The 72089-nt window shown below is 34.8% G+C and overlaps 3 protein-coding genes across 3 annotated transcripts; all 3 read right to left on the reverse strand.

The window, feature by feature from the left end:
* Nucleotides 1-198: 198 nt before the first annotated feature.
* LOC115443153 (intraflagellar transport protein 81 homolog) lies at nt 199-8767 on the reverse strand. The gene is made up of 11 exons (XM_030168436.2): nt 8245-8767; nt 7494-7699; nt 5921-6108; nt 4840-4961; nt 4623-4754; nt 4341-4472; nt 3889-4089; nt 2940-3059; nt 2674-2847; nt 1786-2172; nt 199-1259 (listed from the first exon to the last, which is right to left on the reverse strand). Exons 1-11 carry the CDS (start codon nt 8389-8391, stop codon nt 1092-1094), a joined length of 1977 nt encoding a protein of 658 aa, XP_030024296.1. The 5' UTR covers nt 8392-8767; the 3' UTR covers nt 199-1091.
* A 3378-nt stretch (nt 8768-12145) lies between these two features.
* Nucleotides 12146-53742, reverse strand: LOC115443126 (trafficking kinesin-binding protein milt). The gene is given in 15 exon segments (XM_037439760.1): nt 12146-13816; nt 13818-14487; nt 14562-14712; nt 14988-15143; nt 15375-15514; nt 16129-16362; nt 16653-16858; nt 17561-17650; nt 18226-18356; nt 27317-27515; nt 28029-28193; nt 28907-28983; nt 46290-46394; nt 49264-49368; nt 53616-53742. Coding segments are annotated over 15 exon segments (2691 nt in total). The 5' UTR covers nt 53704-53742; the 3' UTR covers nt 12146-13642.
* A 13551-nt stretch (nt 53743-67293) lies between these two features.
* Nucleotides 67294-70318, reverse strand: LOC115443178 (DNA primase small subunit). Its single transcript, XM_030168481.1, has 7 exons — nt 70017-70318; nt 69616-69872; nt 69176-69345; nt 68875-69073; nt 68329-68539; nt 67892-68231; nt 67294-67374 (listed from the first exon to the last, which is right to left on the reverse strand). The coding sequence occupies exons 1-7, from the start codon at nt 70017-70019 to the stop codon at nt 67355-67357; spliced, it is 1200 nt and encodes a 399-aa protein (XP_030024341.1). The 5' UTR covers nt 70020-70318; the 3' UTR covers nt 67294-67354.
* Between the last annotated feature and the right edge of the window lie 1771 nt (nt 70319-72089).

Genomic DNA, 72089 nt, shown 5'->3' on the forward strand with positions numbered 1-72089 from the left:
CTACTAACAAAACTAGCAAGCCGCAACTACCAACCACTGCATAGCAATGCGTTGTAGTTATCAACCTGAGACATCAGATGTTAAGTCTCATATTGACCAGTAAATACAATAGCTACAAATTACAATGTCCTTCAGACGTAGTAGTTTCATAAGTTTATAAAAATATTACACATTAAAATAAAACTATTTTTTCTGCTTTTACCGCTTTTATTTTGTTCACATTATTTACAACGTATTATTTATATAATCCCCGACGGAAAAAGAGGGGGTTATAAGTTTCAAATATAGTATGTGTCTGTCTGCGGCATCGTAGATCTCAAATGAATGGACCGATTTTGATGAGGATGATCATGATCTAGGTGGTTCTTAAATATAATTTAGGAGTATCTATGCAGAAGTTTAAAGATCATCTCTTTTCCTTCTTTCAGTGATCCGCTTGATTTGCAATCTAGTATACCTGCTATTAAAAATTATAAAATAAAATGTGTTTATTCTTTAAGTATATTATAAATATTTGGTAATATTTTAACCCTAATAACGCGTTATTTTTATATATTATGCAATATATTGTGTCGGGGTTTACGCGTTTGCATCGCATCTGTACAACTACTAAAGCGCGTCGGCATCGCGATTGCACCGATACAGTATCGTGGACGAAGGTGGACTGCCAGCAACAGCATTGCGACTCTATCGTGGCCGTTTTTCGATTGCATCGCTGCAAAAGGTTACCGTAGGCGACTTCCCTAAATGTAAACTATAACATGACCGTGTTCCAATGTAGCTTGGAGACAAATGTGAATTCCCAGCTCGGCTCTTACATATGAAACACCAGTTAGCGTCTATGACAGTATAAAGGCCCTTTTACGCTATCGTCATGTAGTAAGTGTGAAATGGTTTTCTGTATGCCAATTTTTATTGTATGTATAAACTGGATGAGATGCTTTACATGTTTGTTATGAACTGTCAAAATAGCGTGTGTGGTGCTCCATAGTAAATCAGGACTCTGGTATCTTTTTATAGTAAAAGTTTATTAGTGTTATAATGCTTTTATTACATGCATAGTAGAACTAGAGTGCCATAATACGAAAGCTTTAAGTAAGTGTGAGCATTTGTGAATGTTGGGTGATATGCATGCGGCCCTGTCTTGCAGCGGGCTCGGTGCGCGCTCGCATCTTGCACCGGAGCAGTTGAAGAGTATTCTCCCAGAGGCGAGTCTGTTCTTCCACTGCTCCTTGGCGGGAACTGATGGCTTTTTGTTCCTTTATATAACACACAAGACATTATTTACCCTCATTGTAGGCGTCAAGAACCCTTTAGACGCTACGTAAATAAATTACATAGAAACATTAAACAGAAAAAATGGTTGTCTATCTATGCCCTTTACTTTTACTTTACTTGACTTTACTCAAACACGTTTTTATTAAAATACGTTTTAATATTTTTCAGTATCAATTGATACGCAAATTAGCTGAATAATTTAGGCTACATTAAGTACCAAAAATAGAATCACTTTCACGATAGAGCTTGACTCGTCGATCAAATCAAAATGCTCCTCACTGGAAACCGTTCGACCTTTGTTTACTTCTTATGCCGATAGGCGATGAAATGTTAAAATTAAAGCTCGATGAAAATCGGTGAATTAAGTAGTTTGGGAACACAAGAACTTGTAGAGTTACCACTTCCCGGTTCATATTATTTGGGCTGTTTAACTGGGATATTTACATGAAATTAAATGAAACGTAGCTGATTGCATACATGAAATTATTATACAAAATTATTTTTTACCTCCTCCAAACGCTTGACAATTTGCTCAAAGTCGGCAACTTTCTTCTTTAATGCCTCCATTTTGGAAGGTTTCCTTGGGGACTGCATTGAATTTTTCATTTCAAACATTACGACTTCTTGAAAACTTTCAGCTTTTGTTATTTCTTGTCTCAAGTTTTTCCATTCGGTCTCTTTATTATTCAACTGGTCAGTCAAAGCTTTCACTTGGTTTTTGAGAGGTTCCATTTGTGATGCTATATTGATCGATGTGGCTTCGTAAGCTCTTTTCTTTTGGTCATATTGTTGTTGAATGGCTTGGAACTCTTTCTTTACGGGCTGAATTTTATCCGCTAGTGGTTGTATATCTTGACGGACTTCAGATAGTTTTTGCGCTGTTTGCGCTACTAACTAAAAACAATAAAACTATTTTACAAACATACCTCTACGAGAACTACCTGAAGCAAAATTCCACCTTACGTTCTAAAGGAGGGAGAAAAAAACTGTTACGGTCTATGTAATACCATACAAACATAGACATTTTAATATCTGTTCCACGCGTATTGTAAAATGGCGACGGGACCGCAGTTACCACCCTTAACCAACCAGGGACTCCGAGATATCAAACAGACAGCATAGATTATTCTATGGCACTATATTTTTAAAAAGACCTATTCAGTAGAAAGTTAAAATTTCTGCGATTAGATCTTTATCGAATATATAAGACAAATAAGCAACAAGCACCTAAAATATGCTATGTAAAAGCACTGTTACGTATTGAAATATTTAACACAAAACTACATTTTCCATCCGTAAAAAGTATTCAACACATTATCCCTACTCCTGAGAAATGGATAAGTAAACATAGATTAAACAAGATATATAAAGAACAAGATATAACAAGATAAATACCTGAGATAAATCATGAAGAGACTTTTTCGACAAATCTATAGATTTATCTTTATCGTTTTCCAAAATATCAGCGTCTTCTATTTTCATTTTTTTATGATTAACTAACGCCATTTCGACGGTCGGATCCGCAGTGCTGATGATTTGTATCGTCCTTGCTAAAATACCGGCCTCAGTCTGTAAAAAATAGCGAAATAAAATCTCTCTTTATATTCAGAAAATAAAATTTATGTAAATTAGTTATTCGCTAATATCAATAAGCATATTACCTTAAAACTTGTTAGGTTGGCTTTTTGCCTTTTATAGACGGCGCTCTTAGTGCGCAATGAATTTACATATTTTTTCAATTCTTCTCCTCTGAGAACAGTATCGCCCAGAAGCTGTTTAACCTAGTAAATCAAAATTGATTCACAGTTTATACAGGTAGTTCCATCGATAGCAAAAAAGAATTAACGAATTTAATAACCTACCTGCCTATTATAAAAATGATATTAAGTTTAATACAATCGAGAACAAGTAGTATTTGTTGTAAGAATTCTCTAAAGAAATAATAATCGTCTCGACATCGGCCGAAGTTCGAACATCATAAGTGATTATTTGAAAGGAGAAAAATATTTCTTTTTATCTGATCTGTGTGACGTGTCCCAAAACATTATCGACAACAGGCCAGACATCGATTTCGGTCAAATTCTGCCGCCACTCACTGTCATTCCACCAAAAAAAGGAAACGATTTTCTATTTTTAGTGCGCTGTTCAAGAAATGAAAGTTTGACCTTTTCGCTAACAATGATCTTTACACCAATTGCATTACGTATGCGAGAGTTGTATTCGGAAAATACGCGAAAGCTCTATTTGCATTTTCAATGGCATTATTGAGACTATAATTTCATTTCAGTGTACAATAAGGGCAAAACAATTCTTGAATGCCAAAGTTCACGGAACTGTAATCGTCGATTACTCATCAGTCAACACCAAATGCGATATTCATGAAATATCTAGGTACTTTTCTTCGTAATTTGTGCAGTAGCTTTCATGTATTTTAAATGTTCCATGTTCCTCTTTTGTGAAATAAATTAGATATTTTAAAAGTGAGTATTTTACCTAAATTGATTTTAAATATCATTTAAAACTTTAAAAGATTATTTTTCTATAATGTATAGTGTATCTAGGTATAGTGTAGTAAATTATGTATGAATTATTTCCTAGCAATTCACATACCTGAGATTGTAAATCTGCTAAGGTCGCCTCGTAGTCTTTAAGACTGGAAGCGAGCTCATGGACACGTGCAGCGCTCGCCTCCTTATTACGTCTAATAACTGCGGCTTGCTGTCGGAAGGGTGCCAACTTATCTTCTTGCGGTCCTTTTGCGGCAAGTTTGCGTTGTACAAGCTGTTCCATTTCGCCATTCACAACTGCTATCTAAATATTATTAAGTAAAGCAAAACTGTTAGATAAGAGTTTTTATAGATTTTTGTTACTGGAGAGAAACCCATGCACTAGATTTAATAACACCTATCTACTTTTTACGTTAAAAAGATTTAAATTAGAACATTATTAAATAGGTACTAATGATACATAAACTACACCTACCGAGACAGGCTGAGTCATCGTCAAGCTTGTCTTACGGTGTTACATGCATTACCATAGCATAAATTAATTATTCTAAGTACCTTATCTTGTAGCATAAGCAAATCAGACCGAGTTGGATGTTGTTCAGCAGTAATTGATTGCATTATATTCAATTCTTTCTGTAGATGTGCGGTTTCCTGAGGTAATTTTTCCTTTACTAAATAACAATTTAACTGAAAAAATTATACAAATTTACACGCAATTTATAAAAGTTACAAATAAATATATCCTTTTTTAATATGCAAAAGTTTTTAATTTATATTGTCATACTTCGGTGAGCATTGTTACACTAATTATTTTCAGTAATTTAAATCATGACATACCTGAATTTCTTCTTGTAAATGTTTAATGACATCATTAACAGTTTTCGGCGCGGCACTCTGGCCATGAATGACGTTCAAATATCTTTTCAATTGGTCCGATGCTAATTTTAATTGCGATTGTTGAGTGTCGTACTGTGATACAATAAAATAAAATATTATAAAACACAAGGGATTAAATTTAAGTAACTCTTTTTGCCTGTAGAGTTTAAATAAATACCTGATGTTCTAATTCCTTCGCTTTTTCTTGCTGAAGTCTTAATGATTTGCTCACATTCAACAAATCATCTTTATTACTTACATCAACGAGATTCACCTGAACATTTTCTAGTCTTTTAATTACTGTAACATTATAAACATGATATGTATCTATATTAGAAAAATAGTAAACAAGTTTATATCACGGGTTTTATAATTCGACATAAATATCATACCAATTTAAATAAAATGGAATTTTATTATTATTTGGCGTTTTAGTCCCGTATCGCACTATTTTCATAGGTAGTTTAAAACTATCACGCTATCCTCATTGCATATTTTAAAAAAATCTAACGAGCTGTACTTCTGAGATTAAAGTTTTTGTAAAGTTTTAATACCATAACTAAAAAAAGTCTCAAAGTCAGTATTTTGCACTTATAATACGTACAAATTGACTGACTGAGTTGGCAAATATTTTATTTTACGATCTGTGTGCTCTTTTCAGTGGTAATGAAGCTTGTTTCACGAGTCGTCGTGTTTACATTTATATTAACATGGCAATTACGCATCCAGCAATATCATGAAATGGGTCGTAATTTCATTGTGTAATCAATTGAATATTTGACATCCACTGGACGCGCCAGTGGATGTCGTTATACCGTCAGTATACCGTTGCCAGGTTAACAAACTAGGTATATTATTATTATGACCCAGATGTGTTAATTAATTAGTACTTAATTAACACTTCGCTTTTCAGTTGAAGTACCAATTTATTTATTTATATGAATTTTAAAACTGTATTTTTGATTTATAAAAATACTACTTAGTTAAATATCAATTTATGTTAATAGACGTTAAAGTTACTCTATTCATGTTTGTGTTTAATATTGCTATTGGATATTATGTGTTCTTTGCGTCGACTAATGCTCGATGACTGATTCAGATTATAGCATTGTAAACAAATATGTGTGTGTTTTTTAAAGCTTACTATATGTTAAAAGTGATTATTTTTTAAAAATTATAAATTTAAAAATATATAATAAAATAGTAACAGTCTACAAAACTTATACAATAACTCAATTATATTTTTTCTTAAAACTCACCTATATCTCTCTCTACGGCCATTTCCTTTATATCGTTTATAATTTCAGAAGCGTTCTCTTTCTGCAACAGTCTTGTTTTTTTATGAACTTCCTTAAACTCTTCAATAAGATTCTGGTATAAATCGAGTAAATCTTGAATCGTATTATTCCGAGCCACGTCTGTGGGAATATCTGGTAATTTTAGGTACCTAAAAAGATTAGTATGGTTACCAGGATGTCCCATACATAACAAGTAGGTACACGTACTTGTACGTGAAATTAAACGTAAAATTTATATACTTATTTATTTCTATATTTAGTTTATTACACATTAGGTAGCTAATTCTGTAATCCACCACATCTCCCAGATGTAGGCTCGTAGGGATTTTACGCATGGTCAGCTTTACTGTGCATGAAGACCGCCACCTCGACAAGGCACAGAATGTAATTCACATCTCGGGAACGGTATCCCCAACTGAGTAATTCAGGCCTTGGACGGATAGCAGCGCCACTTAACCATTTTATAAATTATGCATACGTCATCAAGAATCTGAAACTGTTTTCCGCCTAGGACCTACAGAGCGAGAAAGCCTCTACACTCGTGAAGTGTTGTGTAATCTTAAGCCACCCCACCTTTCCATAATGAAATGACTTAATATAGGTATTGGCTTACGAAACCATTTTTGTGATCCTATTCATCGGTTCTGATTAAGAAATTTATTAGTTTTTTCTTCAGCCGAGTGAATAATAAACTGCGGAAACGTCTGCCCACACATTTATTTTCTCTTAACTATCATATTGAGCGACGTATGATTTATGGAAGGATTTTTCTTGGTACACTTGATAGGTATCTGTGCACTTACGTTCGAATTCACTACAGTGCTCCGATAGAAAAAAAACATAAATAAATTGTATTCATATTTCTTTATTTTTCATTTTTTTGTTCTTCATCATATATAACACTAACTTATGTATAAAATCTCTACTTAATAAATATTTATATAATAGTTCTTTTTTGTAAACAAATAAATTTATTCTTCTCATTCAGCGCTTTTGTGCGTATAAAGTACCGACACTTTCGGGGAGTCGGTAGAGCGGAATAAGTATGTACTGCCTACTCTTCAATAAGTAAAAGGGACTCAGCGTCCGGATTACAGCGAAAGGAGATTCAACACCACGTAAAAGGTCTCGTCACGTACGAAACTTCCTGATTCCATCCGAACCCTCACCAAATCCAAGTAATTTATTTAACTTATTGCTTTGAAACTCATTCGTGGCAAAGATAATATCCGCATAATAAGTTTTTTTGATAGAAAATCATTTGAAATATTATAACACCCGTTTTTGCAAAGTTATTAATATTTATTAAGAAACTACTTAATACTTAACATTTAATAATATTTGAAAGACTAAATATTAACTACTTATTCATTCCACAGCGTTTTTCTACGATTTTATAACGCCACGACGACCATATTAGCCGCATTTACAGTAGATAAGATTGCTGAATATGAAATAATTACTTAACCCTCAATCCAAAAAAAATTGATGTTGTTGGCAACATCTTAAAACTATCGATTTGATAAACACATACCGTGCGAGATATGCCGTATTCTTAACTTGGTCTTTATTGGTCAGAAGCCAGTGCAGCACGTGGTGTATCGTCTTGGCATCTCCAGCAATAAGCTGCGCTCTAAACCGTGGCGGCTCGACATTAGCCGGCGGCCGATACTTGACGTTACCCAACATTTCCAAAAGACGTACTGATATCGTCTCTGTATCATCTTCGCTAACATCTATCTATAAAAGAGGTAAGTGGAATATATAATTAGATACCTATTTACTTGCCTACTTATGTCGATATAGCAGTAGTTAGTAGTAGTAACCAGTGGCATTAAAATTATCGTTTCTTGAGACTATTTGTTAAGAACAGATATACCTAGAGATATGGGGATATGTCATGATTCAATACAAGGCGGCCATCTTTGATCGTCGGTATTGTAAGGCGTAGTCACAATTGCTTTAAAGAGAGCGACTTTTCTACATGCAATAACTTCTTATACTATCTAAGTATATTACTTACTCTATGCTATCTAATTCATCAATTATGAATACTTACCTAACTTTAGTTAGTTAGGTAGGTAAGTACATCTAAATTAGTTTTGTGTTACTCGGAGAAATTTAAATCCGCTAAATACTTTTTTTTTAAGGCGAGAAAAAGCGCTTTCGCTAACACCACTGACAGGAAGAGTGAAAAAAAAGTTTACAGTAATTTATTATATGGACTGTTGTGCATTATTATTCAAGATATACTTATAAACGATTAACATATTGACCAAACATACCTTGTCCCCAGCACCGAAATATACAAGTAAATCCACCAATAATTGCAGCAACTGCTTCTCACTAAGGGCATCAAATTTTATAAGATCATAATTTCTGCCAAGAGCGATATTTATTTCTTTCACAATAAACTTCATTTGCTCCGTCATTTTAAAATAAAGGCACCATTTGTTCGAATTAAAAACCAAGGGCAAAATTTTAACTTTGAGAAATTGATTTATAGTGTGTTGACAACATACGTTGGCATAGCAACCTTACTTTCACCCAAAGAGAATTTATAATATATATGGAAACTTCCACCCTTTGCTTCCACCTTACTCTATGATAGCAACCAAAAATAAATATAATACCTATATATGGTCCGAGTATACGAGAGCATTGTATGATAACAACTGAGGATAGTAATTACCAACTAGGTAATAGTAACGAAAACTAACGAAAATCTGGAACAAAAATAATATTCGACAGTAACCTTGGCTTCTTGGTGTCTAACCGTCACCAAAGAGAATGTAACCCAACGAGCATATATAAGTAATATCCACGTAAAAATTATAGGTCTTATTCATAATAAAACCCTTATCGAAGGTATAAATCGCAAATAGTTAAAACGTCCTCTAAGCTTATCGAGCCTTCGATAAAATTTCTTATTCATAATGGTTTCGTAAACCTCCGATAACAAAAAGGCCTTTAAATGTGCACAATGTTGCTATTTCGTAGAAAAAAAACTATTGCTTTTTTTACAAGATTTTGTTGAAGTAATTGATTAGGGACCGGGTATGAACCCGCTCCCTAACCAAAACCCTCCCTAAAAGAATATGAATTCTTGAACGTGAATGTCGACACGAACTACAATTTCATATAGATGTCGTAGATTCATTTGGGGAGCTGTGCTAACTGAAATGAAATATTGCTACTCTTGCAATACGCACTATGATAGCCACTCTTAAAATATTCATATAAATAAAATATTTGAATAATATACAATAGTGATTATGTACACTGGTGGCATTTAGCACAAATAATAAAGTTAAAACAGCACAATTAAATATAAAAGGAATAAATCAATTTTATTTTTTAGATCATGCTCATTGTGCCTCCTCAGAACCCACTTCCAATAGAAAATATAAAGGAGATATGTATGTATCCATTTTATGCTATAATCATGTAGGACATTGTTGTTTTAGGTAGGTCATAAGTAAAACATTTTCGAGGTCTTTATTAGTTAAAATAACAAATAAAAATAAATAAAAACCTTTATTTATCATGTAGGCATATATATAAAAGGCTCTTATGACAAGTCATCATATAATCAAATATGATTTACAATTTGTAAAGTACACAGATTAAGGCATGCATATGATGCATTAGTATACTATACTCGTAATCCACCTCCACCTGAAAATATAAGGGAGGTATTAACAAATCATCATTAAGTAATTTATAATTTATACTATAATCCTGTGGGATACTACTGTTGTATATTTGAATAAACATTTTTTTATTTCAAATTATGTTGAATTCTTATACATTGCATAATTTCAGGTTTGTCCCACATCTGCAGAATAAATTGTAACAGTAGAAGTGCAACATGCTATTCAGATGGACAATGAGCACCAGTGAAATAAAAAAATCAAAATTGATATATATTAATAAAAGAAAAATATACATTTTATTAAAATAAATGACAAAGACTAACTTTAATTATGTTGTATAATTAGTTACCTTTCAGTGTGAACAACTTTAATCTAGATTTTGGTTCAATGATGATAATAATTGATTCTGACACCTCTTCAATATTGGAAACATTGTTCTGTGGCATATATTTCTCTTTGAGCAATTGCAATGTTGTGCAACACTGCAAGAGCCACAACAGTAGTCTTCACATTGCCAAATTTAAGATATGCCATGTTACAGACATTGAAAATGCTGTTTCCACACACCAAAGTTCTTGTTGCAATATCCGGGAGTTATGAGTGCTGCTTTGCCATCTAACAATCTCTCTGATCTGAAGATTAGCATCACAAGTCACCTACAACAAACCTTTAAATCTTATGAACAACAACATTGAGGAAATAATATCCTTTTCTATATAATATTAGGCTGCATCACAAACCATATTTTTATTGTATATGGGTGTAATAAATACAACCAATTATAGATGGGAAGTCTTTTACGTGGTGAAATTCCAGCCTTAACAAGGGTTCCTCTGAAAAGAAGTGGGGCATAGTTATAATCTGCAACATGTTATAAGTACAAGCGCACGCTCCACTTTGCTACATATACCACTGGTAGTGGCTTAAGATAATCCATAGAGGTCTCCAACATCTTACATCTATTAAAAAACTAATCTAAAAGTAGCTCATCATTAGGTATACGTATTTACCGAAGTCTGTATAATATGGAATAGAATTAACTTACTTCATGACGATCGCAACATGTCAATGCAGTTAATTAATACTTGCAATTCTGGTGATCTGCCACAACCTATACGGTGAAGCTGCAACTCTTCGCGGACTATCAGTCACTTATAAATGCAGCCGTATCCGTAGTATTGTAATGCTCTCTGTTAATAGTTGTAAGTTGAACTCGTACGTAGTGCATAATAATTCCATGGGAAAATGTAATCTCTACGAATCCATCCGATCCTGCAAGCTCATGACAGTTCTAGCAGAACACTAGAACCAAACAAAATATTGCTTGTTCTTGTTCTGAGCAAAATATACACTCGATCAGTGTAAATCGGTGTGGACAAATGCTCTTTAGTTTTCTTTGAATCAAATGCAAACCATTCCTTAATTATGAACGCCTTGATGAGCACCAAAAATATTCAACCATTATTGTTTTTCGATCTAATGTCTTCGAATAATAAACACAGTGCTGCCTTATTATACAATTTTGGATGTCATTACATATATAGAGGTTTCAGTTTCTCGGGGCGCTTACGATCGTGCAAGCGACGTGATCATCTCATTAATCAGTGAAAAAAACACTCTACTTATCACAGCAGCAACCTTCAGCAAACTATGCTTTTGTTAATTTTAGCATCTTTTCACCTAGTACTTTTTGGCGAATTCAATGGAGAACTGCCGTGGTTATCACTGGGAGTATCCTGCTAATGGTGTACAAGCGATCCCCCGGCTTAGCAACCACGACAGCCCCATGATGAGTTGGTGGGCCCTACTGCTATTACTGTAGACTCGGCAGCCTGCAGCTAGGCGGTCTAAGGGCCCGGGAGGTAGAAGGGAGGGGATAGAGGGAAGGACGAGAAGGAGCAGGAGTTATTAGGATGGTTGAAAGGAAGGGAAGGGAAGGAAAATGTTCGCGAACCCTTAGACAGACCTCACTGTGAATTTAGTAACCATGAGATATACACACGAGCTGTGCGCCTAGGGTCGCGGCAAATGTGCCCCCATGCATGGGAGTGCATTTGGTGTGAAGCGCACAAGAAGTGCCTCGGAGAGGCAGGCACTTAGGTTAGTAAGTAGCATTTCTATTTTGACGATGAATTCTACCTACAATTAACTCAAATTTGTAGGTTACCTCGAGAAATAATGTTTGGAAAATAATGTATTTGCTACCAATAAAACAAATGAGGTCTCAGGGTGATAACTCTAGGGTATAACTTTTAATTAGATTTTATTTCTTGTTACTGTTTATAGGCAATGCTGGGAAAGTACGTAAAGGATTCGTGAGGAGTTGGTTAATCGGCTTATCATTTATTTTACGAAAAAAGAACTAAGTGCAACACAACATTTTGTATTTTATCGATTTCTATTGAAGTATATCCCTTCCCGTCAATTATCCTCATATTTTAGGGATTCAGGAAAGGTATAAAGAAATTACATATTTCTTTATTTAGCACACAAATAATATTTATTCAGGGTTTGAATAACATACACAAAATATTTTTGGATAAATTATATTTTTGTTTTCAATACAATCATTATCATTTTGTTGTAATTGTCAAATACTCAACAAGTTTCGCTTAAACTACACAGTTTTGTGCCTACTTGACTGTAATAATTGTATCAATATCAAGACGTGGAAACATTTTTCGTGACCACTACGATTATCACCTCACAGCCCTTACTAAACCTAAGACGTACGCGTTCGCGTACGCTTCATGTTGTTCAATGAACATAAGAACTGACGCCGTAAAATAATAATGCGACACAAAGAAACTAACGCGTGCGTTCCAAACATAACCACGTTGGATTTGTTTAACAAAACATCACTGGCATAATAACTATCTAGCACCAATTTTAGTTAACTTAAGTTACAAATGATTACACTATGAATGAACTGGTCGCTATTAAAGAGTGCAGCCGCGTTAGGACATATCCAAATTATGACGCAATTTTAATATAATTAATTCAGTTCTACTTATCACTATGGCATGCACCATTACACTTTGTTTACACCTAAATATTAGCAACAGTTGTGTTAAAACTAGAATAAAATGAATGCCTCGTATTTGTGAAGTACTCGTTATTTGGTCGATAATTATTAATGACATAAGTCGTGAAATTAAATTAATAATTTGTAAATTGAAATTATTGACTTGCCCTCTATACATATTATCAATTAACTAAGTCTGATCATAAACATAAATAATTTGTACTCTTCTAAATTAATGAACATTTATTTACAATCACACAAAAATAATCACTAAAATAATAATATAATTAATAATAATAAGCATGACCATAATAAAGCAATGAGATTTGAAAATCAGAAATTATTATTTTCCAGTCGCATCTAAATACCTAATGTTCTTCTATTCTCTAATGATAATAAATATTACAACCCTTGCAATATAATACTACAGACTACTAAAATAAGTAAATCTCACGCGACAATTAGAAAATAATCATTTAAGTATATAAACAAACATAACAAAAACTTAAATTCGTGTGATGTGTTTTACTTCGACCAAAGAAATTAATTGATATGATTTTTATTGTATTACCATACACTTGGTCCTCGCTAGAGCTCTCGGCAACAGTGGTGTTACGGTGTACAATGTACATAGCACGCGGGAGAGACCGACGCAAAACGTCAAACTCAAAGGAATGTTGAAGAGCCTCGTATAGTACCGAATCATAATACTTAGCGACCGAAATCGACTTCGGGTGCATCCCGCGCTCAGTCATATAATATAAATGCACGCGAGCGATTACAAAATAAAAAATAGCTACCAAAATACACGTCAAAACGCAATAAAATTACTATAATAATTGTATTAACAAATAGAAAACAAAATCAAAAAGGTAAAATACGAATGGAAACCCGCGGGCGACTAATCCACAGAGAGGAAAAATAATACTACGAAAAACAACCGCTCGGAACCGGGAACGGCGCCGCGTGCGAGGGCGCGCGAGCACCTTCTATCAGATAGCTTTACAAGAGACCACCTTTCCGACCAAACAGCAAACTAAGGGTACCCAGCGGCGACGAGTGCATCGCGGCCGACGGCGCCGCCGGCGTGCCCGGCGTGCTCCCCGCGCCCCCCGCGCCCGCCGCGCCCACCGCGCCCACCGTGCCCAGGTCGGAGCGCGGGCGCGGCGCGCGGGCTCCGCACCCGTCGCGCGCTCCCCGCGCCCAGCGCGCCGCCGTCCCCGCGAGCCGCGTCCAGCGCGCCCGAGCCCGGCGCGGCGGGCACGCCCAGCGGCGACTCGCACGACGCGCCGGCGCCGTTGGCCGCGCCGCCGCCGCCGCCCCCATTTCTCTCCGGCAGCGGTGCGGCCGGCGAGCGTAACGTGCGCTTCAGACACGTCAGCTGCTCCATGGGACTGCGATGCACGAGTCCCGTGTACAGAGAGCCGGGTGTCTGGAGAGCGAGCGGCGCCGGGGAACCGTCCGCGCCCGGTGAGCCAGCGCCGAGGTGCCGCCGCCGGAGTATAGACGTGCCACTGGCAATGAGCGCGTGCAACGAAGGCGGCGCGTCACCGGGTCGCGGAGTTGCCGGTGGCGACGACTCCGGCGATCCGAGCAACGGACTGTTTGCGGGCGTCGCGGTCGGAGAGAAATGAGCGCGCGACGGCGCCACGCAGACGGACTCACGGCGCGAGTGCACGGGCGACACGGCGGCCGACGATCGGCGCGAGGTGAGGCGCGAGCTCCACGCGCTGCCGAGCACGCTGCTGGAGAGGCTGCTCATGCCGCTGCTGCACACGCTGCTGGTGCTGCTGCCCGCGAGGCTTCCGTCGTTCGGATGCAGCACCGTGCTGTCGATGCAAAGTGAACTATGATTACCGACTTGCGACGTTGTAATACCTTCTGTGCGACTATAAACGGATCGCGCGTCGCATTTACATACCTGTTTGTGAAAGTGTATATGTGACTCGAGTGTGGCAGTCGTGGTATGTCGTCGTCCTCCTCCACGTCAGAGAGCCTGTACAGTCTTAATCCGAGTCCGCCTGATGATCTCGCTCCCCGAACACCAACACCCTCTTGTTCTTCCAATAGGCCTATAAAATAACTCTTCTATAAACTTCTATATTGCGTTTATTTATTACTTTAAAAAAATGTCGTTTATTACTAGGTGATTTAAAAAACATTTTGTAAGGTATTTGGCATAAATTATTAACTAGGTATGGTTTATAACACATAATATGGAATGACTTATTTTCGTGGGAGTCGTTAAGTTTGTATTTTTACATTTCTCTCAAGACAATGACTTAACTTCTTCAAATCAATCGTTTATAAATAAATATTATTCAATACGTAGGAATCGTATAATTACCAGACATATTCGGCTTAGCGAGTTGAGCCCACGTGTGCAACGTGAGAGAGCCTTCAAGCGGTTTCACGATTTGCAACTTGTGAGGTGGACGGAAACGAGCGATACCGCCCCCTGCGCCCGCGCCCCACACCGCGCTCTCCTCATTAGAATCTCTTTCTGAAACCAAAAATGTGTATTGATATAGAATTTGAAGTATAAAAAATCGTATTTGATGAGTCCAGTTTCCTTCGTATATCAGAATAAAGCAACTCATGTTTTTTGCAATATTTGGAGGAAGATTTTTTCTTTTGAAAAAATATGTACATATCGTGTCTATAACAGAATGTGATCGTTACATAAAGAGAACAGGTTAAAGTTTGGAGTGTGTGTGAGGTATCGTTGTCTCACCGTGCGTGCGCGGCCGGCGCAGGTGCGCGGCGGCGAGCGAGGCGCGGCGCGCGTCGATGTCGTGCGGCGTGAGGCGCCGCAGCGCCGCCGCCAGCTCCGCCGCGCCCGGCGCGCCCGGCACGCCCACGCCCGGCCCGCCGCTGCAACACGGAACGTCACGCCGCCACTATACACACCGTATTTGGACAAATATTCGTGCTATCTGGCTAAAATATCTACTTTGTACATAAACAACATAAAATGTGTGATACTTTGCCCAAAAGGCGCAAATATTTTGACGACTACGTAAAGTGTAGTATCAGCTTTACTCATAAACGGAAGCGTCACGCGACACACATCGAGAATAAATTCAGCTCTGCATTACGTTTCCTTTTAAATTATTACATACTTTACTCAAGGGTTTGGTGAAACCGCAACTAGTGCACCCAATGTTGACGAACTGAACTGAGTACTAGTCCCATTGTTATGATAGGGGGCAAGGATAAATTAGTACAAATTCCAATCCCAAACAAGTGACTAGCTCTCAACTCGTGTGTAACTCAGATTAAACAAGCAATATCATATCTACATCTTATCAGACCAAAATAGCAAATATTTACTACTTTTCACAATAAAGCATTTATCATACTATCAACATTATATTATAGCTAAGCCTGTTTATGAACACACTGTATTAAAGTATGAAGTGATATACAAAAATAGATCCAGGTATCCCAAACGATTATAACATGTTAGTTGTAGTCGTGACACTAACGGATAGAGATCGTCGGAGTCGGTGTCGGAGGTGTCGTCGAGGAAGGAGTCGTTCGAGGGCGGCTTGGGCGGCAGCTTGGCGAAGGGAGCGCCGGCGAGCAGCGCGGGCGCCGCGTCGCACACGTCCGAGCCGGGCAGCGACGCGCCCGAGCCGCCCGACGCGCCCGAGCCGCCCGACGCGCCCGACCAACGCGATGCGCACTGCACCGTTTCAAACACTTTCTGCATGCTTGAACTAAAAACAATTATAAACAATTTACATAACTGTTATCTTACTTACTGCTACACCAGACCTGATTGCGTTGTCTGCTGTAACGTCAATAATGAACTTTGCACATAATACGTAGTTTTGTTGTATAATATTTGCATAATATAATATGCAGAAATAATTTACCCAAAGTTCCTCTTTGGTTTCTCAACTCAAATCTTATAAATATATAAAAATAAAATAATACTACTGTACACTTGGTGTCGTGTTATACGATAGATAAATATAATAATGAAAAGCAAGTATTGTTGACTGACTGTGCGAGAGGATCGCCGATGCCGGAGTCGAGGCTGAGCTCGGAGTAGACGGAGGAGTGCATCTCGCGGTGCAGCGTGTTGGGCAGCAGGCCGGCGGCGGCGGCCACGCTGGGCATGAGTCCGCGCGCGGGCTCGCCGCGCCGCCGCGCCGCGCGCAGCGCCTCCTGCGCCTCGGCCAGCAGCGCCGACACCTCCGCGTACCGCTCCTGCCGCCACACCGCATGTACACTTATGTGGGTGACATAAGTAGCTGAACTAATTCAACATTTCAAATCGCATTCAAACTTTTATGTCCGTATCAACTATCGTTTTTTTACTAAAATAAACTTAAGAAAGTTTACTTTAGTAAAAAAATGTGTTGAAGCGTTTTGAAGTTCTGAATTTGTTGAGCTACTTTTATGGCTGAATTTACATTAGGTACACACATTCCATGTCAACCAGGGTGCGACTGAATGTTAATTAGATCTATTCATTTAAACATTCCTATCACACTGACAAATAAATGTAAAAAAAAAAATCCCCTACAATCTAATTAAAACTTAATTTCATTTTTTTTTCAATTCTCATTTCTACGCTGTCCCTAAATGTGAACCGACCCTAAAATATCCTTGAACTAGTAATACATAAAAAATACTCTTAAAGTTAAATAAAATATATACGTAATTACTAACTTCACTCGAGTAAAATTCTTTTTCCGAAATAAAAACCCCACTATATATTTCTTGGGATAAAAAGTAGCCTTTGTCCTTCCCATGATCGCAAAACAATTTCCAATCCAAATATCATCGAAAACTGTTCGATAGTTTTTGAGGGTACTGCGTTCAGATAAAGATGCGGCGGGGGACTTTGTTTTACAATATGTGAGGATAAACATTAGGAAACATACTTATAACAATTAATAATCTTACCTTGACATCGGCCAACTCTGCTGCGAGGGCATTTTGATTATCTCTTGTGATTTCTAATATCCTTAAGGTATGTTCGTGTTCTGTAGTTAACTAAAAAAAAAAGGAAACATTGTACAAAATATTTAAACATATTATTTACTCGTATAAAAATGGCGAACGCTTGAGTATGCTATCTCGATGGTCATGTCTGAGAGCATTATGTCATTATTGGTGTAAAATATGTTTTGACTTACGTAAAACAATAATAAACTACAAAGTCATAGAATTAAAGAAGCCAAAGTACACGCCGTTAATCTTATAGGCTAAGCAGTTTTCATAGCTGGCTAAGCTGAGCTGTTTTATATAATGCTATAAACTTTCCTTAGACACGTTGCGCATTAAGGAAACCCGAGTCGGTTTAAATAAAGCAATAAAGAAACTAGAACGTTTCTTATGTCACCATTATATCCGTTTATGGAGATATTACAATTTATCCTCAATACATTTGTTAACCTTTACATTACCAACTTACTCGAAGTGTTTACACTGGCCTGAGTAAATTTTAACTCGAACAAAGAACGCGTGAGAGACGCAAATGTCATTCCCCTGACCCCTTTTAGCGTGATTACCTTGTGACAAAACCTCCCAAAATTTATTGACACTTGAAAAAACATGTTTGCATATACCTGTCTGAAATCCCTCTCGTTATTCGCGAGCCTCGCTTTAGTGGTGTCGAGTTGTTGCTGCAGGTCGATGTTGCGGTGACGCTCCTCCAGTAACTCCGTGCCCAGAGCACTCGCCTCGGAATTTGCACTAGCTGCAAATAATGAATGTGTAATTAGATCAATATTGAATTCAGTCATTAACCTCTAATAGATTTTTATTTTAAGACTTATTTTGGCGACTAAGTCTGCAAAATGCCTCGTATCGTCGGCTATAAATTCCCTTTTAGTTAATAAGACATTTATTGAAATTCATATACGTGTACATACTAATACATTTTGTATGTTCATTGTTGCGTTATCTAAAAGTTGTTTTATAAAACTACATTGGCCGGTTTGCCTGATGGCGAACACTTCACCTGCGCACAAACACCTGCCATTTAGACCTTAGATTGCAAATTACTGCGTGACACTGCGCTGTGCCCGTTACCTTGAGACGTTGGATAATGTAAAGCAGGTTTTCACCGACCTTTACATATCGCTGCACCCAACATACCAGCCGTTGCCACAATACAATGTAATAAAATTTTAAAAAGAGATGATAAATAAAATTATTGAAACCGAACGAAACTATAATATATATGAATAATTTTTGCTCCACATTTTATTGAATACCAAATCTACTTATTGCAACAAAGGTACACACTAGGCTAAACAACCAATGAATTGAGGAAATAAGATTCCTTTATGTAGAATTAAATGTATAGAAAATATATGAATATCTTATACATTTTGCTTTAGCTCACAATACAACTCAGTTGACCGAAATGTCGGAAAAAAATAGTAGACATCTCACACTTGATAGGTAGGTATCAATAGAAATCACTAGGTATGTTCACAAAAATAATTATAAATAGAAGACAAATGTCTTCGACGCTTACACGACATTTATAAATAAAATAAGATATATGTCGTCGACGGTATAATTTATGTCTTATATTTAAATACAAAAGATGTTTCTTAGAATATTATTACATTGCTAATAACAATACGAAATCTCTTCCATTCTTCGGCTTCTTGTTTAATTGTGTTGGTGATTGAAAGTCCCACGATGTTTAGGGTCAAGTTAAAACAAGTATGGTCTGACAGGGTGCAAACCTTATAGAAAACACTCTGCTAGGCCACCTTGCCTCACCAAGCCCATTGTTCTTCAATATTCTTTGCCATCCGTGTTGAACACATGCATATATTTTACATACATCACAAAAAAGTGCGGATAATAAATTAAGTTCTTGAATATTAAATATTATTGTATGGTAATAAATTAATACATTACAAGTACAATATATAACAATGATAATATCTGTCGACCATCGCAAAATTATATTCATTATACATATGTATTTATATTAGTACGTGAAGAAAAACCTCTGTACCTTTTTTAATAACATTGAGTGCACAGAGATTTGGCATAAGTAAAGTAGAAAAATATAGAAAGAATACTGAAAAATAAAGTAAGTATATGTGTCGCAAATATATTAAATTCGAAAGTCAAATTTAGACCACCGGACGACCACAACATTTACGTCATAGTTGTTCTGACAGATTACACGCGCTAATAGTGTTAAATATTCTAATAGCACTCATATAAATATTACTATGACTGTAAGTTGTTTTTGTAGTTCTATGGTTCCACCAAAATATTATTACACATCATAATATGAAACATAATTTTATCAAAGCTGGGAATTATTTAAACATCCTGAAATTTTTAAATTAACTAATATGTATATAAAGAAATTAAAGGGATAATAATGATTGATTTTTATTTGATGAATATCTAGGTAATCATAAAATATAAATAGCGGCTGATAAATTATCATCTAACTAAAATTTATGATAGGCTATTTAAAGATTTCGAAGATCAAGACAATAGTTTATGGAATTATTTATATATTAGTTACTTATTGACTTTACCGCGTTTTGTTGGTAAGATTGTCACGATTTGTGGGAAAAATAAACAGAAATCACCTTGCAAGTTAGAAGTGTCAATTACGTCTTAGGTACTGATAGTCATAAAATAAGGATAAGTTGGCAGATATATCTCGTCTACGTCTCCTCTGCCGGGTCCGCAGTTAGAATTGGGGTTCCCCAGGGTTCCATATTGGGTCCATTCCTATTCTTAGTTTACATAAATGACCTGCCTTACATGGTTGATAATATGGCAGATGTAGTATTGTTCGCTGACGACACTTCGATTATTTTTAAGTTAAATAGAAGGGATGAGAATCTCGGTGAGCCACATAAAGTACTTAGTTTGATTTCTGACTGGTTCTCTTCTAATAATTTACTTTTAAATGCCGCAAAAACGAAATGTGTCAGATTTTCGTTACTGAATAAAAAAGGAACTAAATATTGATTTAGATGGGGATAAATTAGAATTAGTTCCCTCAACGGTCTTCCTCGGGGTTTCAATCGATAGTAAATTGCAATGGGGCCCCCATATTCAAAAAATGTCTAGTAAACTGAGCTCTGCCGTGTTTGCTATTAGGAAGATTAGACAATTAACTGACGTGGCTACGGCAAGGCTAGTGTATTTTGCATACTTCCACAGCATTATGTCCTATTGTATTCTTCTGTGGGGCTCTGCTGCAGATCTGCAGACCATTTTATCTTGCAGAAACGAGCGATTAGAGCTATTTACAACCTTCTCTCTCATGATTCCCTTAGGCAAATGTTTAAGGAGGTGAATATACTGACTTTGCCGGCCGAATATATTTTCAGAATATAATGTACGTACGTAAAACCTTAGTACTTTTATTAAAAACAGTGACTTGCATAGTCTAAATACCAGAAATAAAAATAAATTGGTTGTCCCTAATCATAGGCTCTGTAAAACCAATAAATCTTTCTTAGTTAATAGCATTAAGTTCTATAATAAACTTCCCTTCGTAGTTACCAATTTGACCGAACAAAAATTCAAGTGTTATGTTAAGCGTGAATTAATGTGTAAAGGATACTATACTGTATCTGATTACCTTAATGATAAGACGGTTTGGAAAGTTTGTCCTGCACACAATGACCCACCATGTTAGCACACATTAGTAATTAATTAACTGCCTAAAATGTCTTTGTTACATGTCTCACATGCTTTTTTTTTATAATAATGACATTTCTATAGTTCTAATTTGACATAATCATATCATATCTTAATGAAATGTAATTTTTGAAAGACGACCACCCGATCATGTTGTGTTTGCCTGTTCAATATCACTATTTTTTTCTTTTCTCATGATTGAAAACTATGATTGTAAATGTAGGCGAATGCACGCTGTACGCCGTTATTTAAGTATGAATCTATGTTCTCTTTTATTTGCTATCGCTAATTTTATTTTATGCCGCTCCAGGTTTAGTCGATTGGATTTCATCTTATCCCATGTTAACGGTGATGTGCGTGCATTAGCTTATATAACTATTGTGACTATGTACAAGAAAGACTTGGAAAAAATACAAAAGAAGTACTGAACAATTGATGACAAAAAGAAAGCCCGGAGTTTCTTTCTGCCTTTCTTCTTCGGGTAGTCATCACTTAGGTAGCTAGTGAAAGGCTGGTAGGTTAGCTAGGCTAGGGCTCATGTCCTCACCGGTGAGGATCGCGACGCGTTACCCTTCTATTTCCCCCTACTTGCCAGCCCGAGCTGGTTACTTCGGTTTGTACCTAGTCTTTTGTATAAACTTTATCCCTAATTTAAAATCTCCATAGTTATATAAGTGATTTTAATAGTTGTTTAGAAATAATAATTATTCTTATTCTTTGTTTTGACGTATCATAAGTGCAACTTTGTTCGCCTACGTGATAAATAAAGTATTTTATTTTTTTATTTTATTTTATATTATGCTTAATAATTTCCTCAACTTTATGGAATTTTAAATTTTTACACACTTATATTTTTATGAGAGAGCACAAAGAAAATTGTATTCTGAATACGCTGCGTAATTGTTTTTTAATCGCCTTGTACGGTCGCCCTATATTATCATATCAATATAATATAATATAGTTAAGTCAATGACGCACGTATTTTTTTTATCGCATAGCGGTCTGCTCAATTAATCTAAGATAAATTTATTTAATCACAATCTCATGTCTTACTAATTATTAATAAGAATGAAGAAATTTTGTGATGCAATTAATACAGTAATATCGTCATTTTTTACATCATTTTTAAAAATTGCCACGATAAAGGTGATAAATATAGTGTGGGTTTGAAAGAAAATCATTAATAAACATCGTTTGAAAATACCTAGAATCGGTGTCAACATTCTAAGAACGCGCGTACAATTTTATAACCCAAAATGTTAAAGATAATAAATTGTTGCTCGCTAATGCCAAGACTTTTAGCAATGCGTTTAAGACTATTCGTTATTATTGTTCTTCGAGTAAGAAGTAAGAACATAATGTCACTGCAAAATGTTCAAAATTGTATATCTCATCTCTTTTTCTTCGTCATATTAAATGCAATAACTATACACAATTATTTAATTAGTCATACAAACAATGCTTTAGTTATCTAACTATTGTATCAAAACAAATAACCATAGGAGATAACGCTATCAACCGCCCCAACGTTTATTTCTAATAGTACTGATAAAGTACATAAAATTCTTATGGTCTTATTCATAATAAAACCCTTATCGAAGGTATAAATCGCAAATAGTTAAAATGTCCTCTAAGCTTATCGAGCCTTCGATAAAATTTCTTATTCATAATGGTTTCGTAAACCTCCGATAACAAAAGGCCTTTAAATGTGCACAATGTTGCCATTTCGTAGAAAAAAAATAATTTAAATAAGTTCTACCAATTACTACCAAGTTTTGTCTCTGGAAACATACAATAAAAAAAAAGTGTCTAGTCATTGTCACAATGGCGTTTGTCAAAAAAGTAAATAAAATAAATACAGGAGGAAGATTTATTTGTTGTTCTCGAAATTCTTTGTAAAACTTGGAAAAAGGCAGGCAGCAAATTGCGATAAAATGGAGAGAGATAAAATAGAGAAGTGAAAAGTAGTTGGAGGAAGACATGGTTGGTGCAACTCTTTTCTGTATTTGAACGTTTGCGCTATGCATTCCTGCATTACTAACTATTGCTTTTTTACAAGATTATGTTGAAGTAATTGATTAGGGACCGGGTATGAACCCGCTCCCTAACCAAAACCCTCCCTAAAAGAATATGAATTCTTGAACGTGAATGTCGACACGAACTACAATTTCATATAGATGTCATATGTCTTTCATATAGATTTGGGGGAGCTGTGCTAATTGAAATGAAATATTGCTACTCTTGCATTGCGCATGTCAAACAATACGCACTATGATAGCCACTCTTAAAATATTCATATAAATAAAATATTTGGATAATATACAATAGTGATTATGTACCCTGGTGGCATTCAGCACAAATAATAAAGTTAAAACAGCACAATTAAATATAAAAGGAATAAATCAATTTTATTTTTTAGATCATGCTCATTGTGCCTCCTCAGAACCCACTTCCAATAGAAAATATAAAGGAGATATGTATGTATCCATTTTATGCTATAATCATGTAGGACATTGTTGTTTTAGGTAGGTCATAAGTAAAACATTTTTGAGGTCTTTATTAGTTAAAATAACAAATAAAATAAATAAAACCTTTATTTATCATGTAGGCATATATATAAAAGGCTCTTATGACAAGTCATCATATAATCAAATATGATTTACAATTTGTAAAGTACACAGATTAAGGCATGCATATGATGCATTAGTATACTATAATCCACCTCCACCTGGAAATATAAGGGAGGTATTAACAAATCAAAGTAATTTATAATTTATACTATAATCCTGTGGGATACTACTGTTGTATATTTGAATAAACATTTTTTATTTCAAATTATGTTGAATGCTTATACATTGCATAATTTCAGGTTTGTCCCACATCTGCAGAATAAATTGTAACAGTAGAAGTGCAACATGCTATTCAGATGGACAATGAGCTCCAGTGAAATAAAAAAATCAAAATTGATATATATTAATAAAAGAAAAATATACATTTTATTAAAGTATAAATGACAATGACTAACTTTAATTATGTTGTATAATTAGTTACCTTTCAGTGTAAACAACTTTAATCTAGATTTTGGTTCAATGATGATAATAATTGATTCTGACACCTCTTCAATATTGGAAACATTGTTCTGTGGCATATATTTCTCTTTGAGCAATTGCAATGTTGTGCAACACTGCAAGAGCCACAACAGTAGTCTTCACATTGCCAAATTTAAGATATGCCATGTTAAAGACATTGAAAATGCTGTTTCCACACACCAAAAGTTCTTGTTGCAATATCCGGGAGTTATGAGTGCTGCTTTGCCATCTAACAATCTCTCTGATCTGAAGATTAGCATCACAAGTCACCTACAACAAACCTTTAAATCTTATGAACAACAACATTGAGGAAATAATATCCTTTTCTGTATAATATTAGGCTGCATCACAACCATATTTTTTATTGTATATGGGTGTAATAAATACAACCAATTATAGATGGGAAGTCTTTTACGTGGTGAAATTCCAGCCTTAACAAGGGTTCCTCTGAAAAGAAGTGGGGCATAGTTATAATCTGCAACATGTTATAAGTACAAGCGCACGCTCCACTTTGCTACATATACCACTGGTAGTGGCTTAAGATAATCCATAGAGGTCTCCAACATCTTACATCTATTAAAAAAACTAATCTAAAAGTAGCTCATCATTAGGTATACGTATTTACCGAAGTCTGTATAATATGGAATAGAATTAACTTACTTCATGACGATCGCAACATGTCAATGCAGTTAATTAATACTTGCAATTCTGGTGATCTGCCACAACCTATACGGTGAAGCTGCAACTCTTCGCGGACTATCAGTCACTTATAAATGCAGCCGTATGTTTGGAAAAATAATACCGTTTACGGAATTCATCATTATCCAGAGAAAACGGATCGAATTTCTGACGACACATTTTTTACCTAAAGCAGCCTGGCTTGCATTTTTAATACGTAACTAAATAAAATTACTTCTTGAAACGAAAATGATCGAAATGTTGTATCAAAGAGAATTATATGTGTTGTATACTTCTAAGTACAGACTGACTTTGGCAACAAGCGTCAAACACGAAACAGCTGACCGACGTCAACCATTTTTTGCTATCGAACGCTTAACATAGGTGTAAAGACGGGGTTAGGCTCGATAAATTAAAGCATCTTTATCGGAGACTTTTAGCGCAATTGAACCATTATGAATATCAATTTTTTAGATGCCTCCGATAACGCCCAGATAAACTTCCGATAATTCTGATAGTTTTATTATGAATAAGACCATAAATATATAAAATCATATGTATAACTATGTTCAATAGTTTATATAACACAAATAATTACATAGCTAATACTAATTAACACATCGAACAAATATCAAAATTAGTGTTGATATAAAATTAACTTATATTAACATAATTATTATAGTTATGAACACAAAGTTATGTTTAACTTTACTCACACATTTTGTTATTTACACTAAATAGATATTTGTAATACCCGCATTTTATTTGGGCGGCAAGTCTTTGTGCCGATACAAATAACGCACGTAATGATAAGGTATCGATAAAATCTCGTATCGAGTAGCGGCTATAGTTGAGAAAAACGCAAATTTTGTCTCTACATTGCTCTAATGAAATGGCTTTCATACGCTTGTAATGAACACTTGATGGTTATCTATGATGATTTTAAAGAGAATAAATAAGCCATCCTTTTGTCTCAGCTGATTCTTCGTCATGACATAACTTAGCCCTGCGATATATATATATCAATTGTTCAACCTACTGTTAGTGCGTATTTCCCGTTTTTAACAAAAAATACAAAATTTTACAAACGAATTAACCGAAAACTGAATTTTTCAATACTACATCAGACCAATAAGTTTTATTCACAAATGTTTATTTCTTATTGTAGAATTTAACTTTTAGTAACAGACAGGTTGCGAATCTCGAGCTTCACGGCTGATCGTTACTCGCCAGAGCGGGACCACGCAGGCGCGATGCGGCGCGCATCTATTCCACGCATTTTAATTCTTACTTTTTTAGCAATATGTTCATTGTTACCGTAATATTTACTGTTACATCATTTAACCACAAGTTACACTTGGTTGTGTCAATTTTGCGTCAATACTTTCTGAGTTAATCGAGCAGTACAAAAATAAGTAATACAACTTAGATTTTGTACTTAGTATCGATATAGATACAACGATGCCTATTCACTTATAGGGTGAATAAGAGAATAAGCATCGTTGCCCTATAAGAGTATTTACTTTATTATTTCAGAATCAACACTTATATAGCACTCTTTGTACCATCACAAAGTTTAAACATTAGTAACATGGTCGGTATAATAACAGGAAAACCTACCAATAAAGTACAATCGTAGAATAAATATAACATCATTACGGCTAAGTAGCCGCAATAAGCTATAATTTAACTAACAAACATGTCGATAACTATCTGTTGGCAGTTCATCACAATAATTTTATGGGCCATTGTTAATTGCAAGTAGTTTTTTGTTTATTTCAAAAAGACAAGCCAAAAAAAAAAGATTATGTGACTTATGTACCTCCCACAAATCAATATGCTAAAGAATTCGTGGGCGCATTGTGTATCTTCATCAATGGGGACAAAGGTTAGAAAAAGATTTTTGAACCTCCTTAAAACTATCTACTTCATGTACCATTACCTATCTGATAGAAACACGCGATTTCAGACGAAGATAATAATATAAACAGCGTGGGTCTGAATACTAAAAATAATTATAAAAGAGAAAGTTTTAAAGAGGTTCTTAAAAGCTCTATTAATTCAAAATATTTTGGAAAGATTTTGGCTGAACACACTTAACACGAAGGGGAACGCGACCACTATCATCTGACGGATGCGGCTCAAACCAATGAAATCTTCACAACAGTTTATGAGAAACAAATCACAATAATTAAAATGATCGTAAAGATAAAAAGAATGAACAATGTGTTTAATAATAAGTTGTGTTTACCGAGCTGTTGCGCGATGTCCCGCAGCAGCTGTTTCTCGGCGAGCTCAGCGCAGTCGGCGCCGGCGGCGAGGCGCGAGGCCTCCTCCCGCAGCGCGCGGTTCTCTCGCTCCAGCGCGCCCGTGCGTCGGCGCAGCGCCGCCGCGGTCGCCGCCTCCTGCTCCGTGGGGGACGAGCCCTCCTCTGTGTCATTTGTTAACACCTGACAAGCACATTGCTACAATTTAACATTGCCCTAACAACAGATTGTTCACAAGCCACTTATTTTGTCTTAAGCCCCATTTAATGGTTATAATTACTTATTAAAACAAAAAATAGCTCTCATGACCTATTCACAATATCAAAAGAATATTATCTGCAGCAAGTATCTAAAATCTATAGCAATATTCACGCGTTTTTCCGACTGTCGTGAAAGTAAGCTACTTTCTATCGCATTAAATTATTTATGTGTTAGGCCAATTTTGGCTTTGAAGTACAACTATAACAACGTCAATTTTTATTTTAAGAAAATTAAATCAACGGCTACATTGTTTGAAACTATTGGAACCGTATATAAATTAAGTTAGCATCCGATTCGCTCGTGACTGACAAATAATGAAACGTTGGTATTTTACAATGTTACCGGCACGAATTGTATTTGCAGATGTAACGTTTTCCGGTCAATTTAACAAGGAAAAATGTATAAAAAGATAATGAATATATTTAATTGACTTACCTGTAAAAGTTCAGTCTTAGCGTTGAGATCGTGCCTCAGCTGCGTGATATGGTCGCGCGCACTCTTCAGCTCGCCCTCTAAAGAAGTGACTCGTGCCTCCAAACGTCCATTTGCCGTTAGAAGTTCCTTGCCGATCCGCGCCGTTAGCTCCAAGTCCTTCTCTTTCTAAAGGAATACGCACACGTCAAATTATGATTGCGCTACATAAAATTAATCACTATTTAAGGCTTTTAGGTCCGCACAGTTTTCATGGAGTATCAATAGTGCCCATGTCAATATTGTGACGCCGATAGATTTTTTTTTATTTAAATTATAATTAGTTGCATTATAAAATATCACCCTGTTTCAAGTAAGTACAAAAGTAAACACAATGTATATAGAAATGATAAGGGACAAAAACCATCAGATCAAACAGACGATGATAGGGCAACCATCTTTGAAAAACTGGATAGTCTAGAAGAAAGGCGGTCGTTAAATTGAGTAGGTACATTACTCAACAAGATACTCGGAACAGGTGCACTTGAGGTTCACATTGAGTGGCTTACATTACCTGCCATGACAGCATAAAAACTCCAAAGTGCTTTATTAAAAATTTATTTCAGAATATAACACGGTATACATTAAGGCACAATATCCAAAATTGCACACTTCAAATTCAGTTGAAAATTGCTAAAGCGCTCAAAATACGTTATACGTCTAGCTATATAAAAAGAAAAAGCCTAGACGCTATGAAAACAGTATCGAGGCGTAAATAAGCATGAAATTACGGACAGTCGTGCCGAAATATAACTCCTCGCTGGCATATCTGTGTAAGCACACGCATGGAGACAATTGAACGAGGTGCTCTGCAGAAAACGATTACTAAAAACAAAACTTACTTCTTCTAAGAGCCGTGTTACCGCTTCGATGTCATTGTAGGTCTTTGTCATTTGGCTCACCCTGTTGCTGCATAGAACTGGAAATAAATTTGGACAATGTAGCATACTATCAATTTACATATACATAGAATACATTTTATTTTATGATACATAAGAAACCGATAAATGTTTTATTGCAAAGTACAGAATATATGGTTATATAACTGTTAATAAAGTTTGAACAGTAAATAATTTAAGCAACAAAATAATATCCGCAAGGCGACAAATTCGCTTGTAAATATTTTCGTAATGTTATCCCCCCACGTTTAAACATATTATATCCATGTTTTGTCGACATTTTATCTCACTCTTAAATCATTTATACTGTATAAGAAAGTGACAAAAGCAGTAAATATAATAAATTATATTATTAAAGAAATATTTTAGTAATACTTCATATTTATTAAAAAAAATCAAGGAATATATTTATATTTTACGAAATATTAAGACCAAAGATAAATGCGGTAGTTTCAAACGATTTGCAATTATAAAAGGATTGATTAACACTTTCAATATTCCAAAATATCTTATGAAACTGCTTGTGGCCCTATCCTATAGTCGATACGAATTAAATCAAAAATTACAAAATAAAACTGCACGAAAGTAATATTCCTTGATCGATAATATACTACTAATTTATTATTGTTATCGCCGAGCACATTCATCGCCAAGACAAGTGAGTGTGTAAAGAACAAGAATCTTTACTACTAACGTACAAACTTCGAGCATAAAGACACAAAAACATAGCCTAGCAAAACCTCTCATATAATCTTTGGATGATCATTGATAGCCCCATTGATAACCCTGCCACCATATTTTGGTAAATAAAATTGATCGATGTATGACCGTGTCAATGATCCCAATATATAAATTTAATAATTTTGATTTGGATTAGCGATAAATATTTGGGAGTTACAATGCAATGTCGTAGTAACTAAGAATTATTTTAGTCGGCGCGGCGTTGACGGGGCCTCGTTTTGTACATGGACCATATTATTATATAAAATAATACAAGATATATATTATTTGGGGATAAATGAGAAGTAATAAGAGTTGTTGAATTTAATGAGAATGCGAATGCGTAAAAAACTCTACCTATTGCCGTCTCCAGCAGTTTGCAAGCACTTTTCTGTTTCAAAGACAGTGTAGCCAGTATAGTTATTCAACTTTACACAATACTTCAAGTTAACTAACATATATGTAATTCGAAGTAGTGTACTACTATTTATTGTCAGTAATAGCGCCAGTCATCACTCACCTGGCAACGGAACGTTCGTCCTATCATTTAGCTGTATGATAAAAAAAACTAAATTGAGCTTTGAGCCCTGATCTTGTAACCAAGTATTTTTACGTACTTGCATAACTTATTCATTGATTACGCGATAAGCGTTATGGTGCAAAGATTTTGTTTTAAACTAAGTTTTATTTTGTATATTTATATATTCAAATGTTTGCTAGGTGTAGGTACACAAGTATAATAGTTCGTTGTTATTATTACAAAACGTTTGAAACAACCGCTTTGATTTTTTTATCACTTGCAAGTAATCTTACTTTGGCATCTAACCTTAATAGTTATAGTAAACACAACACAATCGATATTAGCTTGATAATATTTGCACATTTTATTTTAATTACAAGAACAGTGTCCTTAGTTTAGCTTGACATAATGTTAGAAGCAGCGATCACTTGAGTTATCCGTTGAAAGGTTTTCTGTAGGGTTTTTAAAAGACTTGTATAGAAACTTAACCTATTTCTGAAAGTAATAACCTTCAACGCTAGCTATAATACTCTAACGTGGTGACACGTTCCTGATCGGTAGTACAAAATAGCACTAGTTTGTGCCACCACGCTTCGAATCGTCAGCGCCAACTTTGTTATTGCCCAGCGACATGATACAAGCAAATATACATATTTCTCTCTTACTCTACCTTCCCTCCGCCAAAAGTTTAAAAAAGGTAGACAATAAAAGAAAAACAAGGAAAAAGTTAATTTCAAACAGAGTACCTTAAAAAAAGGTTCTTCTTAGATTTATCTCATTAGCTTAAGAGGCTACTGCTCATTCACACGCTCATTTTTGTGGTAACATCATCCTTCAGGTTAGTCGTGCATGCATGCATGATAATTTCTAGAGGAACATTTGTATCAAACCAAGACGGAAATTACATTGCCTCGATTTCTCCGTAGTGGCAAGCAAACCACAGATCAGTCGTTTTTCCAACCTCCTCCCCTCTTCTGTCCTTCCATTTTTCTTTCTATTCTAATCACCGTAGCAACTCCGAAGGGTTGCTAGTAGCAGGCCTCCATTAATAACAACTACCAAAAAAAATACCAGATTCAGGGCAACCGAATGAAAGGCGACTCTTTCGAAATGCTTAGCTCCAAATTAAGTATCTACAAACTACTATTATTAACAAGCAGGGTTTGTTAATTCCGCTTCTTTTATTGGTTCGAGTATGATCTGAAGCTACTCGATTGAATATTTTACGCCATACTCGTCCACATTAGATACTGAATACACAATACAATGTAAATTTGTAAAAAATACATTTCTATAATTTTTTTTTTCTCCCGCTCATTAGTAGAGGAGGCCCGTGCTCAGCAGTGGGCAAGTATATAATACAGGACTGATATTATATATATATATAATTATTTACTCCTGATTTTTTAAATGAGCGAATATCGGTTATCGCGTAAACGATACGCGATAATGTTATAAATAAGTACACTGATTATAATCGTATACTTAACACAGATATGAACATTTTTCATTAATTACAGAAACGAGTTCTAATAGTTCAAAATCCGGTTTCGTAGGTACCCTCCAACTTTCTTCTCACAGTACAAATGCACGTAACCCGTAGTTCAACCGACTGCATTCCATTCGGGTTTTAGACTATACATATTTATATATAATAAATGACCTGATTTCGTGAGGCTTACCAACAACTTGTTAACGAAACAGATATTCAAATAGACTAACTGCTCGACTCGACGTGCAGTTACGACTAAATTGCTTGAAAAAACTATGTATGACTAGATTTATTTCTTAATATACTGTATCACTGGCACATTGCTACTATACTTACTATTTGAATTGTAATTTTCCACGAAAAAATAACCTTTGTTGTCATTATTTTATTATCACACACCATTAGACTCTATTTGTAGTGGCTCGCAATATAAAATTAATTTATTTTGAACCACACATTAAAATTCAATTAGAATCTAATAATGCCCGTTAGTTGATAAGGAATAAGTAACTTGACATAGTACATTTAAAGCTTGTTGAATACGGGTGTAAGGCTTGCACTTGGCAGTCATAACATTAAACATTTTTGTTTCCGACACAAGCTACAAGTAAATATAATACATAATATCGTAATGTTTTCATTAACGTTTCGGACTACTTGTTATAGAAATGATATGTGACCCTAAATAAAATTATTGATGGAAATGTTAAATGTTACGGTGGATTTGATATGCTAGTTACTATAAATGCTATTAGTAATGAAATTGTTACTTAGAACATGCCTGATTTATTAATCTAGTTGTCCATCGTAGCGGTAACATTATTATCCTTCTTCACATGTACTCTGCGCAACATGTTTTTTTTTTATTTATAATGCAGAAGGAATTTGACTTTTTATGCCCCGCCGCTTACCTGATGTCAACCTTTCTATCGCATCCAGTTCCACGCGAATCATTATAAAAAATGCTGTCCAATATATTGCTTCCCGACGTAAGCAGAAGCTAGATATCCATTTGATATTTAAATTACTATTTTTACAATTTAATCACCACAATAAACATAACAAGTACATTAATTGTTAATATAATTTCACTTTGTATACAAAACGTGTCCAATGTTGTGAAAAGTATACATATACGTAAAATCACACACAAAACCTAAATTGTTTTTGCCATGCACAAAACCTTCCACTATTTTTTAACGGGCATTACAATTTTGTGCAAAAAATCTTCACAACAATGAGAAACTATCTATTGTAAACACAATGGGTTGACAATTCAATAAATACTTAAAAGAGCTCAAATCAGTACGATCGTTAAACAGTGAGTAAGTGAGACGCATTCGAGTGTGAAAACAGAATTATAGTATTTATTGCGGCTCGCGCGCGCTCGGCCTCTGATAAGATACGACTAGTAATAAGGTTTAAAATTATTTACCGATCACTCATATATGTATTACGAGATATTAAGTGGACACTACAATACAATGTATTGAGTACTGACCCGGGTGAATATCTCCTGTACTCGGCCCTGGTGCGTTCATCGAACCTGTACAGCGTTACAAGTTACAACCATAGAACATGATACTGGCACTCGATGATTCGAGGAATAATATAATGAACAAACGAGTGGAACTCCGTAACTCTATGCACGCAGACAAAGCGGGCGCGAGGTTACCGATCAAGTCATCGACTGTGTGATGGAACGACGAGCGCAAGCGCAGGCACGCTGTACACACCATGCAACCAGCGCGGCGGCCGGGCTCCACGTTGGTTTTGTGGAGAACAAGCAAAACAAACCGTTCTATTGTGTATATCATGGGAAAAATGTATTACAAAAGCAGCTAACGAGCCTCGGCCATTTATAGTATGTATTCTCGATTGTTTTTACTTTATCAATCCACATTGTAACAATACAAGTAAGTGTAGTAGATAAGTCATTTTTAGTAGTCAATAAATAGTTCACCTGTGTGTAAAGACACGAAGTATAAATTATTACCATTATGTAAATTCTTTGTTATTTTTACGAACGTGGTTTCGCATCTGGTGATTATATAAATATTATGACAGGGGATTTACGTTTACTGCATCCATCTCGCAAAACCGTCGCTCCTTTCTGCGAAACGTACCAAAGAAAACAGTGGTAACAATATCAGCCCTAGTGAAAACTATGCAGCAGAGTACTGCTTGAGATTTTCCCATTATTACCTAACGTTACGATAACAACGGATGTCAATTGTTTTCACGATTATGTATCCCACCGAGCCTACTTTCACAGTTCTTGTGTGGCCCCATTCATTATCATGATTACGATTCTTGATAATGATTTTATATCATACTGGACCTATTTGTTTTATTGATTTTTTTTACTTAACAATAAACAAAATCTATATGTATGTGTAATGAGGTCGTATTTATCAAGGTGAAAGGATGGATATTATTAATTAGGAGTGTTTTGAGTATGCAGATACGATAAGCCTACAGGTTACAATGATATCAAGCGATAAGCGTGACGGAAGTAAATAGAACAAATGAATTTAAGAACAAGGCAGATGATTACGACAAGATAAAATTAGAAGATTGCGGCGAGCGATGATGTGAGCGGCAATGAGAACCGTCCTACCAAACTCGTACCTCGATCAAGGAGCAAACTCCGGATGACGCGAAAGTAGAGTCTTCCAAATCTGTCCCGAGCGACGTGGTATAGGAAGTCAGGATACTCGCCAAGGCACTCACGAAGTTCTGCATCGGGGAGGTAGCTTAACTCTTGGAAAAGCTCGGGATCGAAGCCGGGCGGCGGCGAGGCGCGCGAGCCGCTCGCGCACCCCGCGCCCGCGCCCCTGCAGCTTCCCGCCGTGTCGCGCCGGAGCCGCGACCATCGGGCTCCGTCCCCGCCTCTCACAAATTATGTTTTTTCTTTTCACACTATAATACCACTCAATATGTCCCACCTCCGCTTTTCCATAAGCGTTCTATTCACAATGTCTCCGTAGTCGCAACATAAGACACAAGTCGAACTGAGAAACCATTTTACACTCCGCTAAAATCAATGTTTGCATTGACGTAATGCCTGTAAAACCGTCAAAATCGTGCTGAACATTCACTTGAACATGTAATGGAGTATGTCGATTGAGATGTTAATGTAATTTTATTATGTAGGTATCACGAGACCAACATACGACATCGGTTTGATAAAAATAGCTCTAGAAAATCAGTAAAGTACTAAATACAGCAATAGCAAAGAAGATACATATTGGTTGATGTATATTGTGATGGACGATACAAACCGAATATAAAGTGTTACATTTAGGATCGGCAAAAAAAATGCCCACATAGGTTTTAATCTGTATGAAATAATCCAACATGCTACAATATCAAGAGTTAAAAAGGTAAACAAAACCAAGCATCATCAAAAAAATACAGGTCCTCTCTAAAGCCCGATTTACACATAAAAGATCTTGGCCAACAGCGGCCGCTGCCAAAATGTCTTTCTACTAAAATTGTACGGGAATGACATACTCTATGTTTAAGTCTATTGCTAGAATATGTTATTCCCAAACATAACGTTTAACGATTGTAAGAAGGTATCTTGGTTACGACTACAGGAGTGAAAACGTAACTGCCTAAAACTCTTGCTTTTCAGAATATATGCGGGAATTCTCACTTTCAGAAGTTTTATTGCGTTTATCGTATTTAAAAGTAAAAAAGTATAAGAAACGCATGGTACAATATCACAAAAGAACATTTTCAGACTTATTCTCACTTCTATCGTGCGAGAAACTTTTAAAGTGTAAATCTGGTTAAAAGATCTTAAATGCTTCAGTGGAAAAGCATACGGCAGATTGGAAGAAGAGAGTACATTGGGGTTGCATATTTGAACAGACAGGTATTTTTAAACGTCAGGATATCAATTAAGATAAAAAATTGGTTATGGATTTTTGTGATATTGAAGATAACAATGGTGATGAAATATTAAAAAATACAATTGGCTCCGCGATACTAGAAAAGTGATGCCGGATCGAAAACTACAAAATATCTAATGTTAAGTGATATTTATTTATAAATACGCCTATATATGAAATCTCGAAAACCATAAAAACTCAAACCTTTTTCTACTTATAGGTTATTGATAATTTTTTTACAAAATATTACCCAGCCATATAACGTTACGTTTCATTTGCATCTCATAAGTTCTATACTGGTTTACACTAGTAAGATGAAAATTCCTTATCACTCTAGGCCTAGGGTTTTAATGAATAAGATGTTTACAAGTTTTAAACTTAGCTGGATTCCAAACATAGAGACAAACAATAAGCAAAAAAGTACAACAATAGGTAGGAAAGAGAACACAATCCCTATTCATTTTCCAGCATTAACATAACACTAAACTAATGACCGTTAAACAATAGATGATAAAACAGCTACGATCTCAACTATCAATGGGCTATTTATTAAATTACGATACCTAGATATTTCTGACGAACAACTCTTTCACGGTCATGTCAAAAAGTAATGAATTTAAGTTAATTGCCTTGTTACCTTGAATCAGTGATGCTTGGTGTAAATAAAACTAGAATTTAATGTTTCAAAATCAAAGTGTAATGAAAATAATGACTTGGTCAATAAATATGATTTGGCGTATTAATAACAGCAGCTCATGAATATACGAAAAAAGGACGTCATAGAACCACATTAGAAAAAATGTTAAAAACCAGATAAATTAGAAAAGAAATAGCTCGAAGGCGGATACGGGTATCTGAAGTACACTAGACGATACGTGCAATACCGTTACATCGACTCGTTTAGACCTAAGAAAATATGAGCCTGATTTTATAAAGGTATACGCAACTTCTTGGGTGAATCCGCGTTCCGGCTCTGGGTAGTGGCAATGACTAACGTTATTGTATAATTTTTAATTCAAAATACCTTTATGCATCTTCAGAAATGTTACTTTCGAAGGCCGCGAAGAGCTTAAGCGGGGTGTGACTTTTCCGTATTTTTCCCTAATATTCCTAACCTCATAATCAGTCTCGATGGACCTATACTGACTGAGTCTAAAACGGAAGCGATTACTTTTACTATAAGTGTATTTATTTTTCATTCCTTTTATTTTTTATTTTTGTGTCATAGTGTTTATGCAAATACATGTGTTGTTTTACTGAATGAGGTATTCAATAGATTTTAAATAAAGAAAGGAATTAATAGTCTATGCAGTGGGGTGATATATAGGATTTTTCAAGCGTTTTTTAAAAAATATCAATATCTGCATATAATCACTATCATCTAATGTAGGAAACACCTGCAAAAACCAACAAATATGTAGGGGAAAATAAGCTCAGTACTTTGTCTACTATTGAGTCCCCAGGCGTCATAGCCGTAGGGCTAGCAGTTCGTGAACTGTGGACCAAGACCCGCGTGTGATGTCAAACACGACCAGACACTCGAAACACGAATACCCAAGGTCGCACGGCACGTGATTCACCGGCTGACGTTAATACCTCACTTGGGCCGTACGAAACCGAACTGCAGTGTGATTTTTCACTACCTGTCATGTTGGTATTGTGTACAGTAACCGAAGGTTAATAGTCATGATTATAGCGTATCAATACTCAGAATAGGTTAAATTACTAGACTAGGTTAATGGCCTACCAATATTTTTTGATTTAGCGGAACCTTATCGATAAAATACTGCAAAATGCCATTGAAATAACGTCATGCGTTGATATGTAATCAACCGCAACATTGTCATTTTATGGCCATGGTCAGTTTGACGGCCGGGGCCTTGTAATTTCTGCAGTGTATATAGTGTAAGTACACACCCTGTTAAATAAATGTTTTCCTCAAGTTTTTTATACACTTCTGCCGTAAAGAATTTAGTCAGTTTTAAGATTTAAAACCATGTAGGTAGGTATATCAGATAAGTAAGCAGCAGATAATAATATAAGTTAGTTTATAATACTTATAATAAATTTTATCACTCTCGAAGTTAGTCGATTGTCACGAACGTAGTTGACTCAAACATTATCACGTTTTTAACGAGGGTGGGTACTTAGCGAGAATTTTTATAATAGGTAGATAGATGCTAAATAAGTAGTAGATATTCATTTTAGAACATTAAAGTGTATTTAAATAGGAGAAATGTATACTTTAAGAACAAAATTCATATTTCACTTTCTTTCAATGTAGGCTAATGAAAATACACATTAATATAGGTTATAATTTTGTTATCATGTCTACAAATAATTATACAGACCTTTTAATAAACGAAAGTGGGTTACATAGCCGAGACATGACGTAATGTTCGGCCCTGTACGCACGGACCACGAAATTAAATATGTACAGGCACAGTACTAGATCGTATCGAAATATTTGGTTTTACTCCTACAAGCTTCAAGTGAATGAAACAATGCGTTATATTGCAACGTAATCATGAGATACGATATAAATATCCGGCACGGAATGTAACAGCTATACAATGTGAACGAACAAGTGCGGCTTTACCACGCCACCATACTCATACACCGAATGAGGGGTCCAAAACAATTATTCACAATGTCACTGTCAAATGTAATTTAAGCACTGAAACGTACACAACGTTTGTCATAAAACATGATTTCTTTTAGTAACGGTTCTAGTGTTTGAGGCCAGTGGAAACAAACTTTCACGTTCAAGTGCAGGCGTCTGCAGTACCGAGCGAGCACGCGAATTGCGCTATCACGACACATACGAACGGTTTCGGAACAAACCCGCACAAGGCGCGCACCGACCGCGCGCCGCCGGACGCGACCACGTCCTCCTTACACGATATCACACCAATAACTAATATTACACCACATTGTATTCTAAAGTATCTGCGCGCTTCATCATTTAACTATATTATGCACATTAATTTAAACGTTCATGTTGTATTATACGTCGCGACTAGCTAATCTTGTTACAGACCTTTCACTTGCCGGCTTTAAATTAGTATATAAGTACAAGTCATTACATAAACTGGATGGCTCGAACCTCGTTAAATCTTAATCCCCAGCAATACCAAAATAAACAACGCTGAAATTTCCGACATTTTAGTGTATTATATCATATTTATGACTCAAAAACAAAGCCGAAATAAGAAATTATAAATTTTGAAAACCAAATTTGCAGTAATTCAAGTTTTATCAGTTTCGTAATTCTTCCTAAGCTGATAATTTTTTATTTCAACATTTAAGCATCTATGACACCAAGGCCTAACTGTATACCTCGATAAAAGAGTACAACGAAAATGCCAAATGTTATAAATAAAATAACACAATAATATAAATTGTCTGAGAAGAAATACAATGAGTATGACAATGAATAACATAAAATTTTATAATTTAGTGAGAATTTATTCAATTAAGAGACAAAAATTGAAGGCCTATAACATTAATTGCCTATGTTTATTTATTTCAATATTTCCTCCTTCCTCGTCTCATTTCTCTGGTTAACCTTAACGAAAATAGACTAATGTGATTCATTGGTTTTATAATAATTATTACCGGCTTATTTCTTTTTAATTAATGGGATATTTGCTCATATAAATTTTAAGCTTGCAACGCTTTACCTTACGACCACATGTACATTAAAATGCCTAATATTATACAATACAGCTATTAATAGCTGAACACACAAGTTCGTTACGATGAAAATAACTGAATATATATAAATTCAGTTATTTTCATCGTATATATATCCATTGTATGTATTTCATGAAGAAAATGTATTTTTAAAATAAATATGATTACAATATTAACTTATGATTAGTTAGAATACTATCTGCTCATTCAAGTGCCGTGTTTCTTAGATATCTATAAGGTCAGGGGTGAACTCACTATGTTCGTATCGACATTGAAAACGAACGGGAAAATACATGATATTTTTGATGTCATTAAAACACGTCAGAATATTAAATTACGTCGTTTATAGACAAATAATATTGATGAATAATTATTGTCCGATTAAAGGTGTGATGACTTTTGTTTTTATTCATCGAAATGCCACCATTTATCGTGTGCATTGAAATTATCATTGAAACGCTAAATCCTTCAAATTTACCTTAAGGTGACTTTACGATGAAGAAGGAAAACAATAACATCTTCGCTATAGACTGGAAACTACTTTCAAATAATAATGCATTTGAAAGCCTAACAATTTCTAGATATCAAAAATACATGGTAAGGTATTTATGAACTCTGGGCCCTTATTCTCTATGCCACACGTTACTTTGATAGTGCGTAACAAGCACGTAACGCAACGCGTCACGTTTAGGAATATAGGATTCGGCATACAGAATACAATTGTAAGCACATTTCCCGAAGATAACATGACACAGCCGCGTTACGCGTTTACACTGTCATACAGAATAAGGGCCCTGATTATTTCCCATTACACCGCCCCCTAAGCAACAACCCCAGCCGACGTGCATGTCTACTCCGTGGCGCACCCTTCTTTAATTACTCCCAACCCTATTCAGATTAACGCTTCAAAACACTCCCCATGCCAGACAGAAAATCGATAGCTTTCAACAGCCGCCAATTCGCAAGGGGAGTTTTCGCAAGTAGATAATTATTTCAAGGTGAGTTAAAGCAATACATAATATTCTTGACACTTAATCAACATCGCCCATTACGGGAACAGGTAGTGCGCTGAGTAGATTGAAACAATCTACGAGAAATAACACTTTTATGCAACAGTTACCGTTCGTTTCCGTATAATTAAATGCTAGTAATGAAGCGTTACTGTAGTTTGCTATCATTTATTGGAAGCTGTATTGCGTTGGCGCAGCGTCTATATTAAATATTCACCTGTTTGCCACTATGTGAACAGAATGCGGTGCACTGCGGTAAAATTTTACTATACAATGTATAAAAGTAATTCTATGTTACAATAAATATTCCTTAGTAGTCACTAGTCGAACCTCGCGACGCACGAAGGACCCATTCATAGCAGGTCGTAATCAATTGCCTTTTTGATAAATGCTCCATTTAAGTATTTTTTTACCTATTTGTATACTAAATGCCTATTTCATACGATTTAATACGCCTCAGTCTTTTTAATATAGTCAGAACATACGTCTTTAAAACAGATTCTTAGATATATTTTACAAGACCAAATAAATATAAAGAAAGCTATAAAAAATGCTTATTATTTAATAATTTAGTAGGATGTTTAATGATAGTTCCTTAATGTCGTTTTTCTTCAACACAATGACGCTCTGAGTTTCAATACATCAAATTGCTTAGTGCTTACAACATTCATAATAGCTATAGTTTTTCTACTTCCTTGCGCAAGTGTGCACATCAGTTATTATCGCAGGCATTGCTAAGAAAGTACTGCAATGTTCAATGTAGTAACTACTAAATGGCATGTTGCGCATGCATTTACTGATTCCCGTATTATTATAGTTTTTGAAAATGTTGATTTAAGTATTTTTAATTAAAAACAAAACTTATGACTACAAATAAGAGTGTTTGCGATCTTTAAATAATTGTTTAGGGTCTTGGTATGAGAACCCTAATAACATCAGTGCGTGGAGCCCGTTTAAGTTGCAAAACTGGTAGGTGTATTTATTCAAAAACAATAATAAAAAAATCGATGCAAAGAGAGAAGTGCGTCTCTTTCTACAAGCTACTAAATAAAAACAAGCAATGACAATCAAAAACCAACGAGCAGGTGCAACACAAATACTACACTTAATCAACAAAAAGTGCTCGTTGTCGGTAATGTCAGACAAATAAAAAACTGCGGAAGGAAGCGACATCCGAGTCGAGTTTCACCCCTGACCACTTCTCGGCTATAAATTTGTAAAGGATAAGATATTGCATGTATTTATAATTAATGTACGTTCTCTCGTTGATGTATGCCGCAGCTCGCTCGGTGTTGGCCGCGTTCAAGTTATATTCACATCAATTTAAAGGTAAACAAGTTAAAAACACTCCATAAAATATACGCCGATGCTCAAATGTGGCTTGTTCTCTTAAATCTTAAATATAAAAAGAATACAAAAAAGTCGACATAATGCCTCGTTTAAATTAAAAGACTATACTCTATAGCAACACCGGTGTTTCACAGCAACGAGTTTTTTTTTATTAGATACAATCTATTTTAGTTGATTACAATAATTCAAGAATAACTACTTTTTAAAAGTTATAAAGCAAATATAATACATTTTATAATGACAATATTATAGCAAATATTTAAATGAATCAAATTGGTTTATATAAGTATTATTATTAAAATATAAGCCTACATTAATCAAAATGGCTATTGCATTTACATATAAAATATAGAATTTGTTAATGGGGATGAATCAAGAACGTTGTATCTGCTTAAAGTTTAAATTGTTGTTTTACATTTCGAAATAGGGTTTTCTTAGGTTCTCATTTCTGGACAATTCAAACTGTCTCGCCCTTGGGATAATAATGCAGTCTCAAAAATTTCATTGAAAATTATTAATAAATAAATTAAATACGTAATTAAATAAATCGGTCATTATGTTACACACGATAATATAAGGTATACGTGCGGTTTTAAAAAAAAAATTATATATCGAAGTTACTAAAATTAATGTGAAAATTACAGATAATATGTAATTACAGTAAAATTCTGCAATAAAAAATAATCTATGTATTAAGTATTTTATAAATTTATCTCGATTCTCCTGGTTCAAAGGAATTCCCGTAACTGCCGATTTTTTCTGGTTCTGGGGACATAAAACCCTATATCGAAATAATAGTGCAAATAAAAATGAAATTATATCATTTATGAAAAAAAATATATGGTACTACTACACAGACAACAATGAGCAAAATAATCATCCTCTCACGGTCAAGATAACAGATCTGGCTCACAGCTGTTGCGCGGTGCGACGCCCAGCCGCTGGTACTTCGCGTCTCCCCGACTCCCGGACCGCCCCCGATCGATGCCACGGCGACAATCAACTTTACGTTTTGAAAATGAACTCAACAAAAAAACAAATGCCATCCGATCAACGTTAAATAAATGAATGAAAATGCATGTTATGTCGCGATTTGCAAAAGTATAAAATTTTAAGAGGTATTATATCACGTCCGTATGTGGGCGGGGTGTTGCACTCCCATATGTAATGTTAAATATTAAAATCACTTAATCGATTTTTACAGATATCGAGATGAACGGCATCAGCGGACACTACGAACTGGTATTGCTAAGAGCAGGATAAGGGCACGTGTAACGTGGATCGGTAAGTTATAACAGTCGGTGCAGCGGTACACCAGCACTCTATGTTTAGAGCGTCTCGAGGCGTGTGTTGCGCGTTGCGCACAGCGTGCGGCGCACGTCGGTTTTCGGTGTCGCGTATTGATCGTGGAACGGCAACCGGCGAAGAAGGAGCACGCGTGCCTCGTGGCTACCGGCGCGACCGGCACTGGTAATGGCACGCTTCTAAAATCGCGCAAGCGCAATGCCGTGCCGCGGACACGACTGGCACGTCGATTACCGACAGCGGACCGGCATCGGCAGACAGACGAATACGACAACTGTACAAACAATACGACCGCACTTATACCACCACTATAAGAAAAAAATGCAATAACTCTGCAGTTTTCTCAGGTGTAATGGATCAGTTGATAATTTATTGCATTTCCTTGTAAATTTACACGCAATCCAAACATTTTATAATTTAAAACTAATATTATAGCACAATATTAAATATAGTAGAAAGTTGAAAACCATAATATACCGGCTTCTTTCGTTGCCCTTCTCTTATCTCCGAAATTCATTTAAAAATATTATAATTTATACTTATGTTTGTAACATAGCTATTAAATAACTATACAATTCACTTCTAAATACGTACGCTATCCGAACCTTCCCACGTAAATGTTAGTTATTTTCACCTTCTTATCGCAATGTACATAGCTATTGTTCGCCTTTCTTGTGCAAAGTGTGTCATAATGAGAGCAAATCTTTGATGGCAAGATAAATGGCGCATAAATTCTGATAAACGAAAACGAACGTATAGAATCGAAACGAGACTAATATCAACCATAAAATATTGAGACCAATCCTAAAATCTTAGACTATGTAAGTATTATTTATAAGAAGAAATACTAATTTATCTCCTTGTCGGTAGGTAGTTAAAGAAAATCGGAAAATATTTCTACCAAATACAAATTATTTGAAAAATACTGTGCTATTTACTCTAACAGCTTGATTTGGAGGTGAACGGACTGCTGAGACTGAAGACGCTGGGCCGGTACAACTAACAACTAACAACCTCTTATGTCCTTCCTTGACTTTCCCAAGTTACATGTGTATTATAAAATATCATCGAAAAATCTATTAAGACCTCTAGCATTTCCTTATTTATGACACATGAGTCATGTTATACCCAAGATAAAACTTTGAAGCATCGAGATAATAATTCTTATAACACGAGAGTTTTGGACTGTATAATCCCAAACAAAATCACACAAAACACCGAAACTATTAAATAAAACAAGAACTCAGTATGCCTTACTCGGCACACTTAGTCACTATGCGGAGATCATTATTGACTAGTGATTCGCTTTCCGTTTGCTTTACCATCCGTGCAAAGCGCACGACAAGGCGTGGGATATTATTCGCATCTATCGAACGATTCTGCCAAATACCACATTCATCATAATCATTATTAGCCACATGAAGCCCACTGTTGAACATAGACGTCCCCTAAAATCTCCAGGTCTATGGCTAACCAGAAATACCGAATTAATGCCGTTAAATGCAGTGTCTCGCAATCTCCTAATAAGTACTGCAAATGTGATTCAGAACCGGTACAGCTGCGTAGGACCCGTGTCAGCAAGTCCTATGAGTATATCAGTAGCGAATGCTCCATAAAACCCGATTCCTACCGGCTTCGCTTTCGTAATTTATCTATAATCTGATTAATGATTATTTCCAGGCTGCATTTATGCATATTATTAATACCTTTAAGTTGTGTCGGGTCCCTTTTCAGAAAATCTTCTTCATCGCCACTGCGGCATACCAGCTTAAGCAATCAATCTACTATAGATATTATCCTAACTGCAGTACTTTTAACCACTTCCCAAACTCACCGCTCAATCTCATCTCTAATAAAAGTAGCTATACTGACTTGTTGATCCAATACTTCGCACGTTCTTACCTTACTGATGCACTTGGCATTGGAAGAGTGCTTTCTTCCTCCTATGATATTGGCTTCTTAAAATGGAGTGTGCGAGAAGCATTTAGGCACGCAGCATAGTTTGGCGACCGTCATGACATAATAATAACGCTTGCTGATTGACATAAATAATTACAATGCACAGAACATTGCACGTGCTGTTAATTGTAATTATAGTATTTATTATTATTTGTCAATATTTTATACAGTGAGGGCACAGAATAAAACAAAAATAAAATCATTTAGAGTGTAAAATTTCAATGGTTTCATACGATAATATTTTTTTACCTCTGAATCCGAAAACATTCGTCCCGTGTGTAATGTAGACAGAATTCATATTAGTCGTTGTAAAGGGTACAAAAAAAAATTGTTACATACCAAAAAAAGTATCGAACTTGTCCATAAATGACAACCACGCCCAACTATTTTATACAGAATACAATACTTTATAATTTAACCAAATAACAATCATTGAAACACCAATATGTTTCAAAGCATGTGAACATCAATTAGCCAAGCATAATTTAAATATTACAGTTCAGAGGAATTCATTTTCTACAGTCATTCATTGGAATAACAATACTTTTGTATTATAAAACAAGGTTCTTTTCTGAGCCTTAAACAAAAAAAACTATTGTACTACACGGAAATGGGCAAGATTTTTTTTTCACACAAGCAAAATGGCTTTTGCGGCAATATTATGTAGTATGTTGTACAATGTAGCATACTAGTAAATGAGTTAGGAAATATCTCAAATAGCTGACTATAAATCAATACAGCTTATTTGATCGACATCTATGTTAGTGTCCAAGAATATTTAACATAATTAACAAAGAGAGCTTTGTGTATACTTAAATATACTATGTTCTTATTTTTATATGTATCATAAAAATCGTAATAAATAATACAATGCACAAACCTATTGCAGCAATTTACAAGTATACCAAAACGCAGAAAACGTTAAGAGGTACGCTAAAATATATTTATTTGCATAAATAATTGCTTCCTACATGAAAACTGGATAATATTACAAGGTTTTATTGTTTGTGTTATATTCTATAACCGTATTCTAACGTGGACATAATAATTCATAATTCCATTATTTGAAATTATAACCACGTTGCAACTAATAACATTTTGTCACTTTCTTATTTACATTAAATGTTTTTAGAGCAGGTAGATATAACGACTGACAAGCTGTTTTTTTTTTTAATAAGTAAGGAGGCACAGCAGTACAAAATGCGGAATCAAGATTATTCGTTCTACAACAAAAATATCTGCTATACGTACTTTTTCTCTCGAAAATATTTATAACTAAACCCATGTATATCCTGCTATTCGTTATATTGTAATTTGTTTTATTTCTGTGACATAATTATGCTATAATAATTATTATAAAGTAGACTATACTCACGGAAATAATTGAGCGTTTCCCTGATCTGGTCAGGTGTGAGGGCGAGGTCTGCGTCGCTGACTTTCAAAGCCGGCGACGGTATAAACCAATCTTGATTCTCGTAACCTGAAAATAATAAACATATTCTTTATATGCACAAAATATTCATCCATACATATTTTGGTATCGATTTTAATTGTAACACCAAGAATACAATATTCCTTTTAAAGAATTTTTCCAAATTCATCGTTGACTGTAAATATTACATATATATTATGTAAGAAAACTATGTGTTACTATGTAGCATATGTGCAGAAATGTAGAAAAATCATTACAAAGTAACGTTAAAGGCTTAGTAAGTAAAGGAAACCAAGCCGGGGCCTTAAAAACGTACATGACGTTAACATTCAAACCCTGTAAAAATGTTACAAACCGTCAACAATTACAAGTTTTTAAATAATACTCGCCAACAGAGCTAATTTATAAAAGAGGCCACGAATTCAACTGTTACGCTATTGACGTCACGGGAGCGTTGAATCATACAACATAATCATTATTCTCCGGGCCGCTTCCCAACCAGTTACGGGCTGTTTCAATAGCACATAAATGGCAAGGAATACGACAGTGCGAGTTAATTTAATCATATAATACATTTAAGACAATAACCACAAATGTGTGGCCGGCTATCTAGCAGGCGTAATAGGACTAAAATTTCAACTCGGAGCACGAATATTATTTGAGTTTTCAATATAGTCAGATGTATTTCATTTAGATGTATTTTATTTTCAATATAACACATAGTAAACTACAAGGGTATATTTCTAGTGACAGATTTCTTATATTTATTATTATATTCAGTATTTTGTGTAAAAGATTTTAATAATTAAACTTTTGGATTTACTAAAGGTTTATTTTTATTAAACAAAGCACAAAGCAGTGTAGTCTACAAAAATTGCCACCGAGCAAAAATATGTCGCTAAATAGAAAAATCAAATTACAGTAGCTTTAAACAATAGTAATACACACACATATGTACATAGCATTGTAACGGAACACTGGAGATTTACTGCATAGATCATTCATTCCCCTCCAGCCATTTTAGTCTCAACTTGATAGATGAGAAATCTATTGCAGCGTAGAATACAAATTGCTTGCAAATCAGGAATTACCACAGCGATGACACGCAGATTCGTTCATAATATACCGTTAGAAAATAATTTTAGATCGGACAGCAATAAAGTCTATGCTGTAGGTGTACGCGGTAATGGTATTCTTCGTTGGAGGTATGTTAATGTATTGGCTGTAATACATCCATATGGTATATCCATATGGCCTATACATTTTTAGGATTTTTACACTCACTAGCTAAAATATAAATAAATACCGAAACTTTAAACATACACTACAATAAATAATTTACGTCTATGTACACTTTAGTCTGTAATGGCAGGTTAGCTGCCATACGAGATCTGCTTAAGGTCCCTACTCTGTAGTCTATGTAACCTCTTTTTACAATGATTTTTAAAAAGGTGTTTGTTATTTAATAAGCCACAACTTGCCAGACTTTGCTGAAGAGTTGCAGTAGTGCGGCATATACAATTGCAAGATGGCACGCTTCAGACCGGCCAGGACGCATGCTGGCCAGTGAGCGATGAGTCGCCACTCGACCGATGAGACACCATTATTTATAGCGTTTACGGACGGCGCCGGCGCCGGAAGCCTCGCCTCGCACACTTACTAGGACGGAACAACAAATATAGACTTCACCTTACTTGAACTTTTGCAAATTCTTCATAAGCCAATAAACGATTATATAAACAGTTGACAAAGTGCCAATAAGCGGACAACTCACGTGTCTCGATTTATATTAGATAACACATGCCGCGGGTTTATTAATATGTAACAATTAGAAAGTGCGTTTAAATTGCATCCATGCGAATGATAAACAAAATAATGTAACTTGACATTTTAAACAACTTTTACTCAAGTTAATTTGAAATCAATCATTACGGTGCTACAATGAATAAAATATTTTCAAATTGACTTTTACCAATATTAATTAACTTTGACCAGATTTATATCTTATCTTTTGATCATGAATCACTAGTAATGATAAAAGTTGTAAATACATACATGCATAATATTAGGCAGTTTGAAAATACCGCAATCTATTTAACCACAAACAAACGTTCATACAAAGAATCGACCTCAGGCAGTTAAGGTGTAAAACTATTTTATACAAGGGGAAGGATAGCTTTACATACACGATTGCAGTGGCTAAAAGGTAACATGCCGCACAAAAAAGCTTTTCAAACGCATACTGAAATTCAGGCTCGATTGTTTACATAGCTTAATCCTAAAGAGCCAATGCTGGCAATTATAAGATACTTATGTAAACGGTCAGGACGAAAAAAATCCACACATCAACCAATCTGGATGGTCGTTTAGATTCAACACTGTACGAGAAAATTACCACAACTGAGGTTCCTATGTGTTATATCGATTACTTTTTCAATTTTGTATCCACTGCAAAAAAGGGTCATTCATTTATAGGCCAAGAGAAATTAAAAATATTGGTTCACTTGAGAAAATTGTGTTTTTCAATAATATTTCAAGTAACAACCTATTTTTTTTAGGACAAGTGTGAAAATGTAATGAAACTATAATATTTGAAGTGTAATAATTATTAAAAATTATTAACAAAATTTGATACTTAATATAGAGACATACATATAACATGGTAGATATGTCGTACACCCACTTTGCACACACAAAAAAGAGGAGACAACGCTGATTGGAAAGTACAAATCCTATGATCACAAATAGGAGGAATAAATTTAAATGGATAAAGCAGAAGATCGGACAGCGTATAAAGCTCTAGTGCAAGCTATGCTTAAAGCGTGACGACATTAAATGTCTATTCATCGGTGTCAGATAATTATTTATCTATGCTTCATAAAGTAACGAATCAAGGTTAACAGTGGTTCTATATTACCTCCAAATTGTGTGAGGCTGTCTGCTCTAAGGCGATATTTTGGTATATGTTCTTGTAAGAGACTAACTATCTCTACCTCGGGCACCTCCTCGCTATTGCACACCTCTGCGAACAAAAACAAAAACATCAATATATTTCGATTATAGAAAAAAAAATTATACGAAGATTTAAACGCTTTGTTAATAATAATAAGTATGCAAATGTCAAAAATTGTTTTAAAACTCGGCAAAACAGGACGCAATGCAGTGTTTGAGCTTGTAGAGGGGGAGTAGTGGGTGCGTTGCAAACACTGTCTGCCGTCTACATTCCGTATTTAGTGCGGAGGCAGCAGACAGAATCGATATCACCCTCCTCTCCCGGCGCGGTGGCTGACCGCGCCATCCGAGGGGCATGCACTCCGGGAATTCTCTACACGACATTGTGTGCGTCTCGTGCCATAGGGTACTGCAGACTCGCACACGAAACATGCATTCGTATGCGAACAATTTAATTTGACCGCACAATGCAAAAATTCTCAACGTGTTTTGTACTATATTTATGTTCACTACCATATAAAGGTGAAATGCAACTAGCGCCGTTAACATAAGGAGTTGGTCTGAAAGGTCATTTACCAGATAAAAAAATGATCCGTATAAAACTGTCATCATTTTTTATAAATTGAGGATTCTTTTATTTTTTCGGATAATCGCCTCTTTCGATGTCTTTTGTTGCACTTATTACAGAAGTCACTTTTGTCTGATACATCACTTTTTTAATTAATCTTCTTCTTATGTATACTGTACTATTTATCTGTATTTAGTAATATTCGGTAATACGCTAAATACAATGTACTATTCAATAAAGAATACTCTATTGTTAAAAATGTCAGCGACTCTACTAGCCTAACCGCGACGGCGCGGCGCGACGTGGTGCCGCGCAGTACGATATTTTGTACTTTGAGGGGATGCGAAAGGTCCGACCGTCTCCGGCGAGGGTAAGAAATGTTATTAAACGAATTTTTGCAATGTGTACGGGAGGGTTAAATGTGGCGCAATAACAGTTCGCATACAAATACAGTCTGGTGTTCAACCAAGCCTCACGTGAACGTGTGTAATTATCACAATATCTCAATGTATGCCACACGATGCAAATGATTTAGTTAGAATATGGTGTGTGCATGTAATTCTTATTTTTACCGAGTTCATAAGACTGTGTTAGCAAAAAATATTGTATTAGTATGGAATACCATCTCACCAAGAGACGGAATAGAAGAAACGTGTACTCTATTGCGATTCATAATAAAAAAAAACACCCTAAAATTTTTTATCCCTATTATTTTCAAATGTTTCTACTAAAAACTTTATTCTTTACTTGTGTTATAATTTAGATTTAAATATGTTTATCGCTGCACCGTAATCTTAAATATTTTCACAACGAGCATGCTTCATCCCACATAAAAAATAACTAACTAAACATTTATCACTATACATACGTACTCTAAATAAAATAAAAACCCATTCCAATTTAATGGATATTGTGAGATGGGGCAGTAGTGAATTTTTATGGTGTGTAATATTTCATACGGAATGTTAATGTAGGGTTGCCAACCATAGTATAATATATAGTATTGTACTATATTATAGGTCAGCGTGCTATATACTGTTGAAAAAATATATACTTAGTACGCAAAAATACTATATATTCAACACCTATAACCTAACAAACAAATCCTTCATTTTAAAAATATACGAACGTTCCATTACACTATGTTTTATCGTAGCGTGTATCCAAACTTTTATAGAAATAAATTAGTAACAAATTTATATTTTTCAATTCTTTGTTTTTTCCATAAAATACAATTAATTTTTAAGTGTGTTACTTATTTAAAAAAAAACTATATTTCACCGGAGAAGTGTTGGCAACCCTAAGCTTAACGTTATGCCATAGTGTACCGTCACGTAGGTATCCATCCTGCACTCAACTCTCGAATGACAGTTCGCAAGCACAGCCCAATAGCAGAGTATTGCGTTTATATTTCAGCAAGTATGTCACAAGCAGCCTGCTAATAGTGTTACATTTATCATAACAGCTAACGTGAGAACAAGTAAGGGAACAACTTTATTGTTCGTCATTACTGCGGCATGCGACCGCAGTTATAATTATTATTGACGTCGACAATATTTTCTTGTTTAATATTTTTCAGTTCGTTATTTTCGTAAGTGACCATTAGCTTTTATTTAAAAGGTTTAATTAAAATTTTATACAATCACGATAAAATGTGTACGAAATTGCAATATTACAAATTTTAATTTATTCTAAGAAACTCATTTATTTATCCATTGTTTGCTCAATAAATAATTATAAAATTCATAATATAAACCTTTAAAAAGTTTACTGTTTCTAGGCATAATATATTGCATCATTACACCACAGAAAATCAGAAGGTAAGCAACTTGATATCTGGGAGGAACTAACTGTTGTAGCTTTATATTAGGACTAGATACATCGTCTACAATAAGGCATTTTCCTATGTTTGGTTTTGTATATTACTATATATGTAACAGCAAATAGTATAAATAAGAAGCCTTTCTGTGAAAACTGTATTAAAATTGGTTATGAAATGAGACAATAATTAATATTTCAAGTATTGCAATGTGCAGAAGAAAGCGCGTAGTAGGGTTATCGCGTCTTCTCTTTCTATCGCACGCAGCGTAATTCCCGATGATTAAACGTGCGCGTATTGTTTTTCTCATTTTTTGACAATTACCGCTTCTAGCAAAATTCAAAGGCTTACAACTTACAGATTTTTTACCGGACTTTATTCTTTGGGTGTTAGAATTTATATGACGTTAATATTTGATACAAGTAAAGAACTAAAATGAGTAAAATACTCTGTTTGACCCACGTGGTACTACTGCCTTACAGTAAACCGTTCTAAAGCAACAGACTTACTTTTCCCTTTCATGCAAAGTGCTATTGCCAAAGACCAATACACCAAGACCCACAATCCATTCTTTAAAGGTCAGCAACACCCACATTCAACGAAGTATGTTCCGAGCCTTGGTTCGAACCGAAATCGTCCAATTGAAACTGGAAATTATTCATCACAATATGGCCTATTCTGAGGTTCTTGCAGGACACTAAATGTATTTAAAATATACCGAAGGGTTAACATGTTTTATGGTACCGTAGTGATGACACAAAGTACAAAATCAACAATATATCCACTATTATCATGTTAATAGATAAAATAATAACGCTTCCCTCGAAAAAAATTACCTTATACTAAATGGTTACTGTACTTACATTTAACCATTAATTACACTAGTCGAAACCGACTGATAGACTGAAACCTTCCATTGTTCCTCTCCTCTCCTTACGACGAAGGTCGCAGGGTGAGCCTAGGTATTCAACGTCAGTTTAGCTGACACCGTGAAAATATCGTTCCGAAATCGATTGCTCTTAAATTTGTTCGAGAATGTCATGTTTACCTTGAACGTTAATGATCTAATAGGACAAAAACAACTTGGGAGTTAAAGGTCACCAAACTATACGTTTGAGTTAGGATGCAAACTTTTTTCATAATATACTTATCGCTTATACCGCAGTCTGAAATATAGAGGATCTACCTAACGCGTCCTTAGTATAATAAAACACAGATGTGGACATACAATCGGATTTAAAACGGCCATACTTGGTTTCTCTGATGAATCAATTCGAAAATAAAATATTCTGACAGTTGTTGACAAACCGGAATAGCTCATAGGCTCATAGGTATGCGAACTGAAGGGCCTGGAGACTGATCAAACTAGTTACAATACAATACTTAATAAGTAAAAATAATAACATACTCATTTGATTTTTAATAATGCCATGTAACGCTAATAAAATAAATCAGTTGACACTTGGGGACAATAGTCACGCGCGAGTCACACGCGAGCTCGTTTCAGCAGCGTGCCCATTACACCTTGTATAATGGTTACATTTCATAAATATTTTATTAAAATTAACGAAAAAGTAATTATAAGTTTTGACATACAGCCTGCCATAAAAGTAGCCAAACACATCTAAAACTTTAAAACGCTTCTACATCTTTAATCGAAATATATTTTTTTCTTTATCTAAATTAATTTAAGCCCCATGAAGTTTTTTAAGGAAAGAAACAACGATTTTTGCTACTGACACAAAAGTTAAAATGCGATTTGATATGTTTAATTTGTTTAGCTACAATTTTAAATCTTAATACATAATTAATTTATTTTTTCGCGTACGTTTACAAAAGGGGGTATTTGGGATTCCCTGAAATACTTTAAACTGCAATTAGTTTCATTCAAAGCGTCGCACGCAATAATCTTGCGAATCACATGACTCACCGTCACTCCAGGCGAGCAGCAAGTCCTGACGCTTTTCAAATAATTCGTCACGACGCCGCGGCCGCGGCCGTTGTCTTTTCTCATTCATTGCAGCACATATACACAAATCCTGGTAGGTGTTACTAGTTTAAGCACTAAACTTGACACTCACATTATTTACATCACAATAAACATTACAGTATTAGAATAACATCTAGCTCTGCGGACGTGCGTTATGAAACGAACTCCCTAATAATACAGCGAGGTAATTACCTATAGATATAAGATAAAGTATATTATGAACGTCATAAAACCCGATAACAGTACTGATCAATCAGTTTATAGTTGCAACAGTCGAGGAAAGCAAATTTAAATGAACATCTCTGATGACGATTACTACCGAACTCACTGAATTAGTGATCCTTACTATTCACTTATTATTTTAAACATCATTACGTTATGAATGTTTTATGTCCGAGACTCTGTAGCACTTATCGACGCGCTCATAAACTAATTATCATAAGTTTGTTGATCAAGTCATTATCGTATTGACTTCGCCGGCTAAACATACTAAATAATTATTCTATAAATTGCTACCTCCGTGATAAAAAACTTATTTTATTTTAAAAAAAAATCTTTCTACATACGAATCACCGCAACCACTATAAAATACTAATAGGTACTCTACGTAGACTAGTATTTAAGGCTTAGGCAACTGTAGAGAATTCGCAACCCTCATGCATGTATATTTCATTTGCATCTTGTAACGATATATAATGAATAAAATCAATGTCACCTACCTAGAATTTACACAGTAACGTGATGCAAAAAGATATTTACTTAGAATACGTTTCAAAATTTAACTGTATGCAATTGCTTAAAACCTGTGGTTATATTGTGACGGGACTTAGCAGGTGCAAAAACATTATATTGAAATATTTTCTGTTAACATAGTTGCTAAAAAAACTTTCGAAGTAAATCTAAGAATGTATTAACTTATATAACTCGTAATATAAAAACATTGATTCGGCGGTTAAATTTGTGAGAAAATTGCCTTTGTTATGACATTTGCAGCAGCATAAAAAAAGCACAGAGGTCACACGCACAAATCCATCGCGTTGATGGCACGGTCGACGCACTCGTTCGTATGACCAATAAAAATAAGGATGTCGTCAATAAGTTGGCATCGATGCCATAGTGGGCTGACCCCGCCAAACGTTTGTTCTACTAGAGACAGTTTGTTGACGCAACTGACTTGCTCTCTGCGACATTGGCGTTGGTCAACGGTATGGCACAGCGACTTTAATAGCATCTTTTGGATGAGTAATAGTTTCCACAACCTATGAAGGCGTGAAGATAAAAGTTAGTCCGTTATGTAACAATTTGTGCGCATTGTGTTTATTACAAAATGTTCGTTCGTTCCACTTGAGAATTTTCATGTGCATCCCACCTTTAATGATTCGTCACTCACATTTAACTAATCCTTAATTATATTGTGTTTATGCAAAGATATATAAACGACTAATACATTTATGTTCAAAATACATTAGACTAGAGAGTACTCGCCCAACAAACCGATGGTGTCACTATTAACTCATTGTATTTTACTTTCGATTCACTTTCATTTTCGACTCCTTTTATAGAAACTATTATCTACGCCAAACGGATAAAAAAACTGATAGTACGCTTTAATTATTATTTTTTTGCCTTCCAATGTTATCATCAAAATAAGACCGATTTAGAGAAACTTTATTTGATTAAGATTATTATAATTTATTTTAACAAGCTGTTTTACATTCACACAAGAACATAATATGATTCAATAAATCGTAATATAATGAGTTAAGAGTTAAATGCCTAAATGGGGTGTAGGCGTGTAGCCGTGAACGGTGAGCCAAAAACTTTTCCATAACATGATCATGTTGCAGAAAACAAGTTAATCATTTTAAATCGTAAAGGCAATGAATATAAGTTATATAGTGACATGCCACACATGTTTTTTTTTTAACTTATGTCAAAAACCGTGTACCTTTCATTGCTTGTCTCTTGTATATTTTGATGTGTCAACTGGACCTTGTTGTACAATAAACAAAAAATAACATAATCAATTAAGTAATTAAATATCAATAAAATCCTGTTAATGTTGTAAGAATAATTGTGACTAATATGTTTTCATTTTGGTACGTATACTCGAATTAAAATTTTACATACTTATTGATATTCACAGCTCGGTTGAGAACTTTCGAACATATCGGGTACGAATTGACATAGAATTGGCCTAACTTCATTAACAATACAAATAAAACTTCATTGATAACTAAAACAAAAACTTTGTGTTGTATGGTGCGTGTGATTATGTCGCGAGATTGCGGCGGAGGCGGCAACGCGGGACTGGTGCGCTCGCACCGCTTGCCTGCCCGGAATAGCTAACAACTGGCAACTAGCCAATAATACCACTCTCTTATTCCCTTTCATTCATAAATTCCTTGTTCTATTTACCAAACCAAATAACCTATTTTTGAAGAAATGTAAAATTATACATCCCATGGTTGACATTTCCTTTTATGGGTTTATCATTTAAAAATATGCGGCAAAAGAATGAAATGGTCATGAAGTTACTTCGTAAATTTGAGACTACATGCCGGCAGCTTAGATACTAATATTTAATTTTTACATTAGGTATACAAAGAATAATTACGTCAACTCTAAACAACTGTACAAGAATTTTATCCTTTAGGTGTGGATTTCAGACCACTGAATTGCACATCTTCCTGCTAAAAATGACGAAAAGGAAAATATCCTTATAAACGGCAACACATACTTGATTACTCACCGGTAAGTGTGGCGACGTGTCGAACAGCGCGCGGTGCTAGCGAGGGCGCGCGAGCCGCATCCTGGAGGGTCGCCAGCTTGACGAACTGCCCTACAAACAGTCGTTCGAACAAAAACATATATAACTGTAGCAAACTCGTGTGTCGGCACACAAAAATCAACACTGCCGTACTCACATTAGTGCTTTAAAGTTTTGTTAAAAAAAAAAATGGTTTTTCCATTTGCGAAATGAACTGGTCATTTGGGTATACAGTAAGGCAAAGTATAAGATACGCCAGGTAAACTCAACGAGCGCACTCTGCTAATTAATGACCTTCGCGCCAACGCAATGCAATAAGTCGATATTCAATCTTAACTGTGAAAATATACTTGAAACTTTTTGGTGGTGAATTTATTTTCACAATGAAACATAACACAGAACAACAAAGCAAACATGAGACAAAGTTAAAATACTCACTTCGTATAATAACCAAGTCTCGTGACGCATTTGAATCTGAGCGGCGTAATGAAATGTTTTACTTCAGATCCAAAGTAGGCCAAGTAAATAGTAGTATATACATGTTATATCATAATGATATACTAGAACAAAAAATAGATACATTTTAAAGTATACTCACGGAATCTGTCTTAGCGGACTTCAGTCTTTAGAACAGGATGAACCTGTAACCAAATAAATACATAGATGAATTCAGATTGCATATTACAGGTATTTAGACAACACAGAGTAACATTTTCATTTATTTATCTATACCTACTAAACTTTATATATCTTGCACTTAAAAGCAGAGCGTAATAGAATTACAGAATGTCAGTCAGTAGTTTTCCTCAGAGAATACCTAACATAAATGATTGTAAGGCACAATAACCTTATTATGAAGTTACACAAACACGGATAATATCGACTCTTAAATATTTGTAGACAGAAATATAAAATTAATGGAATGTTTAATTATGGATACTGGAGCTTTATAATAATCATATTGCTTAATTAACTATCGTTTGTGAATCATGAATAACAATTCGCGTTTATCGTCATATATGGCATCTAAGATGTTTTTATTACATAGATACGTTGTCCCAGCTCAATACTGGCAAGACGAAAGTAAGGTAACTGCCCGACATTCACTTAGTCAACCTCCAACCACTGTCGCGGCTAGTCGGCTTACTAACTTCTTGTATTTTTATAAATAAAATGCCTTCCTGTGTTTTAGACGATGTACAGAATTATACTCCAACTGTGAGATGAAAAAACGTTTCATTTCATACGTTAGTAATAAGTATACACTATTTAACTTATTTTTTAAACTAATAAATGCATTTCATTCGATTATCATGGCGACGGGGCGGCCGACGCTCGGGCCCATTCGGGACCACTCGGCCTCGCTCGGGCCGTATCGATGCGAGCCGCTAGGGCTGTGACTATAGTAAATACTCCGCTGTTTTTATGTGCAACTTTGTTAGGGTATGACGCGTCTATTTGTAAAATGTCATTGTACGGTATAGTGTATTTTAAACGGTAATACTAATGGAGGATTTACTAAAATGTATATAAGCGCATAATACTATGTACCGTTATCTATTTATTAGATCAGTCATCTCAAAGTAATACACTGAACAACCTATTTATGTGGGGTGAATGTCCCGAATAGAAATCTCTAAGAACATTTTTTATTTTTAAAATGTATGTCGCTTTATCTTAGTGAAATATTTGCGTGTGCTCATTGTAATGTGTACATCATGCAAGTGTGATATAAGACACTAGTGTAATATTTTGCAAGCTTTTTCATGTTTCTGAAACCTCTAAAATTATCATTAGAACCCCTATATTTTATTTTTCCAATAGGTACATCTAATTTATACTGTTATCTATTATACGATTATGTAAAGGTGAAGAGTTTTTTTTTAGTGTTGGATAGCCCATTTATCGGGGAAGGTTATAGACATATAACATCACGCTATGAATAGGAGTAGAGCATCAATGTAAAATGTGAAAATTTATTCCTTTTGAGAGCTTCCATTGTGTGTGCTGCATAAACGGTTAAAGTAACGCAACAAATATAATATATGAACGCAAATATAATATATGTATGAGGTAATTGTGCCTCTTAAAAAGATCTAATATCTGTCTTTTAGATAGGCAGACAGATCCCCGCCGCATCTGCCTGCCTAGAGCGATAAATTAAAAAACTAGCCATTGGATTTCCATAAAATTTGGATGCTGACAGATACAAGACGATAGGTCCGATGCGTTAATAGAAACCCCAACGAACTTGGAAATTTCGGGATCACAATATTGACGTGTGGATGCACAACTTCCGTCTACTTGCGTTGCGATACTGTGAACTGCATAGCACTGGTCCTACACATTCTTTATTATTTGAAGTTTATGTTGTGTTGTTACTGTTAATGGGTTGCTGTGTTTTTGTTAACTATCAAGTAAACCGATGGCTCATTTTACCACTTAATTGCATATAATGAAAGCTCTCATCACCGCTGTTCAGAAAAGAAATACTCATAATTTGAAAACTATCAAAATTCATAGAACATTCACAACAATGGCAATAGTTCCTTAAGCGATGCTCTGCAAACTAGTTAGAATATCGGCTAAACTAGCTATGAGTCACTAAGTTACAATTATACAATAATAATATTATTTTTCGGTATTAATATTATATTATGTTGTAAAGTTTCAAAACATTATAAACATAAAAATACCTGTGATTTTTTCATCTTGTCCAGATTTCATTTGTATGAAAAGTTACATTTTGCTGATATATGAAATAAACTGAAATTTTACTATAAATTCTATCCAAACATATTACAATTTGGATAATTATTACAATGAAATTAAACGAATAAGCAATACAGTATTTCCAAACAATGATTATAACTTCCATGACGTGTATAGATAATATTATGATTTAGTATCAGTGTTTCGTCTCACCAAGTGATAAGTGATAAAGATAGCAATATTTTATCATGAACGCCATCTATATTGACAACATAAATATTTTGATATAGCAGCACATTGTCATAGAAACTGGACATAGACCTTGTATACAAAACATTGTAATATGCTATATTATTGGTTTCTATGGTATATAAGGCAAAAAAATATATTGAGTACAGCTTTATATGTTATTTGTTTTAACTATTATTTCTTAGATTCTTGGTTGCCAAAGAACATTCTTTTTCTGTCCTAATACAAAAAATGAAATTATTTGTAAAGATATTTACAGTAAATTTCAATAAACAATGGTCTCAATCTCCAATCCAATTCCGAGAATGAACCAAACAAAATAACTAATTTGTGAAGCATGTCAAAAAAAAACTTAAAAAAAAAAACAATGTCTGGCTTTACATATTAGTATAGATAAGTATATGTTGGAGATTGTAACCTTCGTCGTGACTTATTATTTTTTATATGTTCTATTTTTAGAACTAATTGTATTTTGTTTGCCATAGTTACTTCTTTTTAGTCCGAAATAAACACTCATGTCAATAACATCTTGTTACTAACTTTATTTAATTACTAAGAACATATTCCATATTTACAACACGTTATCAGCACGAACGCTTAGTTCTTAATTTTTTTTCACGTTATTTAGTAAAATAAAGTTGTATATATTTTTTGTGTGACTAGGAAATAGTAATAGTCTGAAAATGTCACATGAATCTGGAGATGTTTCGAGTGTGAAAAATTCCCCTGCGTCGATCACATCTTTTCCATTTCCTTGCTTTGAGGATAAAAGATGGATATCCGACTTGGAAGTTCAAGATGCGAAATTACCTTATCCATGAGGATTTATGGGAAACAATTAGTGGATACCGAGATGGAGACACAACCCATGCCTCTACAAAGGTACGCAAAGACGCAAAGGCATTAGCAAAGATATGCTTATCAGTAGAAGGTGCAGCGATAACCCATATAAGATGTGCGAAAACTGCATCTGAGGCATGGACTTGTTTGCAAAAAGCCTTTGAAGATAAGGGAATAGGACGAAGATTATTTTTTGGGCGTGACTGTACGGGTTGAGGTCTATCCAGAGTTAAAAAATATTGAACTATATATTAACGCAGTTATGTCAACCGCACAGGATCTTGCGGATATTGATGTAGTCATAGAGGACAAGTCTATTGCTGCAATACTTTTGGGAGGTCTAACTCCAAGGTATGAACCTCTCATTATGGCTTTAGAAAATTGCAATGTAGACGTGACTACAGAGTTGGTGAAAACAAAACTGCTTAATGAAATGTCCAAAGATGTGGCTACGTCATTAGACTCTGTTTTCATGCGAAGAAGAAGCCTAAGTCAATGAAGAAGAATATAGTTTGTTATGAGTGCAAGACACCTGGACATAAGAGACCAGACTGTCCACAGAGAAACAAGAAGGAGAAAGGCAATGCGGTAAATACCAATGATACGATATTTACAATTCTTAATACTTCTGGAAACCCAAGAAAGGACATAATTTATGTAGATTCAGGTTGTACTAGACACATGACTTCTAGACGGGACTGGTTTCAGAATATCTCGATACAGAATCAAGGTACTGTTACTGTCGCAAATGGAGAACAGATTAAGTGCTGCGGAATTGGAAATATTTCAATAAACACGCCCGAGAACGTGGTCAACAATATTAGTGATGTTGCTTATATACCAGATTTGAAAGCTAGTTTGTTATCTGTATATAAAACTGTTGAAAAGGGTTTTATTTGTGTTTTTGATAAAATGGATGTAACTTTTATAAATCTGATACTTTTAATTTTACAGGTGAATCTGTTGCTCATGCCTCGCCCTGTGGTGGACTGTACGTTTTAGATGGTACTGTAAATGTTTCCGAGAATGTGGCGGATAATTTTTGACACAAGATGTGCACTCTGGCTGTCAGGATAGTTATCAAATTTGGCATAAGAGGTTAGGACATTTGTGTCGTATAGGCATGAACCAACTGAAAAATCACAAGGTAGGTATAAAGTATACAGGAGTAGATAAAACTAGTTGTATCGCTTGCGTGGAAGGTAAACAAGCAAGAAAACCTTTCAAAAGGTTAGCGTTTAATAGGGCTACTTCCCTTTGGAACTGATCCATATGGATTTGATGGGACCGGTGTCTACAACTTCTTTCAAGGAAATAGATATATGTTGACAATAGTAGACGATTATACGCGAAAAGTGTTTGCTTATTTTATTTCTTCTAAAACAGAAGTCAAAGATATATTTTGTGTGTTTCAATGTTTTGTTGAAAATCAGTTAGATAAAACAATTAAAGCAATTAGGACTGATGGAGGTAAGGAGTTCGTGAATAAAGAGTTTGTTGATTATCTTGCTTCAAAAGGTATTGAACATCAAACAACGACGCCTTATAGTCCTCAGCAAGTTGGAGTAGCGGAACGCACCCATCGTTCGGTTACAGAAAAGGCAAGAACGTTGCTAGCTGAAAGTTCACTACCGAAAGCATTCTGGGAAGATGCATTCCAAGTTGCCATTTACCTTAAGAATAGGTCTCCTCATCGAGCCTTAGGTGGACAAATTCCTTATGACAAATGGTATGGACGAAAAGGTGATCTTAGCCATCTAAAAGTATTTGGTTGTAGAGCTCTAGTCCATATACCTTCGTGTCACAGGAAGAAATTAGATGTCAAGGCACAGGAAGCAATTTTCGTCGGTTATTCTGAAAATCCAGGCACTTATATTTTTAGGGACCCTGCTAACCCACGAAAAGTTATTATATCCAGAGATGCAACCTTTTTTGAAAATTGCTTTACAGCGCTAAAGCAGAAGCAATCTGTCGCACAGTCAGAATCTATATTGTTATTTGATGAGCAAAAAGAGATTCTGAGTTTGATCATGACTGTCAATTCTATGACTGTGATGAGAGTATCAGCCCGGCGGCTGAAGCAACTTTACCAGTAAATCTAGAAAGTACAAAAGAGTCAGTGACTCTGGAAGAGCGAGAGTCTCTCAGTGACTTAAGGCTGCCTAGTGTGGAAGAAGTGACAGCGAATTTGGAACAGGAATCGCACCCTGAGCGCAGATACCCTTCCAGAGACAGAAAACAACAAATTTTTATAAAGCTTACAATACGTCAATGGTAGATTCTAATGAACCTACGACATATTACGAAGCTACTCATGCCGATGATGCTGATAAGTGGCAACATGCTATGGTTGATGAGTATAGTTCCTTAAGGAAACTCCATACATGGAATTTAGTAGATAGACCTAACAAAAGGTTATACCATGTAAATGGATTTACAAAATTAAAAGGGATGCTTATGGTAATATTACCAAGTATAAAGCGAGACTCGTCGTCAAAGGTTTTCATCAAGTTGAAAGTGTAGACTACAAGGAGACGTTCGCACCAGTGATTCGTCATTCTTCCCTCCGCACGTTGTTTTGCGATGGCTGCAGATGTGAAGTTCAGAATGAAGCACTTAGATGTCGATACAGCTTTCCTTAACGGAGATTTAGAAGAAGAAGTTTTCATGGAGCAACCTCTTGGTTTTATTGAAAAGGGTAAAGAAAACAAAGTTTGTTTATTGAAGAAATCTCTTTACGGTCTTAAACAGGCACCGCGAGCTTGGAATAAAAGTTAAATGAAACGCTTTCTAAAATAGGTTTCATAGGAACTCCTTCCGAACCTTGTGTGTATACTAAACTTTTGGTAAAGAACTTGTAATATTAGGAATCTTTGTTGATGACATAATAGTCTTCTTTAATTCTGATTTGACATTTGACACTGTCAAGAATGATTTGTCGAAATATTTTTCATTAAAAGATCTCGGAATACTGAAATGTTATTTGGGACTACAAGTTGAAAGTGATTCCGAGAGTATAAGGTTGAACCAGCGAAATTATATTCTTTCTATATTAGAAAAATTTAATATGAAGGATTGTAAGGCCGTGGATACTCCATTAATTAAAAGAATATGGAAAAAGAATGGATGGTCAAGTCGGTGAGTCTTATCCTTATCAAAACTTAATAGGATGCCTCATGTATCTAGCGGTAAACACACGACCAGACATCGCTTACGCCACGAGCTATTTAAGTCAATTTAATACGTGTTTTACTAAAGAACACTGGAATGCTGCTAAAAGGATTCTGCAATACCTAAAAGGTACCCTAAACTATTCATTGGTTTACAGGAAGAATAGAGAACCTTTAAAGGGTTTTGTGACGCAGACTGGGCAAACTGTCCAATCGACAGAAGGTCATACACCGGTTATGTTTACAAGTTAAGTGGAGGTCCAGTATCATGGGAATCCAAGAAGCAACCTACTGTTGCGTTAAGTTCGGCCGAGTCAGAATATATGGCATTAGCGTCTGCCACGAAGGAAGCGTGTTACTTACGTCGGTTTATATACGAGATAACAGGTATACTTTGTTCAGTTAACTTAGCTTCTGACAGCCAAAGTGCCATTAATCTTGTTCGAAATCCTGTACACCACAGCAGGACGAAGCATATAGATACTAGGTTTCACTTTATTAGGAAAATGTAACCTTCGTCGTGACTTATTATTTTTTATATGTTCTATTTTTAGAACTAATTGTATTTTGTTTGCCATAGTTACTTCTTTTTAGTCCGAAATAAACACTCATGTCAATAACATCTTTTTACTAACTTTATTTAATTACTAAGAACATATTCCATATTTACAACAGTATACAATAGGACTTTAATACTAAGAACGGGCCTTGTGTAGGCGGTAACACAAGTGACATAAATTATGATAATTTAGGTAATATTATAAAATTATTTAAGTAATTATAAACATACAGGCGAAGTATTTATAAACATACATCAGTTATTTTGTAGATATCATTTTTAGTGGGTTTCTCTTATCTTGCAGTCTCTCTCGAGTAGGACTATCACTTTCTTTGTTTCAGGTGAAAACAGCAAAGTTACAAGTACAGTTGTGTCCAGCTTAAAGGATATAAGCCATTAGAAGGCACAATGTGATGACCCTGATGTACTGTCAATATAATGCTTTGTAATTTAGGAGTTTGATAGAGTGCTCTGTATTTAAGAGTTGTAGATACCTTCAAAAGGTAATCATATACTCTTTTATTAAATACCTTTACATCAAAAAAAGTACTGTGTGTGTTCTAATGGTATCTCTAATAAATATAGTAAAAAATATAAAATAAACATTGTCTCTATTATGCTACTGAAAGAGAAGGGTGTTTTCTTTTAAAGACCTCCCCTGAGAAAATGGTTTTGAGCATTTATGGCACACAAGACGGATGACAATGACGGGAATATACAAAGATTTAATAATTATTTCATAAACAAATCAATTTTCTGTTTGAAAATGTTAACTACAAATGTTTCTTATTAAATTCTCTATATAATAGTGATGGTCACCAATTTAAAAAATGTGTACTTCAGGAGGAGATGGAATCAATAATTTTAGTGGCATTTTCATTATGAAATTAAACAGTATGTATTATAAATTTCTAAAAATACGGTTACCGCGCCGTTTTGCTGGAGACACCGTCTAAGTCATCATCATCAGTCATCTCGTACTGCTACTATATTATGATGATACAGTAGTATTCAAAAATGAACTTTGAGTCTGCTTTAATAATATTGACGTCTTCGATATCGTTTTAGTAAGTTGTTATCACAAAGCCATACTTAATTACAAAGATAATTAATGCACAAAGTCAAATAATGATATAGTTAAAATTCTAAGTGATCTTTTTATGAATGACAGTCTCTGATTAGCGATTACTCAATACATTGGCACAACCCCCAAATATATCCAACCCCCATCTTGTAGCACAGTGTTGATATAAGAATGTATATTTGACAAGTGATGAAAAATAGTTATAATTAAAAAACTAAGATAATTATTAACATCATAAATAATACTTACAGACATCATTTACATCATCACTTCAACAACTATGACCTTGCTGCCAAAAATCCAGGCCTCATGCGATCCGTTTTATTGTGACAAATAAATAGTCTTACGTTTAAAAAGAAATACTGGACACACATGCTTTACAATCCTTTCTTTAGCATTATCCCACTATTTTCATGACTATTGTACTTTACAAAAAACAATATCTTTGGGATATTTTAATTTTTTTTTTCCCCACTCCACATCTGACTAGTGACTAGAGATACGCGATACAATCATACAACATATACTATGCAAAATCGATTCATGCCGTGCGACTAATCGATATGTTTTGTCTTAATATTATGATTAAATGCTTTAATTTTAAATACTTTTACTTATTTTTTGTATTATTAAACAACATAAACCAATCAAATATTAAATATTTATTGTTTTAAAGTAACTTAGTGGAAAGTGGCAAAAAATCTCAGCAAAAAATATAATACAATGAAGTTACGAAACTGGCAACCATCTGAATTTTTGGAGGTAGTCCTAAACAGATAGAGATGTAATTTTTTTTTGTAAGTCAATTTACAATTAGTTAATCAATAATATTAAGATAATATGTTCCTCAAGATTCTGGATGCTAATGCAGTATGTGGTTGCATTTTTTAAATTTTATTTTATATTTTGCGGTTTAGTAGGAAGAAATTACATATTTCATTATTTAGAATAAAATATTAGAGTCTATAAACACGCTAGATGATTTATTCGAACAAAATCTTCGAGAGGATCTAGTGAGCTGAGATTTTAGATTGAATGAATCAATTAAATAACTAAAAAGATTCGTTTCCCTTCCGAAACATCCACTCATTATTTGAAAAATACAATTGGTAAGGGAGATTATTAGATTTCATAAATATGTTCATATGAGTTTACTCTAGGTCTTGTAAAATAAAAAATTATATTCAGACAGTAACAGAAGCCTTTTTTTGTTGTTTTCTACACTTGCTATTGTGGCGCCGCTATAATCTGACACTTTTCGACGGACATTTTTGATACATAAAGGTTTTCCTTACATCAATATCTATAAAGAAAAAAGCGCGGGAAATCTTCGAATTTGGAGGGAGTCTTTATTTATCTTAAATTGAAAATAATTATTTTTGTTTGGAAATTTTGTCAGATAAGTTGTAAATTATATATTCTTTTCATTATTTATTTAATTGTAGTCTAGTGCATATAGAAACTCAACTATTGGTAAGTTTATTATAATTTAGTTTGGGAGTTGGGATGCACAAGCCTCCAGACCCTGAGGGTGATGTTCCCCAACCATCACGTTTTGTAACAGTAGAAACTGCTTCAAGCAACAGTGTCCAAACACTGTTAAATTTCTAATACAAGTAAAAGAAAGCGCATACGACTAAACAAACCAGGAGTGCAAAACATAACTGGTGGTAGGTCTCTCCTATGCGAGAGTCCACCATCCAGTAGGTACCAACGAAATGTCTATTTCTGCCTCCAAGCAGCAGTATGTAGCCACGGTTGTGTTCCGGTTTGACGGACTTTGTAGCCAGTGTAACTACTGGACATAATAAGACTCATCTCATGTTTTAAGATGGCGAGCGCAGGGGTATATAAAATACCACCTGCACTAATCGTGTTTCGGTCCACAACTCGCACTATATTGCTGCTTACATAGATACTCGAGTAGGAATTGCATTTATAAAAATAATAGCACTTCAATTGGCATTACACTTCTCAGGTATGCAGGTTTCCTCACGATGTTTTTCTTCACCATTAAAGCAAGTGATAATTCACAAAGAATACACACATAAGTATACAAAAGTCAGAGGTGTGCGCCCTTGGAATTTGAACCTTGTCTCGCTTACCATACACTTATCTACTTCCAAAAAATTGCCCACCAACTGGCACAAGGTGTTTGCCGGCAATTATAATACTTTAAAATAACATAAATACATACTTTATTAAAATTAATGTTAGCTTATAAATAAAACATCTAGAATTAAACCATGTATTTTAAATTAAGAAAATAATTTTTACATAATATTTTTGATGCTATTAAAAATCCAGGGACGTATCTGAAACCAATAATAAAACTATTATTAAACAAACATATAAAAGTGAGCTACTGTAAACCTAGCATATTATGTGAAAGCCTATTGATTCACAATAATTGTTTCACTATCCCATAGAACAGGGGTGGCCAACTTGGTAAGCCCCAAGATCTACTTTTCACTGATGATACTCTGTGCGATCTACCAAGCTACATACATCTTGAAATCTCAAATGAAACAACATAGTTTAGTACATAATTTATTAATATTTTGATTAAAAAATGATACAAGACGATGCGTGCAGCAGTTAGTGAATAGGTATGTTGCGCGGTCTGCTCTACGTATTTATATTTTTGCTTTGCCACGATCGACTGGACTTGTCGCGATCGACCGGTTGGCCACCCCTGCCATAGAAGCATGTAAAGAAATTAAGGATTTTGTCATCTTTATTTATCTTCATTATGAAGAATGGGTGTTAATTTGGAAAAGGCGGGCTTAAAATTACATATTTTTTAGTAGTAAGATCATATATAACACTCACTTGCATCATTTCTTCTTCTCATAGCTTCTGTTTTTTCCAAAGAAAATACTACTTCTTGAAAATTTTTGACAGCAACTCGCATATTGACTTGATGCTGAGCATTATCTGGTGAACTATCATCAAGTAAGCTGTATATAGTTGGTACTTCATCAAGTTTCATATTCTTTGCATTACCTGGTTTAAAAACCACACACACTTTGCCTGTTTTTGGATGTATACTAAATGGTGATTTTAACAAGTGATTAAATCCTTTAGTTACATTTACGTCCAATCGTGGATAGCAGTACTGAATCTTGATTTCTTCAATAAGATATTTTATTTTTCTTGATGAATTACTATTCTAAAAACATCAAAATCAATTAACATGGTTTAATAAATTTACAATAAGTGTTCAGAAATTATATTTTTGTAATGTTATTGTTTATAATTATACCTACCTCTCTATAATAATTATTATAGATATTCAAAAAAGCTTTCCACCTGTCTAAAGATGCTTCTGACATTTTAGCCAGTACTTTTTCAGTTTGTGACTTTAAATTTTCATCTGGCATAATTTTCAAAAATGTTTGGAGTCTGTCAGCTGTTGAGATAAATCCTTGTTCTTCTAGTAATTGTTCAAAATATTGATCTATGATGTTTAAAGCTCGTCTGAAAGCAAAAATATTATGACGAAGCAATTCCATTTGTGAATGGACGCTTAGATACGTTTTACCATAGATTGTTGTGAAATTAATCATATCTCGCTCTGATATGGATATAGAATTCCAAGAAGAAAGATGGAAAACACTCAAGTTAACACTGGGATTGGATTGTACAAGCAAAATGTTTTTTGATATTGACTTGGGAATGTAACCATGAACTGCCAGCCTATAGCCCATAATAGTATTTTATTCTGTCATTATAGTCAAATCAGTGACAATAAAAGGCTCTTAAATTATTAAATAATACTATGCCATATTTTCATCATAAGAAATGATATTTACCTTATACTTGTATGGATATTGTCACTTCCAAGATTAACTTTCTTGTTCTGGTTATCACCACCCATTATTAAACACATGTAATCAGCTATGGCCCCCCTTCCTGGGCTGTCCAGTGTCCTAGCTTCATAATCTGATACCCAGCAGTGAATACCTCGTCTTCCAGAAAACACCCATAAAATGTTTTGAAAACCAAAATCATCTGGAATATTTTGAAACATACTTTATGTAAAATTTTCTGACTGACTTTTCTTTTTATGTAACCAGTCTAGATATTGCTATACAGTATATTATAAATGATTACCTCTTAAAGCTTTATCAATAATTTCACAGGCAATTACCATAAACTTCCAACATTTCTCACACACTTTTGCTTCTTGACAACATGTTCTTATCTCATCATAGTCTGTAAGATCTATGTCAAATACTAGCTCTCTAGCCAGTACCACTGAGTCGTGACGAGCAATGGAAGGTCTACAAAATATATATTATTATTTCAAAGTAATAATAATCAATTAAATGCAAGTCAGGCTTGAACTTTATAAAGTGACTCAAATAAAAAAAAAATTCAAAACTTTTTTTTTAACATAATGTCATCAATGTAAAAGTTATTCTTTGCTATGTAAAAATACTAGTTTTGAGATAGGAATATTTCAATTTTACTCAACAATTTCCATCAACTCAATTGTTTTCTGAACCAAAATCCATGTGCCTTACTGTAGACTACATACAAAACAAACTTACTTAGTATTGTAGACACCACCAATATCAAGTTTATGGGGAATTTTTTTCTGTAGCAATGTTTGAAAGTCTTTCTGGTTATTGATTGATAAATATCGTATATACACATCGTCAGCTAGTGTGAATGATAATTCCCTATTGGAAACAGGATGTGGATAGCTACCACAGGTCAACCATCTGCAGAATATGTTCTGAGGGAAAAGCCTGGTGTAGTAAATCGGTAGCATATCCGAAAGTAAATTTTCATCATGTTGTCCCACCTGTAAAACCATGTAAACAGCAACTTAGGTCTCAAATTAATTTGTTATGATTCTGGATAATACGTTGTATCATGTCAGTTATATTCTTTTGTTTTCATAACTCACAAAGTATTGTCATAATAATAAATTTTGAAATGTACTCACCATATTGGAACTAAATGTAATTGTTTTTTTATTCACTTACAAAGTATTAGGACATCACTTTTAAAACAAATAAGACAAATTAACTTGTGCTCGATACACAATTATTTGACATATTACAAATCACAAGTTTTGGCGGGAATCCAGAGATTCGCCTTTTTTCCTATTATGGCTAAGTGCCATTTTGTATACCATTATGTACAACATATTTTTTGCCATATAACTCACATATAAACATCTCCTAAAAAATATTATTATTAAGAGTAAGTGAGAGTAAGTAATAAAAGTGTGAAATAAAACGGTGAAGCGGGGAGAATCATAGAGTAAGTAATATACTACGTAAGAAGAGGCGGCACTTAGTACATTGAATTTGAGCTCACGCACACATACATGAGCCCAGTAAAGTTATATTTTGTACCAACATTACGCAGAAAAAATGACACGCAAGGCTGCCAACTTACTATAAATCTGCTCGTCTCTAGGGACGTTCCTTATTCAATTGATATTATCGATAATTTTGTACCGATAGCTTTATATCGATAAAAATTCCTGACCATAAATCTTACACTGGTATAAATTATGATTGAATTTGGAATATTAAAAATAAAACGTCCACAATTTTTTATAATTCTCTTTATTTAATTAGAAAATACACAATATTATCACGTAAATTTCTTATGTATAAATTGTATTATGTTTAGGTCTCCTACTCAAAAATTCATTACACTCCAATTTTCCGTTATTTATTTCCAATTTTATATGGAAATTGAAAAATTTGATAGCTTACAGATATGATCTTTTTCCATCCAATCAACAATTACTATGATACAATCATTGCAAGAGCAAATTCATAGATGTCGCACGTGCCTTTTTTGATTAGGTTAATAAGCATAGAATTGAAACTCCATAATCTAGAATATTCTCTTCAACGACTACCTGAGTTTGTAAATTTGAATTAAATATATATCACTTTTATGTAATGTTTTAAATCACAATATCTATTTTCTCTTACCGGTGTGGATCAAATGGAAATTTAGCCATAATTATGTTTAACTTTGAGTGCTTTTGTATGCCACAAAACTCACATTTTTATACACATTAATTCTTTTCCCCATTCTCGCACACAAAATAAATAAACTACACAAATGTGAAAGAATTAGAGTCAATATCTCGGAATAATAAAAGTCCAAATCTCGTAACACACACTAGACAAACCTCCTTCCTTCAAGAAGAAATATACACGAAACGGAGAAGCAGGCTCAACTCAACGTATTCGGCATAAAACTTAGCTTATTATTGAACAAAATCCCAATTATACAAATTTTTGCAAATAAACTCCAACAATGACAAATCTACCGTCAATAATGGCGGCAAATTATCAACTATCACGGTAGCCAACATACTTTCTAATTTTTTTGGTTTATTATGTTGGTACGAGATGTAACAATGAGACGTCCTTTTGTCAACCAAAACTAAACTCTATGTTACGGCATTAAGATATATAATCATTCATCATTACACAAAATGTTCTAAGTGTCCACCCCCTAAGACGTAAGGGAGAATTAGGCTGAATAAACTTTTATTATTTTACAGCTCTGGATATTAGTTTTTTAAGATCTATATCAGTTGTTATTATGGAGAGTTTTGAATTGAGGTTTTGAAGGCAATGAGCGCAAAAACTAACTCCTAAACCTAATACAATTTTGAAACCGAAATATATTATAAATAATTCGTATATTTCGCTTTCGTAATTGAAATTAGGTGGTAAAATCGGAGTTTTGTTTTTTAGTTTGCTAAAAATAACTGCGAATAGTCCGAACTTGATCTATATGCCTGCTAGGAAATTTATATTCGTAGGTATCTTTTGTATTATTCAAATCTTCAAATACACTTTTATATTTTGTTAATTATTTGTTCGTATTTTTATATACGTCGAACGACTCACTCAAACTCACTGTCTTATTGGGGTCTGCCACATTTACCTGAAGCAGAGTTTAACAATATACCTACAGTGATACATATACATATCGAATAAATATATGGACAGTAGGGTACAGTACTTTCTTACAGACTGAG

Source organism: Manduca sexta, chromosome 17 (genome assembly GCF_014839805.1).
Source record: "Manduca sexta isolate Smith_Timp_Sample1 chromosome 17, JHU_Msex_v1.0, whole genome shotgun sequence".
NCBI lineage: Eukaryota > Metazoa > Arthropoda > Insecta > Lepidoptera > Sphingidae > Manduca > Manduca sexta.

What these genes read in the sequence shown, in the direction of transcription:
- LOC115443153 (XM_030168436.2), bottom strand. Translation starts at nt 8,391, where the DNA reads ATGACGGAGCAAATGAAGTTTATTGTGAAAGAAATAAATATCGCTCTT. An exon ending in ATTTACAAGAAGAAATTCAG is followed by an intron (nt 4,473 to 4,622) that starts GTATGTCATGAT and finishes TAATTTTTTCAG; the next exon opens with TTAAATTGTTATTTAGTAAA. An exon ending in TTGTCAAGCGTTTGGAGGAG is followed by an intron (nt 1,260 to 1,785) that starts GTAAAAAATAAT and finishes TGTTATATAAAG; the next exon opens with GAACAAAAAGCCATCAGTTC.
- LOC115443178 (XM_030168481.1), bottom strand. An exon ending in GGTGGTGTCTACAATACTAA is followed by an intron (nt 69,346 to 69,615) that starts GTAAGTTTGTTT and finishes TATATTTTGTAG; the next exon opens with ACCTTCCATTGCTCGTCACG. An exon ending in GAGAAGAAGAAATGATGCAA is followed by an intron (nt 67,375 to 67,891) that starts GTGAGTGTTATA and finishes TATTGGTTTCAG; the next exon opens with ATACGTCCCTGGATTTTTAA.